Below are 72089 nucleotides of genomic sequence, written 5' to 3'. Positions count from 1 at the left end.
TCCAAAGTTAAACAAATCTAAAAGATTGAAAATAGGGAACATGATGTATGAAATTCTAATAAAGACAATTACAAAGTAAAGGAGGACACAGTGCAGTTACAGAACATTGAAATCGAGATTTCAAGGTAGAAGGAATTGTTTTAAGTACTTGGTTGTTTTTAGGTGCCATTGAATTAACGTGGTACTCAAGTACAGCAAAGGAAAACACCTCACGTTAATACACCATCCTCACAATTTTTGTTAATGCTGTAGCCACTGGATCAGTTAATCTCATTGAGATCTTACTGTTTTCTCTGACCTACTTCCAATCGTGATGCCCTTCTCCATGAATTAGTCTCTCAAGATAACACATTCAAAGTATGTGAGAAGTCTCCCTATATTTGATTCTCAAGTGTATGTTGACTGTATATGCGCCAAGACAAATTTTTGTTTTTCTCACAGTCCATGGTACTTTCAATATTCTTTTCCATCACCATAATCCTTTATGGCCCTGAAGGGTAAACATTGGACTTCTATTCGAAATATCTATGGTAAAAAACCCACCAGATGCATGTGAGATGAAGCTATCGGCTCCCATAGAGATTTGTGAAGCCTTGGAAACCCTATGTAGGATCGTTATGAGTTGACAATGGATTGGGTGCCCTGGTTGTGCTATTGAGTGCATGTTGGACTGCTAATTTCAAGGTTGGTGGTTCAAAACACCAGCTGCATATCTGGAGAAAGATTTAATCCTGTAAATATTTTCAGTCTTAGAACACACATATAAGAGCACTATGAGTTTCAATAGACCAGACGCTAGTGGTAGTAAACTAATAAATTACACTGTAGCTTCAAAAATATATCAACCCAAACAAAATGAAAGAAGAAAACTATAAAAATATGACAAACACTATAATAACAGCCTATGGCACCGTGGCTACAAGTTGCACTGCTAACTTCAAAGTAAGCAACGCAAAACCAGCACCTGATCTCAGGAAGAAAGATGAGGCTTTCTATTCCTGTAAAGAGTGAGAGTCTGACGCTCACAGAACCAACTCTACCCTGTCCAATAGGGTTTCAACACGTCAGAATCCATTCAATAAGAGAGAGTTTGTTTTTTAAAACAACAGTAATAAAGTAAACAATGGTAAGATTCAAAAATGCACTGCTCCAAGCTCAGAAACTTACAGGAAAATTGATGGTAATAAATTCATACCTATTGATAATTAAACATAATGGAATACCACATAATGGCAAAGGATAATGATGATCTGAAAAACATCTCACATAATGGTTAATCCTGGATGACACTATTATGAATATAATTAGTCAGGCACAAAGGATAAATGTGAGATAACTACTGTAAAAAAGTCCAGAAAAAATCATATTAAAAGAAACTTTCTTTGATGTTACCAGCAGTGGAGTGAATGGAAGGAGGGGAGATGTTGGCCTAGATGCGATAAGGTATTAAAGGAGAAGGAAATAAACAAAAAGAGGGAAGATTGGCAAAAATAATTGAGGCTGGGGAAGATACTAGGAGGATTGTTAAAGGAACCAAAGGCAAATACTATTAAACACAATCCTTTAATAGTGGTCTTCAGTAAATATATATTTAGATAGATGTGCAGGTTGAATAAGTATGGCCTGAAAAGTGGGAGTAACCCAAGAGATATATAATGGATTATATCCAAGTAAGATGAAATTCTTCACAATGATCTGCATATAATCCCCTCCCAGGGGGATGGACAACAAAAAAAAGTGGTTTAAGGAAGACATTGTTCAGTGTGAGATGAAAAAAAATCTTATAAATTATCAAGAGTTCATGAAGGAGGGAGGGACAGAGAGGAAGGGAAAAAATGAGCAGCCAATACCAATGGCTCACGTGGAAAGGAAATGATAATGGCAATATATGTACAGACTTGCTTGACTCAATGGTTGGATGTATGGATTGTGGTAAGAGCTAAAATGATTTTAAAAAAGAGAAATCCTTGACAACTTCAATGTTTTTATCATGATGTTACCCACTAGTCCAATTGTGAGCATTTTGGTCTTCATTGGGTTGAGTTTAATCATACTGAAGGCTGCAATCCTTGATCTTTCTCAGCAAATGCTGAATGTTCTCCTCAGAAAGCCAGGTTGTATCATCTGCATGTCATGGGTTATTAATAAACTTTTCTAAAATCCTGATGTCTTATCCTTCATCATATAACCCATATTCTCAGATTATTGTTCAGCATACAGACTGAATAAATATAGTGAGATAGCAACCCTGTATCACAGGTCTACACATTCTAAATTATGAATTATTCCCTCGATCTGTTTGCACAACTGCCTCTTGGTCCGTGTACAGGTTCTGCGGGAGCACAATGATGTGGTCTGGAACCCCCATTCTTCTCAAGTCTGCCCATAGTCACTGGTGACACAAAGAGTCAAATGACTGGGCATAGTCAATAAAATATAAGCAACATACTTTGGGGATTTCTGTTTTCAGTGACGACATCTGACTTAAGTAATCGTATCCTTTGTTCCACCTCCTCTTCTGAATAGGGCCTGAATCTCTTTCAGCTTCCTGTCAATGCACTGATATATTGTTGTTGAATGATCTCCAGCAAAGTTTCATTGGATTTACTAAAAATGATGCTGGTCAATTATTTGCTCATTGAACTGCTGATCTTATGGTTGCCAGTCCCATGTATAACCAATAATCAGGTTAAGCACTGCTCAATTTGTGCATACTTTCTAATTTCTAGTGAAAATGGGTTTACTATACTAGTAAGTAAGCAAAACTTGCCAAGTTTACCAGGTAATTGACCAATATTTGACTCAATCCTTTCCAAATCCTGTTGCTGTTTACACTAGATGCTTTGGAAGAATCTTCAAACATGCATATTTCAGTGATAATGCAATATTGTCAACAATGTTGACGAACAAATTGTGAAGATAGACCCAACTCTAGTGCTGAAAATTTGTCCTAAGTTTAGAAAAAATATCCATTCTATGTGTGCTGAATTCTGATACTGCAATTAGTTAAAATTAATTGACAATAGTAATTCAAAAGGAGAGATGAGAAACTTAGGAAGCAATAGATTTGTGTTAATGGTGGCAGAATAATTTGGAGAAAGATAATGAATGATTGCCTAACTTGATTAATGTGATCAATATCCGTTAATGTTACCTGCGGAAAGTGTTGAATTGGTGTGTGTTTTATTGAGCAAGTTTTCTCCAAAAATTTAATTAGTCTGAGATTAGAAACTGCATTCCATGGTTCTCTCAATGGCTGTGACCACTGGTAGTAGACCATTCATTCTTTCCTTTGAGTCACCCACTATTGCATTGTGACTAGTTACTTTTCAGTTGGAATTTGTGCACTTCACCACTGGTGCCACTGAGAACACAGAGAAACAAGTGAGTTAGAGGAAGGGCACTTTTATTCTTCCAACTGTCTAAGCCTCTCAAATTCTTCTCACTTTTATTCAGTGTAAGTGCCATCAAATAATTGTTCCCAAGATATTTTGAAACTTAAAATAACAGCAGCTATTATGAAATTATTATCAAATAATAATTATTGAACACAGTTACCTAAGTTCAGGATGAAGCGGAAGAAAATTAAAGCACATGCAAGTAGAAACTTGAGTATATTCCATGTGAAATTTGGGCACGCATAAGAATGATTTGAATGCATTGAGCATTAATGACAGAAGACCCGAGGAACTGTGGGATCGTTTCAGAACATCACAGGTGAAGAAAGCCAAAATTCACTCAGAACATTGGAACCAACAAGAGATCAAAGTAGATGTCACAAGAGACTCTGAAACTTGAAGCTGAAGAAGGAAAGGAAAATACTATACTAAAATGTGCAATGACCTAGAATTACAGAACCAAGATTCAAGAACACACTTAGCATATCTTAAACTGAGAGAGCTAAAGAAAAAAAATCAAACCTTGAACGGTAATATTGAAAGATTCTATGGGCAAAATATTGAAAGATGCAAGAAGCACCTAACGAAGATAGAAAAAAATACAGAGAATTACTGTACCAAAATGATCTAGTCTACATTCAACCATTTCAAGAGGTATCGTATGACAGAAATAATTGTGCTGAAGAACGATATCCAGGTTGCATTGAGAGCAATAATCAAAAACAAGCCCCAAGGAATTGGTAGACTATCAACTGATTTTTCAACAGGATGATAAAGCATTGAAATACTACTCACTCATTTATGGCAAGACATTTGGACAAATGCTACCTGATGACAGGATTGACATTCGCACCCTTTCCAAGGATTAATAACCCAAAAGTATGTCCAAGCTAAAAACCATTATAATTGATATTACCTGCAAGTAAAATGTTCCTGGAAATCATCCAACAATGCTTGCTGTAGTATACTGATAGGGAGCTGCCAGAGGTTCAGAAAGAATTCAGAAGAGGATCTGAACCAGAAGGATGTTTATTTGGTTTTCATCGACTATGTTAAGCCATTTGACTGTGTGGGTCATAAGTGCCTATTGGCAGCCCTGAGAAAAATGGAAAATCCACAACACTTAATTGTGCTCATCATGAACTTATACATGGACCGAGAGGCAGTTGTGAGAACAGGACAAAGGAATATTTGTATGGCTGAAAACCAGTAAAGTTGTGCATCAGGGTTGTATCTTCTCATCATTCTTATTCAATCTATAGGTTGAGCAAGTAGAGAATATGGATTGTCTATGAAGAAAAATGTGGCATCAGCATTAGAGGAAGGCCTATTAATCACTCAATATGCAGATGATATGGCATTGCTTGCTATAAGAAGGGAAAACTTGAAATATTTGATGATGAAGATCAAGATTTGCAGCCCTCAGTATTAATTACAACTCAAAGAGAGATTTAAAAATCCTCACATCTGGACCAATAGATAATAAATGGAAAAAAGATTGAGGTTGTCAAGGATATTGTCTTATTTGGATCCACCACTACTGCTTGTGGAAGCAGAAATCAAAAGGTCAAATGATGCATTGCATTAGGTAAATGTGCTGCAGAACATGTTGAAAAGCAAGGAAGTACTTTGAGGAACAAGGTCCACCTTACCCAAGATATGTTATTTTAAGTTTCCTCATATGCCTGCGAAAGTTGAACATTGATAGGAACATAAAAGAATGAGCATCAATGTAAGTCAGTGAGGGATGTCACGACGTCCCTCACTGACTCAAAGCGCTATTGGGGATGGCACTGGGGACACGGTGAGAGAGACGTGCCCAATCCAACCCCACCGCACTGAGGTGAAGCACTAAGGGCCTGCAGCAGAACAGCAGGGGGAGCAAAGCAAGAAGTCCCTGAGTAATGCCAAGGGTGGACTTTGGGGCCAGGGCATGGCACTCCAGCAAACCTGACTGGAAAATACTCATATAGGCCCACAGACAGACCTGGACGTATTTGAGGGCTTTTTTTTCACTGTTGGTTTTCCATATATTATTTATTTTTTAAATTGTTGTTGTTTTGTTTTCTTTTGTTGTTATGTTTCCCTTTGTTTGTTTTTGTGTATATTATTGTCTCTACATGTCTATCTGGTAAGATAGGTGGGATGAACAACCCAGGGTAGAGAACAATGGGACTGGATTTTCTGGGGGGACATGGGTAAGGGGGTGCCAACAAACCCAGGGACAAGGGAAGAATCAGTTATCTAAAATTGATGGCAAGGAGGACATAGGATACTTGGGGGGAAGAAGGGGGTTGGATTAAGGGAAATGTAGCCCAGAGAAATTACCAAAACCCAAATGAAGGCCAAATATGCTAGTGGAACAAGAGGAGAGTAAAAGGAAGTAGAGGAAAGAACTGGGAGGCAAAGAACATTCATAGAGGTCTAAATACATTCATGTATATATGTAAACACATTTATATATAACGACAGGGGAATAGACCTATGGACACATATTTATATGTTAAGTATTAAGGTAACAGGTGGACATTGGGCCTCTATTCAAGTACTCCCTCAAAGCAAGAACACTTTGATCTAATAACCAAGCATTCTGTGGTGCTCACCTTCCCAACACGATCACAGAAGACAAAATGGGTGCATGAGCAAATATGGTAAAGAAAGCTGATGGTGCCTGGCTATCAAAAGATACAGTATCTGGGGTCTTAAAGGTTTTAAGATAACCAAGCGGCCATCCAGCTTAGAAGCAACAAAGCCCACATGGTAGAAGCACACCAGCCTGTGTGACCATGAGGTGTCGATGCGATCAGCTATCAGGCATCAAAAACTCAAAACAAAACAAAGCAAAATCCTATCAATGTGAGTGAGCGGGAGGGCAGAGTGGAGACCCAATGCCCATCAGTAGTCAATGAGACATCCCTGTTAGAAGCACCACAAGGAATAGATGAGCCAATCAGGGTGCAGCATAGCACTGAGGAAACACACAACTTTCCTCTAGTTCTTTAAGGTTTTCCGCTGCACCCCCCACTATCATGATCCCAATTCTACCTTACAAATCTGGCTAGACTAGAACATGTACACTGGTACAGATATGACCTCCCAGGGAGTCCAGGGAAGATAAACCTTCAAGACCTGTAATGGGAGTAGCAATACTAGGAGCATAAGGGTGTGGGATTATAGGGAAATCAATTAAAATGATCGATGTATGGCCCCCTCCAAGGAGGACTGACAACAGAAAAGTGGATGAAGGGAGACAGTAGTCAATGTAAGACATGATATATATTAATTCTCAAGGGTTCTTGGGAAAAGGAGGGGAGAGAAAAATGAGGAGGTGATACCAAGGGCTGAAGTAGGAAGAAAATGTTTTGGAAAAGACGATGGCAACATATGTATAGATGTGCTTGACAAAATGGATATATGTATGGATTGTGATAAGAGCTGTAAGAGTCGCCAATTAAAAAAAAAAGATATTTCTACAACTTAGGATTCATCAGGGCCACCCGAATGAATAAAATCAAAATGTTGTACAAAAACAACAACAACCCAATCAACGTAAGTGAACTTTTTTTCTGGTGTAGAATATTGAAAGTTTTGGATGATGTACCACCAGAATTCTCCCTAGAGGCAAGGATGATGACTCTTGGTCTTACGTACTTTGCACATGTTAGCAGAAGAGACCAGTCCCCAGAGAAGGAAACCATGCTTGCTGAAGCGGAGGGGTAGCGCAAAATAGGAAGGCCCTCCATGACACAATTGACACAGTGGCTGCAACCATGGGCTCAAACTTAAAAGGTCTGAGGGTGGTGGAGGCCCAGGAAGTATTTTGTTCTCTTGTACATAGGGTAGCTATGAGTCAGGATAACTTCAACATCACCTAACAATGACAGCTACATGGACTGCCCAAACAAACCAATATATCTTGGATGAAGGACAGCAAGAAGTCTCCTTAGAAGCAAAGATAGCAATAACTTATCATCTCACACACTTAGGGCATCTGATCAGGAAAGATCAGTCCCTGGAAAAATATATGATGCTCAGTAAAGTGGAGGAGCAAAGAGAAAAACAGAAAGCCCCTCAATTGGATGTATTGACACAGCGGCTTCAATAATGGGCTCAAGTATAAGAATCATCATAAGAATAACAGGGTTGGCCAGTGATTTATGCTGAAGTTCCCAGGGGTGCTATGTGTTGAACCCACTAGATGAGACCTAGCAACAACAAGGGTAAAGATACAGCCCATAGGAAGGCAAAGAGGCAGAGAGGGGAGAGGAGAGACCATGAGCGTTTCTCTTGTAAAAAGTCCACATCTCTCAGGAGGTAGCTTCTGGCTGTGACCCGATTGACAGGTTGGACTCCACCCCTTCACAATGCAAGGTGATATAACATCTACCTGCCACAGTGCTGGTGAGTCAGATGAAAAATCAGCTTCTATAGACTGAACAAGAGGAAAAAAATGTACTCGTGTGAGACCTATTTAAGTAGAGTTTTATACATCTAGATAAAATAATTAGACCAAAGACATTTTTTTAAATCAGTTTTACCTCTATCAAACTAAAAAATGACTTGAAGTTAACATTACTAAGAAGGATTAAAAAGAAGATATAGCTATATAATTTCAAAAGAAATCCTTTAACTGGAAAACATATATTAAATAAATGTGCTCATCCATCATATTTTGTCACAGAGCAGTTTTATCATTTTTAATAATAAAAAATGTTGATTTTGTCAGCATTTTCGATGCAATATAAATTCTATGAAAACGCTGCCTACAAACATAATCAACTGCATCCCAAGTGATGTCAGATATTTAGAATTTTCCTTGGTGCTGTCTGTGAGTGTTTACAATTGGGCAGTCATATTAAAAACAGTTGCTTTTTGGCAGAATGCAATTTTTGAGTAGGCAATCATGTTTATCAAGCAGATTCATTGTATCTTACAGGTAACTTAAAGAAGCAGTTTCTGTTTTCAACAAACTCAGCAGTCTGACAGCAATGCTTATTTGAGGCATCTGGCTAAATATAACTCTGTATGTAAGGAAACAGATTTTTCCCCCTTTTGCAGAGCAAAATTTGCAAAATTACATGTCAGATGGAAAGGCATGCATATTACATATAATTTTATTAACTATTTTAACATTCTACTATATGGACTATGAATATATTTTTCAATAATATTTCATATTTAATTCAATAAATGTTTCTGTTCCTAATATATTAATATTTCAGTGATTCATTAAACCAATATTGTGCTCCCCTTAAATGAAATTATATCATATAAAAATGAATATAATACCATATAATTAACAAAAAACTCAAATTAGCTAGAATCAAAATTGTAAGACACATAAAGATTTTGTGTAAAAATTAAATTAGATATCAAAGTGAAAGAGTACTGATAAGGTATCATTAAAGTTACAAGTTTGCAACTATTTTAAGATTTTCTTTTCTGAAAACTGAAGGAAGAGCGATAGGGAAGTGGGAGGGATAGATTAACAATTGGTTTCCCCTTGTCTGCCGTGAATAGTCAAGAGGTTAAGATTGATGCCTTCCTCAATTGAGTTATTAATGGGAGCAAGTTATCATGTCTTCTGCCATCTTCAGAGAGAATGGACTCACGTTTTTGAATTCTTGAAATGTATCAGACATTGCACTCTGAAATTCCCATACATTATCTTTTGGAATAAATTGTATAATGTTGCAGCAATACTTTTTAATTAACAGAGATACTAATCTTAATAGTGAGTGATATGTGTGTTTTCTACAAAGTGGAAGTAATTAAGAAGGCGCATGCTATTTTGATTCTGCTACCAACGGAATAACTAATGTTGCATATAAATGGCGACTTGCTCCAACAGTGACGTCTGATACTGCATATGGAAAGTTCCAGGCTAAGGAACTTATTATAACTTATGTTATGTAACAGCTTTCTTTTTTGTCCCTCCTATTCCCTTTTCTTTCCTTTCTCTTTTTTCTCTTCTTTCTTTTCTTCTCCGGGTAAAGGTGATATTCTGCACTGCTGACACCAGGGTTGTCTCCGTTGGAGGCAGTAGCTAGTCCCTCCTGAGCAGCGAGCTGGCCATCGCCCTGGAGGAAGGCACCCACATACACCTCTAGAAAGAGGGGAGCAAACGTTGTTTCAGGCGTCAATGGACATGCTTCAGAAGCAGAGAAGCGAGTTTCCTCAGGAGGTGAGAAGAACCCAGGGCTAGAACAAAGCCCACAGGGCTGGCGATAGCACCTTTGCACTTGGGTTCCCAGACTTCTAATTAGTCGGCTTAGTCTGTCCTTGGGTTTCCTGCTTATTTCCTTTTAAGTTTATCTCAGGTTATAGTTCCATTTCACCTGGCCTATTCTCAATGTCCATTGTTCCCATAGCAGGCAGAAATCCTTGTTATGTCCTTATTGATAAACCTGTTCAGAATTGAATTAGTATTGAGTTACTAAGTAAAGATTAATAATATTTGATACCAGTCTACAATCATGTTCAGAGTTTTTGATCGAATACAAAGTACTCAAGCCTAAATACCTTACTTATATTATTATATAAATAGCATGATATGATAATCTTCAATTCATTTGGCTTCTGAAGAAAAGGAAGGAGTAAAAAATCGTTAATTTTAAAAAGGATAATTGAGGACTTTATCAGCTTTCTCACATGTCTCATCTTCAGCTATCTATTTACGATCTATCTATCTGTGGATATGTCAACCTATCTATGTACTATCTATCTATCATCTATCATCTATCTATCTATGTATCATCTATCATCTATCTATCTATGTATCATCTATCATATTTATCTATCAGTGACTGATTCCTCTTATTTTATCAACATTGTAATGCAACCAATTAAAGATTGGATATTTATACCCCTTTATTGTGACTCGGGTAAAAGTTTACAGAAAAATTGATTTTCTGTTCAACCATTCATAGCAATTTTTGATTCATGATGTTGGTCTTCATCCCCACAAAGGACAGCACCCTTTGAACTTCTCTGCCTTTCCCTTGTTAACTACGGAATTGTTTGATGTCCTTTCCTGCACACTGAACTTGATTCCATGGCAAATGCTGCCCTTTGGATCTCACTTCCTTATTTGATTTGGATCATATGCAGAGGGTTACATGCTCTGTTGCTAACCATAAAATCAGTAGTTTGAAACCACCAGGACACCTGTGCGTGCAAATGAGGCTTTCTACAGCTACAGAAATTGACATGGAGCTCACAGCGGCAGTCATAATCTTCCGTGCCATGTGGCTCTGGGTCAGACTCGACTAGTTGGCAGTCATTGATTAGGGTGTTAATTAATTTATTTATATTTTACCATTTTATTTTGAATGACGTGAAGGCTTACAGATCACATCCTATTTTCACATTAAAAGATTTACATTTACTCTGCCTCGAGTAACGCATTGCACCTCCTTTACTGTGCAATAGCTCATCCCATGTCCACACAGTGTCCACACTGTGCATTCTCCTGGGGCAAATGCTGCCCTTTTGACCTTCAGTGGCTGATTGGTATTCTAATTCAAGGGTGAATCCAGATGCAGCCCCCTAGGGTAAGGGGCATAGTCTTAGGAGTCCTGCAGGTCTCTAGTTGACAAGTAGGCCTGGTCTGTTTGATGAGTTTTAGTTCTGCTCCACATTTTCCTTCCAATTGATCCATGCTTTCTAATGTGACCCTTTTTCTTCCACAGCAGCTTCTACGCCAACCTTGTAGACTATTATTTAAATTTTAAATTTATAAAATTTATCAGATCCACAATATTTACTGGTTATGTTAAAATTTTCTCAATATTTAATTTTATTGTCCTCATAATGTTTTTCCAAAGCATACGTTAGTTTCCTTTTTAACCACTTTTCTTTGTATTTTATGTTAAAATTCTTGCAGTGTCCATATATTAGTGAAAATTGATATAAAATCACATTTCAGGGGTAAGTACGTATCTATATTGTGTGCTTTGAAAGAGTAGCTATTTGAATGGGAATGGATTCAAATCTTATAAACATATTGCCATTAAGCAGATTCATATTGATATTGACCCTATAGAAACTATTCCATAAGGTTTTCAAGGCTGAAATCGTTATAGAAGTAGAGACTATGATGTCTGGTTTTATTTCATAGCTGCTGGGGCACTTAGACTACCAATCTTCAGGTTATCAGGCCAAATTTAACACCAAATACTGTCATGCTGTGAAATTATTTAATTCTCATTCCATCCTCGCAACTGTAGAGGCTCTGCCACACAGTTTATTGATAATGGAATCGTTCCACATAAAAATTAGTAATAAGCTCAAAGAAGCATGAGGCAGAAACTCCAGAAGAGAGGACCGGAGAGAGGAGTGCAAGCAGAGAGACGAAACAAGAACGCATGTGAGATCAAAGCTATGTTCTTGGACAGACTGCTGTTTCATCACTGATTCTTCAGGAAGGAAGAAGGAAGATTGAACTTTGGCTGTTGCCTGCTTCATCCCAGGATGAGGTGGCTTCAAATGCATGTGGAATTAGCCCATTCTCTTTGGATTCCAGATGTCTATGCACCTTTTGAGGCTTGCTCATTTATAGGTAGCACTCAATTCAAAATGCATTTAGAAATGCATACTTCTTCACACCATTTATGTTGTCACAAATGAGTCAATAATGTGTTGAGTCAATAATCCTATTAAGTAATGTTCCATCAATTGAATAGGAAGTAAAATTAAGAAAGATAGATTATTGTGTATTGTTAAAATGTTAGAGAAAAAACAAGGATTTGTGTCAGGGAAGAAAAAGATTTAGTGATTTAGTTTTTCAAAACAAATGTTTAGACATGAGAAAACGTATTCGTGAGGTGAGTTTTTTAGTTCCCCCTTAGCTCTTAAAAAAACAGTGTGAAAATTAGGAAGTAGAGCAGATTCATGATGAGAGAATATTCTAAAGAAGAACCCACATTTCTGTTCAGAAGGCTTTATTTAAGGCCAAAGAGGAAAGGATATATAGATTTGGGTACAGAAGTTCGAGAAACTTCAAAATAATGATCTCTCATGTTTTAAGGGTTCTATAATATTAAACTTTTTCTAGTCTATCTTATAATGGAATTATTTTCATATTGTCACAAAACCTTCATTAAGAGTCATACATTTGGTAGGCTCAGGCTAATGACTGGAAAATATATGAGAAATAACATTTTTTTAATAGATCCATGAGGTAGGGAATCAATGAAAAGGGTAATTAATGCCTAAGTGTAAAGTTAAGGCAAATTTGATCAGGGAATGAAACATAAGATGCTAAATAATCCTCACATGATCCTAAATAATCCTCAAAAATATTGAAAGTTTAGATAGAATCGCTTCTTAAGCAGTTTGAGGAAGATATTAAACAATTACCAAAAAAAGAAAAATATTTTTGTTGTAGATAGATATATAGATAGATTTTTTTAAAAAACCAAAACCATAGCCGCGTGTTCAAATAGATGAAATCCTAAAGAAAGCATTGCCATCAAGTAAATCCCGAGTCAGAGCGGGTCTGTAAGTGTGGAATTTCCACAGCGGGTTTCCTTTGAGGGACCCCTTCATGGAAACATGCTGCCGCATCGCCCCCCTTGTGTTCACGTTCAGCGCTCCGCTGCGCACTTCACCCGCTCCTCCAAGGCTCCTTCCTCACAGAGATATTATAATTAAGACTCCGGTGTGTAGGAAAGTGGACATGCAGCCAACCCTTTCCAGACACTGGTTGTGTTTGCCCCAGAGTGTATAGGGAAATGTCGAATATGAGAATATTCTGATTGTTGACAGATAATGACAGAGAAACTACCCTGGCACAGAACAGTAACTGAGCTCTGTGACAGAGCAGGAGAAAAAAATTTGATTGGACAAGCCTCTTTTTAGGCAAACTGGGCTTATGCTATCACTTAGAGATTCACGCACCACTCCTTAGAGTGGCCAGTTGTATTTGCGAGCAGGAAATCGGATTAAGGAACAGAGGAGACCTCAGGAAGACCATGTCCAGTTTGGTCTGTTCTTTGCTGATTTGGGGGATATCGTCAGAAGGAAAATGAACTGATAGCCAAGGCAAAGATATAAAGAATAAAATTACTACTTCCTATGGGTCCCTATTCATAATACTTCAAGTGGGATGACCCATTCTAATATTAAGCAATATAATCATATTAAGCACATAACAGCATTGTATGAGTTTATGATCAGCACAAAAATGAGTATTTCCTCACTTACCATTGATGGATTTATTTGATAGCATAGGCTCAATGCTAGCAAGCAAGGTGTGGGATAGAATACTGACTCTGTCATTTAATAAATGTCAGTGTTATCATGGGAAAGCCACTTACATTTAGTTTGCCTTGCTTTTCTTATTTATACAAATGGAGAAAAATACTCACCCCTTGTACTTGCAATAAATATTACAACATAAAATAGAAAGCTGCCAATGACTTGTTCCAATTTTTAGCAACCACGTGAGTCATATTAGAAATGTGCACTGTTGGGATCTCAATGGCTATGGCATTTCAGGTGTAAAGAACGAGGTTTTTCTCCTAGACATCTCTGGAGGTGCTTGAACTATAAAACAGTGTCCTAAATATACCAGCAGAGATTTAGCTCCTTTTTTTTCACTCTTGTTATGTAGCAAACTCACATCTACAGGAAAATAACTCAAGAACGATCTGAAACTAATCTGTGAAAGAATGATTTATAGCTCCCCAAGTAAAAGAATGTCTGGGGCAAAGTTTAAAAAAAATTATGCATGAGACCAAAGGAAGAGAATTTTCATTGATGCTTCATTAAAAGTGTACTTTGCATTGAATTCTATCTAAAACAGGTTGCACAATTTCTGTAAAGTTAATTTAGATAGAACAAAGTTAAATAACTTAATTTTGCTCTGTGATTTACCTCATAGTAATTAAAGTTTCTCTTAACAAAGCATTCCCCCAAATATGAAAATGTTAATGATCATAGAGTGGGTGGGAGGATAAGTTGTGTATTTCTTTATAAATCAATTGTTGAAATATTAGATACATATAATGGGAATATTTTTATGCATTTTCAGAATTTAAAGCATATTTATTGATTCTGAATGGAAATTAAGAGCATGAAAAATAATAAGGAACAGCATCCTTAATACATCCTTCCTTCTTTAATAAATATAAGAGCATTAGACCCCTGGGAATTCTTTCAGAGAACTAAGCAAGAGAAAATAATGAACGTAAGAGCTCTGATAGAAAAGGCTTTATGCTCAGAGGTAAAATAGTACTGATTATTGTTATTTCTATTTTCATGCAGCACTGCCTAAAAACTATGCCAGTATGATTACATGCTGAATTAACAGACTGAGATTATCCAAAAATGAAAAGGAAGAAGGAAGGTATTTCAAATTTAGCATTATGTAATAGCATGGGCACCTACAATGGATATAGCTAAAGGAAAATCGAGTGCGGAGTGTGCTGGGGATTGGCTGGGCTTGGGGAGCATCGTGTTCTGATGATGGAGACTCTAAGAATCCTAGAGGCAGGATATATAAGTGCTTTACTCTTAGTCATATTCTTTTTCTAAAGTGAGGTTGAGAAGAAAGCTCCCATTCAAACAAGAAATTTTAAACAAAAGAATTATAGACAAACATTGATGTGATAGTATGAAATTGACAGAGGGATAATGGACCAAAGCAAAGAAACTTTGAAGCTAGTAAAAAACAACAAAACTGAGAAGCACTGAGACTCAAAAGCTTTCAAGCACACACTAGACTTTTTCAGAAACAAAACGGAATGGACATATGAAGAATTAACCTCAAATTATAAGTTTGGTGACTGAATGGGGAAAACATTTGAGAGGTTTTAGTATATAGCCTGCTTATTTGTGTTGCTTTTATTCTTCAAGTTTAGCACTATACATGCAAGAAACTATTACAATTATTAGGGCCATTAAAATCTAGAAATGTTTTAATATAACATTGGTCATTTAAATGGCCCTGGGTTTTTAAAAAATTGCAAATATTCTTATAATCTGCTGGGTTGATCCTTGCTTCAAAAATTCACAATACCCATATAAGTGTAAGTTAAAATCTTTTATCATTAAAACAGGCTACATGAAGAGAATATGTTATATTGCTTCCCTAAACTTCATTAGACCCATCTCCAGGCATAGACTGCATTATTATGTAGGTAATAACGATAAAGTTTAACAATGAATTTTTTTCTTTATAATTTTATACTAATTTAGTAATTTCATTTAGAAAAATGAGAAGAGTTTTTCAGCACCAATTATAAACGTATTTAATGTCTTTATCTGATAAAAAAAACTGTCTTAAAAAATGAAGTCACACTTTATATTCACACACTCACTGTCTTGAAATTTTGCTCTAAATGTCTATCATGAAAACCTTGATGCACATATATTTTAAATTAAACATCATATATGAGTGCAAATTAAGTGTAATTGCATAATGCATCTTAATTACTTGTTTAATAACTGTCAGACCTCATAGGATCACAGAAATTAAGTATGCAAAAACATATTAACTCATCTATTCCATTCTCCTGACGGCCCAAGAACAGTCCATTAAAATTTAGTGTTTTACAAAATGCTTTCGCTATTTCAGCTTTCATTTACTTTGCCTTTATGTTGTATGTGTTTCAGAATTCATTCAAGATTTTCCTTTAACAATAATATTAATTTCCAAGAGAAGAAGTGGAATGATAGCCCAAATGTCATGTCGTACCAGAGGCTACTTCAAATACCAGGTTACTTGACTGGTCTAACATAAAACATTACAGCTTGGCTCATATTTCAGATCCTTTTTCTTTCGATAATTTATACTTTCAACATTGCACTAATACCTATATTCAATAAAATATTCCTAAATGAGTCAATACATTTCACATTCTTTAATTATCATCAAAGCTATCTTTATTGAAGTCCCAGTTCAGTTGTAAGTATGTAGCTTAATATCTATCATTGTGTTATGGACTTTATTACATTTGCGCATTTAGTAATAAAATACATCTCTCCTAAGATAAAATGCTTAGAACATAAAATTGAATCAACACAGTGTCATAAAATATCCCTAGATTTCTGGTTTGAGACATCAAATGAAAATGTGGTGTGCAATATTTATAACATGGGTTAAAAGCATGGATGTGAGCAAGAGAAAAAAATAACTTGCAGTTTATACCTAAGTACACATTTCCCCATCATTATGTCACCAAATTCAAATGTTCTTCACCAAGAGTCAAAGCCCTAGGTTTCTGCAGTTGCAAAGAATTCTAATCTTTGACTACATGGAGACTCTTTGGAGGGCTTCAAATCTTTATTTATTCTTCTTCAGAGATACAAACATGTGCTGTGTGGGGGTTTTGTTATTGTTGTTAGGTCCCATAAACTGGTTTCAAAACAATGCTCCTAATGACCCCAGGAGAATTGATTGTGGATCCAAACAAAATAAAACCCCCTATTTCTATCTTTTCTATGTTTAGCATGATGCTGTTTATTGGTCTGGTTGTGGGGATTTTTGTTGTGTTTGCATGGAGTTGCAAATCAAAGCTACCTTGACTTGAACCCAAGGTCGCAATCCTTGATCTTCATCGGCAAGTGCTTCAGTTCTTCCTCACTCTCAGCAAGCAAGCTGAGTCCTCTGCAAATCACTGAGTTAATAAGCCTTCATCTGATCCTGCTACATCCTGCTTTTTCATATAGTCCAGTTTCTCAGATTATGTGCTAAACAGATACATTGGGTAAACATGGTGAAAGACTACAAGCCTAACCAGGAAGTATGCCTTGTTCTGTTTGAATGATTGCAAACAAATGTAAATCCATATCTAAATGATGCAAATACATCTGTAGACATGTATCTCAAAATTCCCTACCATTAACTCCATTCTGAGATGTAGTGACACTATAGAACAAGGTAGAAGTATCTCTATGAGTTTATTGGTACTTTATTGTACCTTTAGTGGTAGTTTGAATAAACTATTGCAAGTAATTAGAACACAAAATAGCATTTGTTCTAGAAGTGATTTAAAACAGTTTTATAGTAGATTTCTACTGAGAGAAACACTTTCTGTGAAATTTGTGCCATTATATTATAGTCAGCTGTGTTAGGCTGGGTTGACAAGAGAAACAAATCCAGAGACACTCATATATGTAAAAGAGAGAGTTTTACATTAACAAGTACATATATAGAAAACATTCCAGCCCAGTCCAAGTCGAGTCCACTAGTCTGAAACTAATCCGTAAGTTCCTCTTTAGACTTCGCAGAAGCATGCAATGATGTGGAACGCAGTAATTTCACAGGTTGGTAGATGTAAAGACCCTTGGATCCAATGGCAGTGGATGCATCTCCAGGATTCTAGCAACAACCAGGGTTCACCAGCAGGAAGGTGAAGGTGGAGAGAGCGAGGGGAGGTTCCCAGGACCCTTTTAATGAGAAGGCCCCGCCAACAAGGAGTCACCATCAGGCTGTTACCTGAGTGACAGACTAGACTCCAACTCTACACGTTCATATAGCTTCAAGTTACCATGAAATTATGTAACTACCACGGCACTGAAAAATTCACTAGCATTTTAATATAAGAGGATTTATTTGAAAATATGTTGATGATATCTACAGTTGTATTTTCATAGAAAAAGACATTGTATCTGATTCTGAAAATGGACTCTGCTTTTTAAATATGGTAGTTTCATTGGTATTCAATTCACTGATCACACTATTTAATAGTCCAATCATATTAAGAAATTTGCGCAATCATTACCACAATGTCACAGCATGTTTTTCTTTCTTGTGTTCCTGTTGTTAGCTCCCCATTTCCACCAAACCTCCCCTGCTATGCCCAGGACATCATATAAAACAAACCCCCAAATCAGCAAACACAAAGACAAACAAAAACAATCACAATGACAAAACAAAACAGAAAATGCTCAGTTGAGAGCAGAAAATGCTAAACAGAAACAACTTTTAAATGAGTTAAAAGGGAGATTAATGATAAAGTGTTACATTTTAGCCTAACGATATCACCCACATTTTAAATTTACAATGCTCTTTTGTCTGAAAGCAATGCTATTTACTACCCTGGGCTATGATCCGAGGGGACTCACTGGAGTGTTAATCTACCTATATCTGTGTCCTGCAAATTGATTTGGGGCTTCTGCTGTCATAGATGGCCTTTATCAAAGCAGGTGTCCAGAATTTAAGCTCTGATACTCTTTTACTTCATCACTTTGTACTTTGTTATTTATAATTCCTGTATCACATAACGTGTCAGTTCAGACAGACTAGAGAAACAAATTCATAGATCCTCATTAGTTTATAAGAAAGAGCTTTATATTCAAGAACAATTGAATATTGAGAAAACATCCCAGCCTTGTCCAGATCAAGTTCATAAGTCCGATATCTGTCCATATGTCTGATCCCAATCTATAAATCCATTTTCAGACTCACAAAACACATGCAATGATGCCAAATGCAGGAAGATAACAGGCCAGTGAATGGAAACTCTTGTGGATTCAGTGGCAGAAGAGGTATCTTATCACTAGCAAGTGTCTCCACGTGGCTCCTTCAGCTCCAGGGTTCTAGGGTAGCTCCACGCATCTTGTAAACAAGAATGTCTTGCCAGAAGTGAGCTGTGTCCCACCTCCAGCAAGCTATTTATCTCCTTACCTCCAAAAGATGTCATCGAACTGTAATCTGATTGACAGGCTAAACTCCAACCTTCACTCTTAAGTCTCAAATTGACACCAGGAACATGGCTGCTTGTTTTAAGACAAGACATTATGACCCCTAATACTATTATCCTGATAGCCAGGTACTGTCTGAGTTACTCATCACACTTTATGATAACAACCACATCTTCTGTGATCTTTATTAGGGCAAGTGTGAAGTAGGGTCAGGTCATAAGAAATCATAGTTCTTAGGTTAGACCACAATTCATATGTATATATATATATATGAATTAAACATATATGTATGTTTATATATATGGTTTATATACATATGTCTCTGGTTGAATTTAGAGATACCACTATCATTTTATAATTGAGCGCATCATATATCACCTTCATGGGGCATAATGTAATTCTATTGATAGTATCAGTTAATTTAATCAGTGATATAGAATTTAAGATACTGTTGAGAGAAGGAAATTCTATTTGTATAGTCAAGCTTTCTGGAATGCAAGACATGAAGTGTTGCCTTGTACAGATTAAAAGCTATTTAGTAAGAAGGGTATGACTTCTGCTATCTACTTGATATTCAAAAATTACTCTAATAAAGGTGGAAACGGAAGAGATTGTTGACATTGGCTTTTGAAATTTCAAGTTAATGAAGATAAAACTTTGACAATTGATTATATTACAGAAACACATTTCATCAGCAAAAACTTCACTTTTGACATGCAAATTTACTTAACAAGAGGTATAACTAAGTAGAGTGTATAGAAAGAGCTGAAGTCAATTGTATGACAGTTGTAAATTAGGTTTTATGATAACACTTTGTGCAAGCAATTATTGAGGAAAAATGTCAAAATTATCAGTTCAATATCCACTACAAGAGTAAAGTGTTTCATCTGCATTAAAATAGATTCATAATAAACATAAATACAAATTATAAGTAAAATAAAAAGTCAAAAGCTGCATATTAAGACATGCAGGGATGTAGTTTCATATACATATATATATATTGGGATAAATTTGTTTATAAGTGGTGCCTACAGAGAAAGTCTATAAAGCAATGCAGAACTGTTTAGAAACACATACCAAGTGAAAATATACATGTTTGATAGAATTTTTAAAGAACTGACAGAAAATTATTATATGACTTTTAAAGTATTATTACTTATCACTTAAAAGAAAAGGCTCCTCCCAGTATTTATTTTGAAAGAATGTTTCATTGAAAGGAAGTATTGGATGTGTTCAAATATTCTCCATGGGGAAGAATAATTCATTAATCCACTAAGTACATTCTGTATTGGAACCTTCTTTATTAGTAAAGCTTAGGCAACCTCTGTATTTTCTTGATCAATACATTATTAACATTTATAAAATTGGACTCCATGGGTGTAAGGCTTTCTGGCTAAATGTTCAGGCATATTCAATATTTTTTAGACATTTTATTAGGGACTCATACAACTCATCACAATTCATATATACATCGATTGTGTAAAGCACATCTGCACACTCTTTGCCTTCATCATTTTCAAAACATTTGCTTTCCACTTAAGCCCTTGGCATCAGGTCCTCTTTTTCCCCTCCCTCCCCACTCCCCCTTCCCTCATGAGCCCTTGATAATTCCCTTTGCCCCCTTTCTGTTGTCAGTCCCGCAAGGGAGGAAGTCACGTGCAGATCCTTGTAATTGGTTCCCTTTTTCCAACCCACTCACCCTCTACCCTCCCAGTATCGCCACTCACACTCCTGGTCCTGAACGTGTCATCTGCCCTGGATTCCCTGTGCCTCCAGTTCCTATCGGCACCAGTGTACATCCTCTGCTCTATCCAGACTTGCAAGGTAGAATTAGGATCATGATAGTTGGAGGGGAGGAAGCATTTAGGAACTGGAGGAAAACTGTATTCTTCATCTGTGCTATATCACACCCTGACTGACTCATCTACTCCCCTAGACCCCTCTGTAAGGGAATCTCCAGTGGCCGACAAATGGACGTTGGGCCTCCACCCTGCACTTCCCCCTTCATTCACTATGGTAAGATTTTTTTTTCTGATGATGCCTTATACCTGATCCCTTCAACACCTCGTGATTACACAGGCTGGTGTGCTTCTTCCATGTGAGCTTTGTTGCTTCTGAGCTAGATGGCTGCTTGTTTACCTTCAAGCCTTTAAGACCCCAGATGCTATCTCTTTTGATAGCCGGGCACCATCAACTTTCTTCGCCACATTTGCTTATGCACCCATTTGTACTCAGCAATCATATCATGGAGATGTGCATCCAATGATGTAATTTTTTGTTCTTTGATGCCTGATAAGTGATCCCTTCGGAACCACGTGATAACACAGGCTGGTGTGTTCTTCCATGTGGGCATTGTTGCTTCTGATCTAGATGGCTGCTTGTTTATCTTCAAGCCTTTAAGATCCCAGACGCTATATCTTTTGATAGCCAGGCACCATCAGCTTTTTTCACTGCATTTGCTTGTTCACCCACTTTGTCTTCAACGGTTGTGTCGGGAGAGTGAGCATCATAGAATGCCAATTTAATGGAAGAAAGTATTCATGCATTGAGGGAGTACTTGAGTAGAGGCCCAATGTCCTCTGCCACCTTAATACTAAACCTATAAATATAGGCACATAGATCTATTTCCCCATCCTCATATATATATATATATAGATATTTGCATATGTACATGTCTTTGTCTAGACCTCTATAAATGCCCTTTGCCTCCTAACTCTTTCCTCTATTCCCTTGACATTTCTCCTATTCCACTATCATGCTCAGTCCCCACGTGGGTTTCAGCTATACCTCTTCATTACATTAGCCTTGATCATTCCGTACCAGTCCTACCACACCCACCTCACCACGAATTTTGATCCCTTGCTGTTCCTGTGTCCCTGGGTTTGTTAACACCACATCCTTACCCCCACCTCCCCCTATCCCATGTACCCCTGGAACTGTCGGTTCCATTGTTTTTCCTCCAGACAGTTCATCCAGCCTATCTTATTTAGACAGACCTGCGGAGATAATAACATGCACCAAAACAAGACAGAGCAAACCAAGCAACAATTATTGTAATACAATTTGATTCAATAGCATTTATTTTTCCTGTGATTTGAGAACAACTATGCGATACACCAAGAGATACCTGTCATTATTTCCTTACAATATAAACAGGCTAGGAATAAGCAGAACAGAAGACGTCATCATCACCCAAGTCTTCCCAAAGTTGAGATCCAATCTCAGGTGCAGTTTTACATTGCACCCGCACCTGTCCCAAGTTGCACCATGGGAAAGAGCCTCAAAGCCCTTCTTGACCAGGAGAACTATATTAGCAAGCAGCCATTTCTGTGCTGCAGAGAACGTGAAGGAAAATGAGGGAAGTGAATATAGAGAACTTGTAGGAAAATAGGTAATTAAAGATCAAAATGGTGCACCGTTTTAAAGTGGAAAGCCCCCCATGGGCAATTGCTGTTGCTCACTATCCCTGCTGAAGGAGAATGATCTGCTGATGGTCATCTCTACAATGACTAGTATCAAAGTTTGCTTCCTCTCCCTCATTAGGCCAACTTACTAGATTTCTGGGCTTCTTCAGAGGGCAATCATCTACCTCTAATTCAATTAGCTTCCTATGAAGTCTATTAGTAGCTATGGAGATGGTGCATGGGGTGGGAAAGGGTGTTGGAAAAACAATGATAGTGCTGCACATTAAAAAAAATCAGAAAATCCCAATAATTTCAATTTAAATTATGAAATGAATAGATACTGTGGTTTTTATGTTCAAAGCTATAATTTCTGACTCCTTGGCTACTCATGTTTTTCAATTCATAAATTTGAGAAAAATAAAATTTCTTATTGTTTATTTTGGATCTTTTGATATCTGAGAATAATTCCATCAACACCTCATGATCACATTGGCTGGTGTGCTTCTTTTTCTATGTGAATGAGGGGGTTGGAGTGCAGACCCAAAGCCCATCTGTAGACAATTGGACATCCCCCCACAGAAGTTTATAAGGAAGGGATATTTCAACCAAGTTGCAGTAAGCACCGACGAATTAGACATCATTCCTCTAGTTCCTGAAGACTTCCTCCCTGCTCCTACTATTACCCAGTTCTACCTTGCTAATCTGCCTCTACCAGAAAACACAACTTGATACAGATAAGGGCTCTGGATACGTGGGCTTTGGGACAGATACACCCCTCAGGAACAGTAGTGGGAGTAGCGATATAATGAGGGTAGGTGGGTGGTCAGGGAAGGGGAAGTGGGGGAAAGGGGGAACCCATCACAAGGTTGGCTACATAGCACCCCACCCCAAGGGGACAAATAACAGAAATGTGGTTGAAAGGAGACAATGGAAAGTGTAAGATATGAAATAATAATAACAATATATAATTGATCAAGGATTCCAGAGTAGGAGGGTAGAGTAGGGAGGAGAAATAAAGAGGAGCTTATACCAAGGGCTCAAGTAGAAAATGTTTTGGAAATGAGGATGACAACATATGTACATATATGCTTGATACAATTGATGCATGAACTGTTATAAGTACTGTAAGAGCCCCTATTAAAATGATTTGATTTTTTTCTTATTTTTTATCTCCACTGTGCGTGTGTGTGTAGTGGTTCTTTCACATGTCCTTATCTCTAAAATTGTTGCTGTTCTTTGAATGCTGCAGGTTCTAATACAATTCAAGTAATATTTTAAATGTATGAGCTAGAAATTCTCCATTTCCATAGCTAAAGATGAGTCAGAAAGAATGATTGAATAATCAGATTCTTATTTCATTTAACACAGTTCAATGTGAAAATTTATTTAAAATCAGTTATATCTTATAATGTTCTTTGTTTAATATTCATTCCTTTATTAGGTATTCTTCAGCAAATATTGTTGAGTGTCTACTATGTGCCAGATGGAATTCTAGGTATAGAAGATGTAAACGATAGTAACATAAGTTGACATTGAAATGAAATAAGTACAACTAGGTCAGATTTTTTAAAAAAGGACTACAGATGGAAACCAAAATACATGAATACCGTTGATAAAACATGAACCCTTCGCTGAACCCTAGGTTACAAGGAATTTGAAAAATCTAGTTATGATATTTTCCGTTTCTGGAACAGAAAGAAGAGCACAGGAAAATTTAAGAACAAATAAAATGTGACAAAAGAAACCATACTCAGCAGCATGGTCGCCATTGTGGTCCAAATGGCCACAAGGAAAGCAGTATGCCTCATTCTCACGTAGCAGAATGATTGCTCATCCGAACAGCTTTTCACTCTACTTTCTCCAAAATCAGAAGTTGAAGCCCTTTCTTATCATTGGGGTTATCTTTAATATTAAATTATGTATCAATCATTATTTCAGGAAGCATTGTTGAGTACCTCCCACGCGTCAGATAGCATTCTAGGTACTGAAGTGATAGTAGTGAGATGCATTCATGAAAATCCCCACTTTAATAAGTTAGCATTGTAGTAAAGAAGATGAAAAGTAAATAAGTAAAACACACGTCAGATAAGGAAAAGATGTAATGATGAAAACCAACATATGAGAATTTCATTGACAACATGATGAGATTTAACTCTGAGTGGTACTCATTATACTTCACTGCCCCTTTTGATATATTTCCTTCCTAAAAATCTATATTTTATGATACGCTATTACCTTATATAAAATAGCAAGTGGAAGATTATAAAAAAACATGGTTTTACATAATAAAGCCACCCCACAAGGTGCTACGTTGTGTGTTTAATATTTTTCTCTCTCTGCCCTTCTTATACCTTTGCTCCTAGCCAACACTATGGTGGTTAGGTTAGAGATGGATAGATCCTGTCACCATTGAGTTGTCCTTTCCAGAGTCCTCTGTAGTTTCAGGTAGTTTTTAATTTCTGTATTCAGCCAGGCAGTATCAAGGATCAGTCCACAACAGAAACTCCTCTAACACTTATACCATTTTTATTGTCTTCTATTTTTAAGAAATCATGTATTGTGCGTTGTGGCAAATAAAAAAATAATTTATTAACTTAAAAAATATGTGAAGAAAAAGAACCCAAATTAAAATGAATCATCTGAACTGACTGGGTCTGAATATATTGAAACATCTTTTCCATGTGTTGCTTATTTAATATCCTCAGTTTTAATCTGTCAAGAAGGTAGAGATGGGGATTATTCTTGGGTTTTTTATCATAAACTTTTTCAGCAAGGCTGAACTGCCCATAACTAGTGTTGTGGAGTTTATAACAAGACAACAGCAAATATCACCCCTGACTCACAAATAGAGCTTTGTTTCACAAGGGAAGTAAGCAACCAATCACCCGATGAAAGGATAATTATGGGGATTCTTTCCAGCATGGTGACTCCAGAGATCTGTACTTATGAAAATGAAACAATTGGATATGTATTTTCTCTTAATACTTGCAGTTCTTTTGCAAAAATTACCCTTTTGATTTACTGCATCTTTTATTTATTTTAATAATTTCACAGAGCACTCACTCAGAAGATCTATAAGTTGCTGCAAAGCATCATATCTGCTATGCTTTTATGTTGCTTCTGCTTATAGATTAAAATTGTTTCTGATCATTTTCTACCTCCAGTCTCCTACAAAGGTGTGGGAAAATGTGAATTACATTCAGAATCTTTGAAGTAAGGCCATTTGATAAATATAATTTCCGCCTGTCCCAGGAGTATAAGAGGGAGCACAGGTGGATATGGAAATTAATACAGATTTAAATATGGAAAGACAGCAGAAAAAATAATTCTACAAATAATGTGATCTATCCTCTACTTCTAGTCTGCTATCCCTAAATTAATGTCAGAATCAGGTGATTCTCCTTCAAAATCATCAGAATTTTGATGTTTCCTTAATTGATAAGTACCTAAGTGGAAACATTTTTAAATATAAAGGTAGATGCATCGGGCACTACATGGAAATTAATTGTAGAGCTTTGTTTATGAGGGTTGGTATTAACTAGATGTTGTCGTTTGGTGCTAACTCTGGACAAACCTTGAATCAAGCATAGAACAAAGAATCAATCTCGTCTGTGCCAGCACCATGATTGAATATAGATGGGAACATTTTTGATCCATACAATAACCATCAACTGTTTTGATATCATCAGACCACTTGTCCACCTCCTGTCTGTGCATTTGTTATCCTGAGGGGCTTGCTTGGTGCTGTGATGCCGCTAGCTCTGCCACTGGTGTTTCAATGCCTACAGGGAAACCTGCCGTGAACAGGAGTCAGGCTGAGCTTTCAGACTACCAACCAAGACTGTCCAAGTCTGAATGATAAGCCACTGAACACTTCATGAAAAGCAGCAGAGCATTGTTAGATACAGTGCTGGGAGATGGGTCCCTCAGGAGAGGACACTAAACATTCTACTGCGGAAGAGTGTAGCTGCCTTCTCAGAGGTGAGCCATGATGTGACCGGAATGAAAACGTCAGCTCATTTACTTGCTGATGGGGTAGGAATAGACTTAAAAGAAGAGCTGCAAGCATCTATTAATAATTGGAATGTAGACTATGAAAAGTGTAAATATCATAAAAGTATATGTCACCTAAATTGAAATGTAACTCCCCGAGATGATTATCCTGGCCAATAGTGAGCTGAATTGGACTACTATTGACTATTTGAATCACTAATTATCTGACTTACTATGTTGAACATGGCAAACTCAAGAAGAATAGAAACGCGTTGATTAAAATATAATAGATCAAAATGTGTCTGAAAGTATTATGTTGACTATGATGGGATAATATCTATGTGCATACAAGGAAATCCAGTTAATACAATTATGATTCAAATTTATGTAACAATCTATAAAGCCAGTATTGAAGAAATTGAAAAATTCTACCATCTTCTCTGAAACGGATCAAACATGTACGTAAGATGCATTGCTTGCTATATGTGATTTGGATGTAAAATTGGAAATAGAAGAAAGAACAATGACTGGAAAGTATGGCTTAGATGATAGAAACAAATAGCCTAATAGAATTTGGCAACTCACTGGATACCTATCTTTGTGAAAAACACACTGTGACACACTTGTACATAGGTATATTCAGATGGGGCATGCAGGAATCAAATTGACTATATCTGTACAACGAGACGAAGGAAACACTCAGTATGTTCAGTCAAAACAGGTAAGGGACTGATCATGGACCAAGAATTTTTCATATGAAAGTTCAATTTTAATTTAAAGAAAAATTTGAAAAGTACACAAGAGCCAAAATACAATGCTGAGTTTTTACACCTGACTTTGGAAAACACTTCAAGAATAGATTTTACTCCTTGACCACGAAAGGTCGAAGACCGGCTGTGTTGTAGGATAATATCAACATTATGCGCGAAGGAAGACCTGTGGTCTTAAGAAGACAGGAAAGGAAGGAAAGATCCATCTGCATGTCCAGAGATATTCAGAAATTTTCTCTGATTGTAAAGTACGTAAAGCAAATGGAACAGATGATGGAGTAACAGAGGTGAACAATTACAAACGACAGCTGGGGGAAGGCAAAACAGTAAAAAGAAATGTAGAAAGACCTATAGTTAAAAAGTAAAAGGATGATCAGACTCCATGTTTATCAAGATGAAAAAATTAAAGGAAAAACATCAAGCTTCAAATTGCAAGGTTGACAGTTTCTATAGGAACATATTAACCAATGCTGCAAGCATCAAAAGAAGATGGAAAGAATATGCAGAATTACTGTACCAAGAAGAAGAAACAGACAAACAGCATATCAATGAGAATGAGGGGGAAGGCAGAGTGGAGACCCAAAGCCCATCAGTAGTCAGTTGGACAACCCCCTGTCAGAGCAGCCACAAGGAAGTGAAGAGCCAGTCAGGGTGCAGTGTAGCACTGATGAAACACACAACCTTCCTCTAGTGCTTTAGTGCTTCCTCCTCCCCCACTACCACGACCCAAATTCTATCTTACAAATTTGACTAGACCAGAACATGCATACTGGTACAGATAGGACCAATAAGGGGAGCATCAATATGAGGAGGTTCGGGGTGATGGGTGAAATAAGGGGGGGGGCGAACACAATGATCAATGTATGGCCCCCATCCCAGGAGGATGGACAGCAGAAAAGTAGGTGAAATGAGACAGCAGTCAGTGCAAGACATGAAAAAAAAAAGTTTTAATTATAAATTATCAAGGGGGCAAGGGGACGGGAGAGTTGGGGACGTGGTGGGAAAAATGAGGAGCTGACACTAGGGGCTCAAGAAGAAAGAAAATGTTAAGAAAAAGATGATGACAACATATGTACAGATGTGTTTGACAAAATGGATATATGTATGGATTGTGATAAGAGCTGTAAGAGCCCCCAATAAAATAATTAGTCCAACAGTCTACCATTTCAGGAAGTAGCATATGAACAAGAACCAATGGTACTGAAGGAAGAATTCCAAGCTGCACTGAAGATATTACCACCCCACACACAAAGTTCTAGGAATTGGCATGAGACCAATAGAAAAGCTCCAAAAAGCTGATTACACACTGTGAGAGCAAGTGTTGCTTTTTTGAAGTAGCAAACACTTCATCATTTAAATAGGGTCCAAGGAAGGGAAATGTTCTAATCTCTAGGCAAACTTCAAGTCTGCCTTTACTATTGTAAAGGTAAAGCTTTATTGTACAGACAGGTGAAAAGACATTTCTTGGAAACAAACTAGAATACTTGACTCAGATGGAATTGGGTGGAAGTTGAATTATTGCCAATAAGACTAAAGAGGATTTACATAGAAATAAAATATGATACTTTGTCTAATGTCACTTTGTCTAATGTCAAGATTTTTCCATATCAAAAAAAGCTTTGTGAATGTAGATACGGATCGTCCCGACGTAATGTCCAACCTTGAAAGGTCAAGGAGAACCGAGTAGCACCTATGTTGACGAGGAGGTTGGTTTGGAAACACAGTTGGGTTCCCGTTGATCTAGTCCAAATCAGTATAATCAGAAATTGGGAATGTTTTTGTGGGCAATGTCCTGGTAAATAATTGAGTGTATACATTTCCTAGATATTTGCGAGTGTATCATAATCTTCACATCATCACAGGCTAGAGAGCTTTAAAAATACTTGAATAAATGTTTGCCTTCATTTGGGTGTTTATACTTGAAATAGGCAATGCTTATAATACTCAAAGACTCCACTGTAAAGAATCTGGTGTGTAATATAAATTTACTTTTGAAGGAAGAAATACTGTATAAAGTAATTTAAATTCAAAAAGCAAGGCTAACTAAAGTAAACTATGTGGTTCAATATGAGACTTACATGACGTCATTATCCCTGATAACTTCACATTAATCACTAGTCAAAAAATTTAAATTGTACAATGTATGTACAATTACCTTCCATTCAATATGTTATATAAATTGTGTGAAAATCAGCTATATACTGTGTATCAATGCATGTAGTCATGTTATTTCTTCCACAAAAATTAGTCCCTCATTTAAAACATAAACTTACATTACTTTATCATGATGTACAGATACTTTAAAACATTTTGCCTTGTACACTGGTGAAAGGAATGTATCTATCTCTATCTAATCTTTAATTTTATCATCCACAGACATTTAGTGGAGGTTTTCTGAGTACGAGATGGTTTTATATTACATGCTGTAAAATCACAGTTCAAAAGTACCTGAGTAAATTTATTTTCTTTAACAAGTGCTTTATAAATATTCATTAGAAAGTCATGTTTATAAATTGAAATAGTCCTTTGTAAATGTCCAATTACAATCATTTGACAAGTATAAATACACTTTGTGGCAAACAATACCCTGATTTATGCAGATCCCATTAGATATGACTGTGGACTATAATTATCCTAGTGGACTATAATTTTGCCTGCCCAGTCATTCAGAGAGTTTAATACACTCAACGGAGACTGAATTTTCTAAGCTGTTTCTAACGGTGGCAATGATGTATGTGTCACCACCCTTTCTAATTCTGTTTTTGCTTGAATAAATAATCTCAGACAGGACCTTATTCAGTGCATTCTGCTCAGCCCAACAGGTTCTAAGCAAAATAAGGATAGTATTAATAGCAGCTCATTTATGATTACTCTAAAAAAATAACCATTTTGCAATATTTATGTTCTTTTTATGCTACTTGGACATTATAAGATAACAGATTAGAAGTTGAATGATTGTCTTGCTCAAGTAAATGGTCTCTTTCAGAGCATATTCTATACATATAAATGTCAAGGGTGAACAATGAAGAAAAGTATATTTACTTTCATATTTAAGATTCTGATCCATTGCTTCTTTTTTAACTTGTTAGATAAAAACGGTTCTTATAAGTTAACATAGCTTTAAAATTAGAAAATAACAATGCACAACTCAATTTCATCAAGAGGGCATAGAAATATACTTAGAATAACAAGGAACTTTGGACCAAATGTTTACTTTTCTTTTTTAGGCATTTAAATTATTGCAAGCAGGAACTTCATTGTAAATAGTACTGTAGTCTATTTGTTTCTTTAATGTTGTCTTTCTAACTTTGGGTTTTCAGTTCTCTCAAAACCATTGGCCAGAGTCTGCCAAGTGCTATCAGGTCTGTTTTCTATCTTTCTAAGCAGTTTGTAAAGATTCATCTGCTTGCTATCCACATACGTGTCTACACATGTTGGTTGTTTTGTTATCCACATAATGACCTTACTAGAATGTGCCCTTTCCCATTGGCATCGGTGGCTGGCGATCTATCCAACAGTTAGTAGGTCTATGATCTGCCCAAGGGATTAGTTGATTTATGAAAGCCACATGTAGAATTGACAAGGCATTTTACTACAGAAGCAGCCAACATTGCAGAAGCTTTGGGGGGATTTCTTGATCAATAATCACCAGCCTTTGGTCTCAATGTCTCTGATTTGAGAATCTCTTGGATTCAAGTGAAAGGACTGTACTTAGTTATTAACGGTTAGCTGCAAACACTGAAGACCCAGAGACAAGGGAAAACATGGCAGGAAAAGGTGGTTATCACATCAGAGAAAGAGTCTGAGTGTGAGTGGAGGGAACAGCGAGACAGGTCGATGAAGTAGGCAAGTGCCCAGTAGGCTGAGCGATGGACCTCTGGGCAGGAGTTACCAAAAGGAAAGCCGCCTCAATCTGAGGCAAAGCAAATGCAAAGTGGGTGCCAAAATGGACCTGCCTTTGCGTGCGGCATACATCAGACTTTACTGATAACTGTAGCCTGTTAAGAGGCCTGTTCCGAGAGGGCTAGTAGGATACTTAGTGAGAGAGCCTTAGGGCTACACCATGCAGGTCAAGCCTAGAAAACCATTCTACCTGAGGAGCTGTCAGAACATTGGTCTACCTCTGGCATTGACCTAGTGTTGTCCCAGTGCTGCTGGCCAAGAGCTGGACCAGTAAGCGCTGATGGTCAGAGTCGGCCAAAAATGACACACATTCAGAGAGAGAATGAGAGAGAGGAAACAGTGCCACGTTGGGCCTAATGCACGTGAATGCGCACCCACTGAAAGAGCCTTCAGGTTACTTGCCAAAGGCCACCCAATGGGCTTGAGCAATGGGGAAGGGAGAGCTGTCCCCTTTTAGACATAAGGATGTATTCTTTTTCTTTGCTGGTAAGTAGGGCGCTCATTGTAGAGCTGAGGGGGATGGTTCACTTCCAATCTGTTCTTGTTGCTTGCTCTTTACTGTCTATAACTAATCTGCTCCTACTGTTGTCAGGTTACCATCTATAAATAATCTCTTCTCCTTGCTAACATTGTATAAAGTAATTTTGTCGGCGTGACCCCATCAGATCCGATAAGAGAGTGCTTAACAGTCTCACGTGGCTTGAGATTTTGAGGACAACTAATGTACGATCTTTGTGTGTATACACTTGCATGTGTACCTATGTACACATTTCAAGGAGCATACATATTCTGAGCAATCTTAATGAAAAGCAGTTTTTAAGTTGACATTCACTAAGTAGTTGTGAGATGCGCCCCTATTACATAGTATTCTAAGGACAACAGAGCCCATTGTGATAGAGCAATCAGTTAATTTGTCAACCCAGCAATAAGATTCCATTTACAGTAATTGTTCACCTGGAAATTTTTCATTCATATTTAATGATATTGCAAAAATCTTTGGTGAGCCCATTGAAATAAGAAATTCTATAAGAGAATGCAGCAGCTTTAAAGTGAATTTGGAAAACAAAAAGGCTTTATTTCCCAAGGTAGTGTATTTTCCTTGGTTGGTTTCATCTACAAAAGGTCTTGTCCCCTGAAGGTGCCTTGAGGACTCTCCTCCGTATTTGTCCCTGGAGTGTTTCCTACAACTGCGGTGACACCAGCTTTTAGGATGTGCATTCACCATCACTGTTGGAGACAACGTTATGACCAGAAAGTCCAATGCCATCGTCCACCCTGAGCATTGGGCACTAAAGTTCTACAGGGGGCCTGGGCATCAGGATAGACTGCTGTCTGCTCATATAAAATAGAGGGTTGTAATTTTTGACGATGTGAAAAAATAATTTTTCTTAGGTTTTACAGATACACTGTGTGAATTCAATAACTAAATTAATTTGTATCTAGATGTAACATGAAAAAGTAGAACCATATTTTCCAGTTTATATTTATGGAAATGACTTACCTTAAAATCAGGCCTGTGTTCACAAGGGACTGGCCACAGTATATTTAACATGGAGAAGGACTATGGATTCTAAGCAACAGGAAACACAATCACCTTGAGAATTTGAAATCTGGTGTTCACAGACCAGTGTTCCAGCCATTTTCCATCAGTCTTTTTGTTTTGTTTTAAATAAGAACTCAGACAATTTGTTTCCCAAATGACTCCCTCTCTCTTGTGCTTGCAGTTCTTCCCGGCTCTATTAGTTCACTCTGAGAAGTCTAGACGTACTTGCAACCCAGCAAGGCTATCAGCTTGGATGAATAAGGGACTTTTGCTACACAATCAAGCTGTAAACTGCAGTGCCTCTTAGCTTGATGTATACTTGAAAATACATAATCCTTATTTATCCTTACTCCGCACCTTTGTGTTCTTATTTGGTCTTGCAATAAAATGTTTTATTGTAGTATGTGGTTAACAGTTCTTTAGGATCAATTTATCAGTATCTGTAAATAGAATAAATGTAGGAGTCGCTAGATGTGGGTGTTAAACACAGTGAAGAGTTCAACTACTAACGATTTGGCACTTAGAAAGGCCTGGTGATCGGCTTCCAGATGGTCTGCTTCCACCATGATTTGGAATCGACTATATATTTTTTAGACGCTTGTTTTATAAGGGGAACATTTCTTCTTCAATTTTATTTACATCTAATTAAATTAAGGTGATGTATCCATGAATTAGATCCAGTCATAGAAATCACATTGTCATTATTGCTATGCCTTCAAATCCGTGTACACTGTATTCATTAAATGATCACTCAGTTCCGAAGAAGATGCAATGTTCCAGGCAATGGACACTCGAGATGAAGTTGTCTTCCACACTCTTCTGATTGAATTCTACCTGCTCTCAATACATTTTTTGTTGTTTTAAAATAATATATTTTCTCTTGTATTCCAAGAGAAGCTAGCTTCACTGGTAATCATAAAGTCACAAAATCCACATTCCGATTATATGAAATACAAAGTGTTTTGCCAGGAGGAAACGGTTTTTCTTTTTTTAGTTAAATGGCACAGGCTCATTCATCCTCCATCTGGTGTTCAACTCCCTCCAATTGCGACTTCAAGGCACATTAAATGTATTGAGTGCTTACTAAAGGGAAAAAAAATGCAGGCACAATAGACCCACTCCAAGAGATGAAAGAATATTCTCTTTCTCAGTAGGCTAGTTAATTGTATAGGCATTCATTTTGATTGATTTTTGCGTCTGACTTAAAAAAGTAACTTTTTAGTACAGAAACAATTGCAGCAGGGAGCGCTATCCTTTACTGAGTGAACAATGCTATTTATAAAGGAAGAAAATTACAAAAGTTCGTTTCCTGCTGCTGATTTTGCTCCGGGACTGAATTAGTATGATACCGCTGAGAGCTGCAGGAGACCTTTATGATCCATTAGCAGGAAGGAACAGACCTGAGGAGTGTGTTAATCATCAAAGACTCAGGTTACTGCAGGTGTCAACAAGACACCAGGGAGAGATTGCCCCCTACCCTCAGCCTCAGAATCAGAGTTGAAAGTAATTTTAAATAATAGCAAAACTGACCCAAATCATTGATTAATTCTTGACTCATATAATTTGGAGGCAAGGAGCAAAATCCTTGATGTGAATAGGCATTTATTTGAAAGGAAAATCACCAACAAAATCAGGTTTCCCTATAACTGTCTTTACAGCTACAACCCTGATTACAAAGAATGGTGGAACAAGCCAAAAGAGGCAATTCATTAAATGCATGGTGCAAATAATCTAAAATTGGTGAAATATGCACTTAGCAAATGTTTACTAGGGACAGAATATGGAAATGTGTGCATGTTAAAACTGTCTGAATACTTACAGATTAAAATTGTTTCAATAATATCTGAAAAATCAGCATCATTGAATCTTAACTCTGGAACTTCTTCCTTTTTCTCTTTTGCTTTAGGAAGCAGGCCATGGTACTGTCAAAATTCTTGCAGAGTGCAAAATTAATGAGAAGCAGAACAAGCCAGTTCACTGTACATCCTATTAGCGCTCCCTAAACAAAGGGTAGACACAATTTTTCCATCTTTGATACATTATTTAGAAGGTCTTTCATTTTGGGTGGTTACAAAATATGCAACTATTATTATTTTTACTGTTACTTTGCTGTATAAATAAATTCATCGTGTTTGCCTTCTGGAATGAAGAGTATAATATTTTAATCAAAAGGGAGGACATTTATCAAATGCCGTAACATTGTATTTGTCCATGCTGAATGCAGGAGAATCCTAGGTTAAGTTTCACAAGGCATGTAACATTTTTATTGTGATGAGGTCACTCTCGGGATAATAGTACTGTAAGTGTTGCCTTTCACTTTATACATAATAAATGTCAATATGAACATAATAATACTTTAAATCATCACTGACTATATTGAGCATATATTGGAAATATACTTGTTTCCCGTACCATCCATGAATGACAATTATCTTACTAAAAAAAAACGTTGTCAGGGAAGTTTAAATGAGAGGGGAGTTTTGTTTGCTTACACTTTAAAAATATTTTTGTGTTTAGCCATGCAGATGCAGCTGTGGAAGGCCAATTCATATATTCTTCCTTCAATCTGAGTTACAATATGGGATGCTTGCTTCCCTAAGGCTATTACCAATGGTTAGATTCTGACAAGGAAGTCTGAGTGCAGACCTACTCACATATTCAGCTAATTATGTCTGACAAGAAAATCTTGATTCATTCACAACATTTTGCAACTCATTTCTTCTCTGGCACCTTTAAGCAGTTCCACAATATTGCATAAACAGCTGCTGTGGCATTATTTGTCTCTTTTTAGTGGAATAAGTTATTTTATTGCATTATTTGACAACATAGAATAAACAACGTTGGTTATACAGCCTACAAAGGAACTTTATAAGTTTATTTACTATTCCTGATCTGCTGAATTTTCTTCCTTTAACTAGACATGATCTTTGGAAACAGATTTGTAAGCATTGAAATAATTATATCAAAGTGTTTGCATATTTATGAAACAAAACATAAGATGATAATTTCTTAGAACGCTGAAATAGTGTCAATCATTAGGGCCACATTAACTATGATTTTGTCTCTGTAGTTAAATGAGTTGTGTTGACCCAGCACTGAGGTGCCACAACGCCCAGCAGAAGTCCTGCTGTGCAGCGGACACTCCACAGGTGTTCCTTAAACACAACTAGCTCAACATCGTCAGCATTTGAGCTTTCAACAATGCACTAGGTCCTTTTAGAAGCACTTAAAATTGATTATTTTCTTCAATTTCATATACCTCAGAGGTACTGTTATTACTTTTAGTTTATAAAAGAGGAAAAGGGTAACAGTTTGTTAAATGTAAGAAATAGACATTGTTTGGCACTCAAATTATGCTTCTGGATTCAATTATGTCCCCTGAAAATAGGTGTCAATTTGGCTAAGCCATGATCCTCAGTATTATGTAATGATCCTGCATTTTTATCGGATGTAATTATTATATGGGGTTAATGAAGAAATATTAGAGACAGTTATGCTAATGAAGCAAGGTACAACCAATAGAATAAGGCTGTATTTTAAGTTAATGACTTTTGAATCGTGAAAGAAAATAAACAATCAAGCAGGCATCAGAGTGAACTGCTAACACCTGTGACAGTGCAGTTTGACATCAACGTGACTGGGGTTTGGCTGTTGAGACTTTGCCTATAATATGCTCTAATGTGATATAGTCCACTCCATCATAGATCTGCTAGGAGCCAAGCACTTACTCGGGTCATAAAGCCTTTATAGCTTCTTGGGCGGGTGGTGGGGGGATGGATGGCCTACTGGATATTTACGTAGACACGGTAGAGAGTTCACTTCTCACTGGCTTAGAACTTTACAATCAACACATCAATCTCTAGACATTGAGCCAACAACCCGCTGTCTCGGGCAGCCATCAGAGCCCTCCTGACCTTGGGCTTTTTCTACTCTGCCAGCCACAGACCTGATCGGCTGACAGTTACCAGCCTATAGTTTTCCTATTTAGTCCTCCTGCTTCCTGGTTGATAGGCTCTGGCAGGTGCCTAATTCATGAAAGGCTCCTGATTAACATTGGCCCATATCCTTGAACCTGATTGGACTTCCAGCTTAACATTTGACCCACAGGCTATTGTTCTGGATATATATATATATATATATATATATATATATATATATATATATATATATATATATATATATCAATCACTAGTTTTATTACTCTAGAAAACCTAACCTAGTACACTACCAAAAAAATATATATCCAGGAGCAAAAAATGTTCTTTGGACCTGGCATCATGTATTGACCCAAGAGAAGATCGATGCCAAGATGCATGAAGATCTCTCAGGCATCTTGGAATCACAGATGTTAAAAGGAAACTCTCACTCTGACTTTGGACTTCCAGTATCCAAAATGTGACAGCACAGATTTCCATTTATTAGAGCTGCTCATGTATAATGATTTCTGTGATAGCAACACTAGATAACTAACACCGCTGTCTACATCAGAACCATGCTATAAATATTATACAATTTATATCATTCAGATTTTTTTCAATGAAAAGAACTGGAAAACAGATACATCTGTTTACTACTTGAACATTTGAGGTAATCTTAAACCAAGGCATTTTGATGATTTTCATTTGGTGGATTTATATTTTGATGAAACATATGAGTTAGATGAATTTTATTGAATCGGCAAATATGTGCTCTCTTGGATTCTTACCATAAAAAATCCTAAATAGAAACAAATTAAATGATCCATCCCACTAATTGGCCATATTAGGCCCAGATGCAATTGCACACTGCCAAAGTTGATGGTTTCCAGGTTGTACTCACCTGTGGAGAGTAGTCATGAAAGAGAATTGTGAATCATCCGATCTGAACTGTTACTTAGCAAATATTTTAAAAATCACAGACTTTTAAAATCATCCAGTTTATACTGAAATGCTGTTCAATTTGGATATAATATCATAATATATGAAAGAATGATTAAAAATAGAAATAAAGCCATGTGTGACATTGCATGTCTAATCAATTTAACTTAATTATGGATATGCTAATTACTTGAAAATTCTTGACTCAAATACTCTGGCTTAAAGGAACACTTCCATTTAAAACTATTGCCTATAAAAGTGTCCAGACCAGAAATATGTATGCAATGGCATTGATTTGTTTTCTTTTTGTTTGATAATGTTAATCTTGCATAATTTTAATAAAAGGTTTTTTACTATATCAATAACTTTTAACAAGTGGAAAATGAGGGTTTAAACAATGTTCTTGAATATAGATTTAAAGTATAATTTACAGCTACACCAAAACTCCAAAACTCAATTCCGTTGAGTCAATTCTAACTCACAGTGACCTCATGGGACAAGGTAGAATTGTCCCTGTGGGTTATTAGACTGTAACTGCTTATGGGAATAGAAAGCCTCCTCTTTCTGCCAAGCTGTAACCGGAGCAAAATAGAACTGATCTGTGAGTTTGAATAGAAAAACCTAATATGAGGGTCATTCAAGGAGTTGATGGGAGCTTTCCACCTTTTCTCATGAGGTTGTTAAGGACTCCTAATAATTGACTTAATAGCAGTGCGTGATCATTTATTTCAAACTTATCACCTTAACTTTAAAATCTGTTACAGAATTACTAAGGATAGCTTCGGGTGTGAGAAATAGTATTTCTTCTGATTTGTTCTCCCACAAAGAGTTATAGTCTAGAAAGTCCACAGGACAGTTCTATGTTGTCCTATTGGGCAGCCATGAGATGGAATTCCCTCTATGCCAACATGTTGTGTGTGTGTGTTTCTACTTTCCATGAAATGTCTAACTCCCTGGCACATGGCATTTTGGGACACTAAAGGACAGAATAAGAAACATTAGCTTTATCTCTAAATAGCTGAGGTTCCTAAGTATTCTGTTTATCATTTGCATGGCGCCGAGTACACAAGCATTGGTGGTTCAGTTGTAGAATACTTTCCTTCTTTGTGAGATATTAGGATTCAATTGATCGTCAGTGCTTATCCCGTGCAGCTCTCAGCTGTCTACCAGCAGAGGTTTATGTGTTGATGCTTTTGGGATTTCAATGCAACTTCCAGACAAAGAGCAAGTAGAGAAAAGACCTCTCAATCTACTTCCCCAAACCATCCATTGAAAATCTTATGAGTTATAATGTTCTGATGTGCAACTAATCATAAAGTGATGCTAAAACCTGGAAGTATTTTCTTTTCCATTAGGGTATGAGGTTGTTATGTGTCAGGGCCACCTCTGGAACACCTAGCAATGTTGTATGGAAAACCTAGAAACACAGTATCAAAGAGTTCCTTGAATAAGTTGGTTTAGCTTACTCTAAAAGCAAGCACAAGAATATGTTTGAGTGGAAAGATTTGAGAAAAGTGATCCCAGAATTGATATCTGTATTTCAGAAATATACCTTGGTCTAGCCTGCTTTGGAAGATGTAAGCATTCTTAGTCCACTGCCCTGTGTATGTTTCACAGTTTATAAATGTCACCTATTAAAATTTTTCCTCAGTCAAAAAGGGTAAAACGGTTGTAGAATATTAGCCAGTGGAGCAACACTGAACTTTTTTCATGAGCTCAAGTAACTGTAGTGAGGCAGCCTTTCCTATTCCAAATTACTTAGGGTAATTCATGACATTTGGGTTGTTTTTTATTAGAGATATTCCCATATTGGTGTGATCTGGAATTGTTTGTAATTTCAAGTTCATCTTCAAGAATTATAGCATTATATCATGTTCCAAAGCCTTGCATTTGTAGGGTTTGTAGGTTGATGCTGACTGATTTTTTTGTGGAACTAAATTATAATAAGAAATTTTATTCCCTATTCGTTTATTTTCACGCCCTAGTCGTCACCTTAGGAATGGGTATGTGCATTTTCAATTTCCTCATGAGCATGTGGAACTTGAACATTGAGTAATCAATATCAAAGAAGAATTGATGCTTTTTATCTTAGTGTTGGCAAAGAATATGGAAAGTACCACAAACTATCAGAAGAACCAACAAATCTATCTTGAAGAAGGTACAGGCACAATGATCCTTAGAAGCGAGCATGGTGAGATGTCATGTTCTTGGAACATGTCAGTCAGAGAAACCAGCTCCTAAAAGGGAGCACCATACTTGGTGAAGTGGAGGGTCAGCCCAAAAGGAACACCCTGAATTATTTGGATGGACACAGTGGCTGTATCCATGGTTTCAACCCTAACACTGATAGTGGTGATGGTGCAGTCTCAGACAGTGTTTTGTCCTCTTGTATAGAAAGTCACTGAAGCAGAATGGACCCGAGAGCACCTCCCAACAGCATACATTTAGAGAGAGGTAGTAATGTTTTAGTCCTAATATTCTTGCATTCCTAGTGGGAGATGCAGATTCCATGCCCAGCCAATGCAAGGCCCCCACTAGTACCCTGTGGTTAAGAGTATACTGGTTTCAGAGAAAACACACTAAGATAAAAGGTCTGCCAGTCTACTTAGAAAAATCAGCCAATGAAAACAGTTAGGATTATAGTGACCCAATTGCAAGCAATCACGGGTCTGATTCCGGACTGCACAGCATTTGCTCCATCATATATGAGGTCACCATGAGCTGGGGGCCAACTCGATAGAAGTTAAGTACAATAACAGCAACATAGGTTCAGAGGCTCTTCACTCATGGATGTCCTTTAGGAGGGCAGAACACAATGTTTGTTTAAGACAGGCTTTATTCCGTATAAGCCCTCCATTCACAAAATGATTTCGTGAGACTGTAGTATATGATATCTTATATTTGTGAGTGTCCTACAAATGGCATGTGGTAAGCAGGATCACGACAGTGCTCCACTGCTTATTTTCCTATCTTCCCCCTAGGCCTGAACTTGACTTTGAGCAATTGATTCAACTTAAGTAGTGACAAGTCAAGAATCTTGGGTAGGTTCTAATCTGCATTCATATGCAAATGCAATTTCGCTCATCCTGCTGATCCAAGGTGTGGCACTAAGCTGAGAATCTTTTGAGTCGTTTTTTTATTGTGAGCCAATTCAGAAAAGAGAAATGAAAAGGTCCACATTCAGAGGCATGCCACCCACCTTAACTCTTATACTCTATGAGACAGTCCATAGCTAATTCCCCGGCAACATTGTGAGCAGTGCTGGGAAACCTTCCTGGAAGGGTGATTAGCAAACATCTGTAACCATTGCTGAGAGGACAGCCCAGTTACTGGAGTCAGTGCGTTCATCTTTCCGCTTCTCAGCCAGCAGGGTGCCAGTGATGTGCCCGTCTGATTTCTCCCTTAGCATCCCATCTTGGAAAATAAAAATCGTCCAAGTTCCTGTAGAATCCAGGTGGCTTGTGAATGGACTGTGCATGGCTTCTGTGGAACACAGGAAAAGGCGTAGTTGGGGAGAGAGATTTCCACAGCTTTGGAAAGTGAAAGAGATTTGAAATTGGAGAGTATATGATCAACGAATAAGAAAAGTATGATGTGGTATGTATGCTATTTTTTTTTCTGGTGTCATATTATTCAGGCACAGGACAAGATTGTCAGTGTTGTTTTAGTTAGGAGCATTCCATTTGTTTATTGCAAAATATCAAAATCTTTTCAAATTTCTTTCCAATGAGAACCTCTCTGGAATTCACAATAACTATCATATAATTATTAACACTTGCAGTATGCAGATGGCATACCCTGGCTTGCTGAAAGTGAAGAGGCCTTGAGCATTTGCTGATAAAGAACAAGGATTGTAGCTTTCCATATGGATTACAACTCACTGTAAGAAAGATCAAAATCCTTACAACTGGCCCAGAGGGTGACATCATGATGAAATGAGAAAAAGGTTGAAGTTGTCCAGGGTTTTGCTTGGTTTGGATCCACAATCAATACTCAAGGAAGCAGCAGTTCAGAAACCAAAAGACATTGCATTAGGTAAGTCTGCTGCCCAAGACCACTTTAGAGTATTGAAATACAAGGATGTGGCTACCTTGAGGACTAAGGCGTGCCTGCCCCAAGCCATGATATGCTCCATTATATTTTATGCATGTGAAAGTGGGATATTGAATAAAGAAGACTCTAGAAGAATTGATGCATTTAAATTTTGGTACCAGAGAGGAATTTTGGAAGTTCTATAACTGCTAAAAGGACAAACAACTATATAGGAAGAAGTGAGGTCATAGAGCTCCTTAGAGGCAAGGATGGCAAGACTTTGTCTTACATGCCTTGAACATATTGTCTGGAGAGACTACTTTCTGGAGAAGGACATCATGTGTGATAAAGTGGAGGGGTGGTGACAGAGAGAAAGGCTCTCAGTGAGTTTGTTGGGCACAGTGGCTGTTTTAATGGACTCAGGCATAGGAACAATTGTGAGCATGGTGCTGGACCAGGCAGTGTTTCATTCTGTTGTGCATAGGGCCACTATGTGTCAGAGTCAACGAGATGGCATCTAACAATAACAATAATCAACCTCTTAAAATTATTGACATTTTAAGCCACCAACGATGAGTGGCAACCACAACAAAAAAATTATAGCCTCATTGTAAAAAAATTAGGAGGTATAAAGTGCAAACAATTAAGCATATGTTAATAATTTCTTTTGTAATAATGAATACTAAACAAGTCTCCAGGAGTTGGAGATTGAAGATGTCCCAAATATCCAACTTTTTCAAGATGGTTTTCTGGTCCATTCCTCCCCCAGTCCTCTCTTGACCATAATTTTTCAGTTTGTTGGTTCTAAAATCCATGCACGGTCCCATAGAGACTCACAAAAGTTTGAGGAAATATCTCTGGTGGTGGTTGGTGCTGTTCAGTCCAAACTCTGAAGGTCATGCAGGGTTTAATCTGATGCTGGGTCCAGAGGATGATCTTCATTCCTGGATCCTGTCAGTGATGAGATCATTTTAGTATAATCATGCTCAGAATTGCTTGCAGGTGAATCCTATCAGTATCTTCTCCCACCTTCTTCCTAGACCCATGAAGCCAAAGGTCCTTTGGGGGAGCATTGCATTGAGCAGTAATGGTGTAAGCAAGTTAACATAGAATCCTCACTCAAATATAACAATCTCTTCTCCGCTCCTGCACTGCATCTTATTTCTGCACCTATGACCTAGAGCTTTTGGTAGTTTGTTTCCAACGGGCATTAGCCTTATACTAATCATAATCAGCTAGACTTTGTCCTGGGCCCTTCAGAAGCAGCGTTTTCTCAAGATGGCCATTAAATGAAAGTAAGGCCTGATTCAAACCTTCTCTTAACTCAGGTCTTAATCTCATCCTATCCCTTAGCAGATAATGACTTCTAAAGTTGGATTATAGCCACAAGTTTATGAAATCCCAAATTGTCATATATCACTTAAGGGACTATAGTTGGAAGGGTCATATTAATTGAGTGTAACTCAATAGACATTGCCCATTTTCTCATCACCTAGAGCCTATTACTGTTAACACTTTTGCAGTTCTACCGTAACAATTTTCAATTTGCTTGAATCTGATAGATAATTTTACATAAGGAAAATCCATGGTCATTTAAAATGTGCATAATGTGCAAAATGTTATTATAAAATATAGTTCTAATAGTTCTATAACACCCCATTAGAGGAAAGTAAAAATAATCTATGAGGATATGCTTAGTGTTGAAGTGTAGGAATAAATTGAGCTATTTTAAGAATTTTGTGCATTTATGGTTATTTCTTAGAAGTGGACTTACTGGGTTAAATATTTAAAGATTTATAATGCACACATTTTGAGAAATTATATTTTAGCTTAAATTCCTCTTTATCACCCAAAATAGTGCCCTGTGCTCTTTATTCTCAGTAAACTTGTCTAGTCTCATTAAATTAATACAATACCTTTTTTTTCTCTTTTTATTTAAGACAGTATCTTGATGTATTTTATATTAAATATTACATTAAGGTTATTGTGAATTAAGAGAAAGTGTACAGAGCATATCATCAGATTTATATTCAACAATTCATGCTTATTTAGATTCTTCTTATTCATTGCAAATGCCTTACTGTATCATCTCTTACTCTACTACTTCCTCCCTATGTTTTCTGTTTTCTTTGTTTTCTCTATCTTAACCCTTTTAATCTTTGTCCTTAAGTAAATTATACTTTTATATCAAATAGTTGATTATTCTAATGTGTGCTTACCTCACTATGGCTATTGTTCCCCTTATTATTGTTGTTAGGTGCCTGGGAGACCTGATGTTTAACAAAATACTGTCGAGTTTTGCACCACACACACAATTACTTTTTCTTGAGCCCATTGGTGCAGCTACTGTGTCAATCTGTCTTGTAAAGTATCTTCCTCTTTTAGACCATCCTCCCTTCATTGATCTACCTATTGTTTGCCTGAAAATTGAGGCACAATAGGAATGAGTTCAATTTAAAACCCAAAGAGCAACTAACTTCCAGAGTCTTCCACCAGTCCTACTGAACGAGTAAACCTATACCCTTGGGGGTTTTCGTTTTACTCCTGCCCTCTACTCAGAACTTTCTAAAGAGATCCTTTTCAGAGCAATGGGTAGCGGTAGTTGGGCACCATCTAATTTTTATGGTCTCAGGTCTTGGAAATTGATGTTTGTGTGATCTATTAGTTAATTGTATTCATTGTATTGACTTGTCCTTTGTTTTTTGTCACTCTTCTTTCCTCTAGACAAGGTGAGGCTCCTAGGTCCAGATTAGCTAGCCATTAAGGAGCCTTGAAGAACTTATCAAAGTACAACGCAGAACATTAACTTTGTAGACACTCGTATGTGAATCAATTTTAGTGTCCTTTAAGGATATAGTTGTGAGCCCCTGATCCAGTGAGTAATTCCCTCAATATGTTTGATTGTGTCAATAAATTTTCACGATATTGCCTTTTGTATGCTTCACCATGTCAATGGATAGATTCACAGCACAATTAAATCCTTTTGAACAAATAGTTTCTCTCAAATGTGTGTGTCCAAGATTTCTGTCGGAGTGGGGAAGCTGATGAGCCAGAGGCACCAGAGACTGGCACAGAGGTTCAGAACAGCAAGCAGAAGCCAAAGCTGCACTTGGATTAGTTGCACAGAACCAGAGAAGGATGTAGTTGCCAGCTGAAGGGAGCTGCCATGGACCAATGACTGCAGATATAATATGATCTAATATATATCACATATCAAATTACCTAATAGTCAACCAGTCTCTCCTATTCTCTATCTCTTTTTTAATTTTATAAATCATTTTATTTGGGGCTCGTACTGTTCTTATCACAATCCATCCATCCACCCATTGTGTCAAGCACATTTGTACATATGTTGCCATCATCATTCTCACATTTTCTTTCTACTTGAACACTTGATATCAGCTCCTCATTCTCTCCTCCCCACTCTCCATCCCTCATGAACCCTTGATAATTTATAATTCTCCCCCAATCCCATGTCGTACCCCATGTCTTACTGTCCAACTGCTGTCTCCCTTCACCTACTTTTCTGTTGTCCATCTCCTTAGGAAGGGGTTTATGCTAGTCTAGGCAGACTAGAAAAACAAATTCATAAGCACACATATGTGTATAAGAAAGAGGGTTATATACAAAAGCAGTTGAATATTGAGTAAACATCCCAGCTCAGTCCAGATCAAGTCCATAATTCCAATATTTGCCCATATGTCCCATGCCAATCAGTAAAGTCCTCTTCAGACTCATGAAACACATGCAATGATTCCTAATGCAGGAGGATCACAGGCCAGTGGGTTGGATGCGTTGTGGATCCAGTGGCATTGTAATCATCTCAACACTGTCAGGGGTCTCCGTGTGGCTCCTGCAGTTCCCAGGCCACGGGGTCTATCAGCGTGGTGTCATATGTCTTATCAATAGAGCGCCTCTCAGAGAGTGATCAGAGAATGTGTCTCCCGCCTCCAAAGAGGAGACACTGGAGTTCCCAGAATCCTCAGAAAAAGGTCACCCCACACAGAGGCCTCACTGTCTATGATCTGATTGTTGACAGACTAGACTCCACCCCTTCACTCTTAATCCTGTCAAGTCCCAAATTGACCCTAGATTATGTAACTACCACAGGGTAATATGTAGATCATTGTGATCAGTTTACCCTTTCTCCCTCCACCTTCACCTTACCTTCCTGGTATCCTATTCACTTTCATTTTAGATTTGATCTTAATATCTTATAAAATGATTATAAAGGACCAACATATTTTTAAAAGACTATAGTTATATTTTGTATACCTATTTATGTATAATAATTATGAAAATGTCTATTACTTCTCATTCCATTTTATTTGGAGGGCTTAAAATAATATATTTAATGCATATTTATTCTCTGTTAACATTCAGGGACATGCAACCGAACTGAGCCTGAAAACAAACTCATGGCTGGCTTGATTCTGAGTCTCGATGGCTGGCTCATTGAGACTCTGTAGGACAGAGTAGAATGGTCTCTGTGGTTTCTGAGACTGTAAATCTTTGGGAGATAGAAAGCCATATCTTTCTCCTGTGGAGGCTCTGCTTGTGAAGTGTGGACTGTGGCGAGCATCTCAGTAAGTACCTCACTTTGCCCCTTGGGCTCCTAAGCCCAGTCTTAGAGGGCTAAAGTCAATCTCTTACCACAGTTTCCTTCTGAATCCTCTCGGGGAAATATGATTCTTTACCCTTCTACCTTCTGATGGTTGTCAGTACTTCTTGGCTTGTGGCCACATCATTGAAATGTTTACTTCATCTCAGATTCCCTTTTACTTCTGTAATCAAATCTCTCTGTGTCTCCATTTGTAAGAACAAATGATAGTATTTAAGGCTCACATAGATAATCCAGGATAATTCTACTGTTTTAAGATTCTCAATATAATCATAATTACAAAACCCACTTTGCTATGAAAGGTGACCCACACTGGTTCCAGAGCTTAGGACTGAATAGCCCCCCCCCCCCGCCTGCTCACCCCCTTCCCACCCCTGAATAATTCTCAATTGGAATGAAGCCAAGGAAGCAGGAGCCACAGCTTGATAACTTTGATGTGGAATAAAAAATGTGAATCAGGGGCTAAAGGATTGGTAGCAAGTATGTTCAGGTCTAAGATGGTATTGGGTATAGATATAGATAGATAGAGATAGATATATAGATAGATTGAGGTAAAGAATAATGAGAAGTTCATATTTTACTCTGAAATGACATTTCTATAGGTTGGCTTGGCAGATGAAAGGAATGTCAAAGAGAGAACACGGAGTAATTTCTAATGTTCAGATTAATGTGTAGCAGTTTGTATGAGATGAAGAGATTAGACTAGGGACTCTTCATACTAGGGTGATGCAGTAGCAAACATACTAGTATTTACTAGGTAATTGAAATAAATGACTTTTAAGTGTTCTTAACATAGGTATATTAACTCTATAACAAGGGCCAGCAAATTATTTTTGAAGATACAGATACTAAAGACGTTAAGCTTTGCATGGATATGATATCACATACAAGTATTCAACCTTATCCATGTAGCAGCAACATGGACATGGCTATGTTCCGATAAGAATTTACTTAGAAAAGCATATGAAAGGCTAGTTTTATGGAGGGGACGGTAGCTTACCCACCTCTCTTCTATAACAATAGAATTTTAGACAAATACTACCTACCCCGTCACTACCATGATGTGGATTCTCACTCACAATGAGCCTACCAGATAGAGTAAAACTGCCCCAGTCTGTAAGATAATGTAGAGACCAATTCTTAGCTCACAAATAGAATGGGTTTGAGAGGGTACATCTTCAGGAGAAAACTTACATACAAAAGGTACAGCCAATGTTAGGATGCGGGGTCCCTACAGCACAGATAGTCCAGGGACCAGAGCTTTATTATGGGCAAACCTCTATAGTCTTTAGGTCACGCTGCCTGCATGCTCATGTCAGGATCACACAAAGGTCAATTTACCATTCTTCAGGCGCCCAAAAAAGCAGGAACACTTTGGTAGAATTATACACAGGGGGGAGGGAAGGACATGACTAGGAACATGAAATAACTGATAGGTTTGCAGGTGGCTGCGCTTTCTGCAGTCTCAGCCAGGGAACAAGGGGCAACATGTCCATGTATCTCAGGCAGAGAGAGAGACATGCCAGCCACTGCTGCATAAGCTCCCATGGCAAAGTTATAAGCTTTCTCCCATGGGCGATGAACCGTGGAAAGTGGTGGCCTCTGGAGTCACAGATTTTCCCCACACACGCTTGTTTCCAAAACTAACTCTTTACTGGAGCAGAATACTCCTGTGGAGCGGCTTGTGGTTTCAAACCGCTGACATTATGGTTAACAACCCAAGTAACCTGTCGTGCCACCAGGGCTCCACTGTCAGCCTACACAACTCAATTGTCAGGCTAAATTTTAATCATGATGCTCCTATGACTTGCAATATTAATAAAAGCCATTTCTTGTGAAAAGAGTATAATGTCCTAGGTTTCATATGTTCCCTGAATCATTTTACTGAATTCCAAAACAACTCATCAATGCTGAAGTAATTAGTGTAACTTGTGAGAGCCAGAATCAATCTGACTGCCTTATTTTCCTAGGTCTCAGAAATCACCTGCTTTTGAGTGCAAACAAAAAAAAAAAAAAGAGAGAGAGAGAGCAGTCTAACCATTTTTCCTAATATTTACTATAGGGGAAAATAGTTAAGTTTTCCTTCCTTGCCAGACTTCAGCCTTACAGGTGCTAGTCTTCTCAAACTTTACTCTATTGTGTCCCTGTTAGAAATGGAGGATGGGAGACATAGTAGGATTTGACAACATGTCTAAAAATGCAAGAGACAGAGCAGGCCCTAAATCCAGATCCTTTGTATTAGGAATTGTAGTAATCATGACTATGGCACCATGACTAAATACATTTTTTAAAAGTTTTCTTTCAGTCAATTCCGACTCAGGGCGATCCCGTATATATTAGAAGTGTGCAAAATGGGGTTTTGCTCAGTTTGCTATTTTGTTTTTAAATAAACATTTCTATTTAACCATTACTCTCTGCCATTGAGTCGATTCTGAATCACGGCTACCGTACAGGGCAGGGTCGCACTGCCGTGGGTCTCCCAGATTGTAACTCTTTCTTTACATGTGGTTTTTGACTGGAGACCTTGAAGATGGCAGCCCAATGAGCAACTGCTATGCTACCAGTGCTCTGTTTTAAGAGTTTGAGTTCGGTTCCACCTTTATGTCCCACGCTATTCAGGACTTTATAATGTGTACCCTTTTGGAGCAAGACACCATCTAGTCCTGGTTTCATTGTCATGTAGATTGATATCCTTTCATGCAGGGGACTCATTGTCTCCAGGTGTCTTGATTTCCTTTCTTTCCTCTTTGTACATTCCAAGTTTCAGTTTTTGAAGCTGTTTCTTTTTACGTTTAGTTGTAACCCGTCAGGAGATGAAGATCTGTGTATTAGTCTGGGTACTTTAGAGAAACAAATCCACAGAAACTCATGTATATGAGAGAGTTTTATATAAAGGTTAAGTGCGCATCAAGAAAGCATCCCAACCCAGTGCTGCCCAAGCCCACAAGTCCAACATTAACCCATTAAGCCATATGTCCAACACCAATCTACAAAATCCTCCTAAACACACACATCTCACAAAACACACGCAATGATGCCGACTGCAGGAGTGAACGTGTAAACATTTCAGCGCCGGCAGGGCTCTCCACACGGCTGCTCTAGCCTCAGGGCTGCATCAGGGTAGGTCCATGTGACTTCTCCTCAGGGATGTCTTGCAGGAAGTGAACCTTGCAAGTAGAAGCAGGGACCTGGCTAAGGCAGCTGCACCCTGGTTCGATCATCAGAAGCAAGAGACCCGAGAACTGGAAGGGCAAGGCTCACTGAATCATTTATCCCTCCTCCCTTCAATTAACCCCACATGTGTTTATTGGCCAGGTTGGCACAATAGACTAACTCAATCTGGAAGTCTCCACTCGCACATGCCTTACTCTACTCAGGTTGTTATGATTGACTCTCCTGAGGAGGCAGTTCCTCTTCCTTCCATTTCCGGTGCCTTCCAGCTCAAGGCACTGGAATGGGTTCTCTGACAGCATCTCCGGCAATGTTTTGGAAATTCATCAGGCCTTCAGGATCTGACAATGCTTCAATGCTGTGCATAAGGTTTTCAGCCACGACTTTCTTAGACGTGCGCAGTCAGGTCCTTCTTTATACTATGTCCTTAGCTGAAACCTGTTCACGTTGAGTAACCCAGCTGGCATTGGGGATACCAGTGATGTAGTTTCCAGCATCATTGCAACACACAGGCCACCACCGACAAGAGGTGGGTGGGGGAGAAATCCTCTAGATGGGGAAAGATCAATGTGTAAATGGCCATCCAAAACTTTTTGAGATCCCACTTGATACTCAAGTATGATGGAGCACTTTGTCCTTGTGCACTACGTTATGACAATTGACCTTAGTGTCCACTGAGACTCAGATTCCTGTGTCCAGCCAAGGAACTCATTCACTCAAAGTGTTTGGTTATGTCTGAGAAGTTTCTATAACTTGAGCCCCTTATATGCTCCATTATATAAATATTCCAGAATATATTAATTTTCATTTTAAATTTTATCTTATAAAATGATGTTAAAGGGCCAGTATAAAAAGAAGATAGCTGTATTTCCAATATATATAAAATATTATGTATATATACTTAGCAGAAAGAATGCTTAACAGTAAAATAAACATAACCATAGTTAAAAGAAATTATCTCACTTGTTAATTCCATGCATCATGGTTTAGGTTTGCCTTTAATCTGAAATATTCTTGAAATATTTTCTTACAGGTTAATATTATTGCAAAAATGCATTTTATGCCTATTAATTTTATTAGCATAATAGTCTAAAAGGTCATTTTTTTCAATTCTCAGGAAGAAAATAAAAAGAAATACAATAACATGACACAGTTTTATTTATTAAAAAGGAATGTTTCAAATTAATTTGTAGGACTATAAAGCAAATTAGCCTAAACTAATTCTACTTAGAGTAAATCCTTGAATAACACAGATTTGAGCTGTGTGAATCATCTTTTATGCAAATTTTAAAAAATGTATATGTAAAGCCAGGTGATGCTGATCATTTCAAAGTGAGCTGTTCTTCTCTGCACTAAATATAAAAGTAAAAATTGATCTTCGGTCGTTCTTGCATATTTTTCATCATATTTAGTGTGTTACTTTGGGTAGACTAGAGAAACAAATTCAGGAAGACTCATATGTGCCAAATTCAGGAAGACTCATAAGGAAGAGGTTTATTTAAAAGAGAAATTGAATATTGAGAAAATATCCCAGCCCAATCCAGATCAAGTCCATAAATCCAATATTAGCCCATATATCCAATACCAATCTATAAAGTCCTCTTCAGACTCAAACACATGCAACGATTCCTAGTGCAGGAGTTTCATAGGCCAGTGAGTTAGCAGTGTTGTGGATCCAGTGGCATTATAAACATCTCAGCACAAGCAGGGGTCTCGACATGACTTCTCTAGCTCCAGAGGCTGCATCTGGGTAGGTCCATGTGGTTTCTCTTCAGGGGATGTCTCACAGGGAGTCAGTTTTATCAGTAGAGGGTCTCCAAGGGTTGAGAGAGAGAGGTGCCTTCTGCCTCCAAGGGGGACAACCAGATTTCCCACAATACTCAGGAGAGGGGCATGCCCCAACAGAGGCCTCATTGGCTATGATTCAATTGACAGACTAGACTCCAGCCCTACATTCTTATCCTCAAATTGACATCAGAGTATGCAGCAACCACATTTAATGTAATACTAATCTGAAATAACACACGGGAACCATATGAAGTGCCACGAGTGATTTTAGAAGTGCTTTCAAGAAGCAGAGGGAAGTCATGGTGCTACCAGACAATGTTAAATTGCTTGATGTGTAACATAAATGGAGGTCTGCATCCAGAGTTATTCATCATTTCGAGTGAAGTTAACCCATCAGTGGGACCATTACTTAAAAAATAGAAGTCGGAGTGCAGTGTAGCAGCAACGAAACATGCAATTTTCCTCTGGTCCTTGAATGCTTCCTCTCCCCCCCCCCCACTATTATGATTCCAATTCTACCTTGCATATCCGGCTGGACAGGAAGATATACACTGGCATGGATAGGAACTGGAAATACAGGGAATCCAGGACAGATGAGCCCCTCAGGCACAGTGATGAGAGTGGCGATATCGGGAAGGTGGAGGGAGGATGAGGGAGAAAGGGGGAACAGATGACAAGGTCTACATGGAACTGCCTCCCTGGAGGAGGACAGACAGCAGAGAACTGGGTAAGGGAGACTTCAAATGGTGTAAGATATGAGAAAATAATAATTATTTATAAATTATAAAGGTTCAGGGGGAGGGGGAGTGGGGAGGGTGGGGAAAAGTGAGGAGCTGATGCCAGGGGCTCAAGTAGAAAGCAGGTGTTTTGGGAATGATGATGGCAACATATGTACGAATGTGCTTGACACAAATGATGTATGTACAGATTATAAAATGAGTTGTATGGGCCCCTAATAAAATGATTTAAAATATAGAAGAAGAAAGAAAAATTGAAGTGTCATCACTTTGGCTACAACAGTAGATTAAAACACCATGCATATTTTGTGAAATAACTTTTTAATCTCATATGAAAATGCAGCATAATGTGAGCAAAGTACATGGTATATATAGCATACAAAATATGTGTTAGGCTCGGGTCCCGGCGCTGTCCGGCGGCCACAGGGCGGGCGGCCATGGAGGGCCGGGCGGCCGCAGCGCCGGGAGCCGGCTAGCGACTGCGAGCGGCGGCGGAGGGGCTCTGGGGCCCGCCAATTCGGCCGGGCATGTAGGCGCCCCCGCGGGCGACCGCGGCGGAAGCGAACGGTACCGGCGGGTCTCTGCCCCTCGACAGCCCCGCCCACCAGCTGTGGCCATGGAGCAGAAGAACAGCCTGAGCCGGGAGCTGAGCCCGGACCTGACCGCGTACCGCTGCACAGCCTGCCACGGGGATGAGGACTGGAGCCACAGCCACCCCATCCGGGGGGCCGGGCCAAGTCCCACAGCCTGTCTGCCTCCCCCGCCTTGGGGAGCACCAAGGAGTTCAGGAGGACCCGCTCCCTGCATGGGCCATGCCCAGTGACCACCTTTGGACCAAAGGCATGTGTGCTGCAGAACCCTCAGACCATCATGCACATCCAGGACCCGGCGAGCCAGAGGCTGACATGGAACAAGGCCCCGAAGAGTGTCCTGGTCATCAAGAAGATCCGAGACGACAGGCTGCTGCAGCCCTTCAAGGAGCTGTGTGTGCACCTCGTGGAGGAGAACAACATGATCGTGTACGTGGAGAAGAAGGTGCTGGAAGACCCCGCAATCGCGAGGGACGAGAATTTCGGAGCGGTGAAGAAGAAGTTCTGCACTTTCTGAGAAGATTACGATGACATTTCCAATCAGATCGACTTCATCATTTGCCTGCGGGGAGATGGGACCCTGCTGTACGCCTCCTCCCTCTTCCAGGGCAGCGTGCCTCCTGTCATGGCCTTCCACCTCGGCTCTCTGGGCTTCCTGACGCCCTTCAACTTTGAGAACTTCCAGTCCCAGGTTACCCAGGTGATAGAGGGGAATGCAGCCATCGTGCTCCGGAGTCGGCTCAAGGTCCGAGTGGTGAAGGAGCTCAGGGGCCAGAAGCCGGCTGCTTCCAACGGAGTCGGAGAGAATGGCTCGCTGGCCCCCGACACTGAGCTTGGGAAGCAGGTCATGCAGTACCAGGTCCTAAATGAGGTGGTGATTGACAGAGGCCCTTCCTCCTACCTCTCCAACGTGGACGTCTACCTGGATGGACACCTCATCACCACAGTCCAGGGTGATGGAGTGATCGTGTCCACCCCGACCGGAAGCACAGCGTACGCGGCCGCAGCTGGGGCCTCTATGATCCATCCCAACGTGCCAGGCATCATGATCACTCCCATCTGCCCGCACTCGCTGTCCTTCCGGCCCATTGTGGTCCCCGCCGGAGTGGAGCTCAAGATCACACTGTCTCCAGAAGCCAGGAACACTGCATGGGTTTCCTTTGATGGCCGGAAAAGACAGGAGATCCGCCACGGAGACAGCATCATCATCGCCACCTCCTGCTACCCGCTGCCCTCCATCTGCGTCCAGGACCCTGTGAGCGACTGGTTCGAGAGCCTGGCCCAGTGCCTGCACTGGAACGTGCGCAAGAAGCAGACCCACTTCACGGAGGAGGAGGAGGAGGAGGAGGAGGAGGAGGAGCAGGGCCAGAGCTAGGCCGAGAAGACTCTCCCAGCACCCGAGGCTTCCTCTCCTGCATCCTGTCTGCCCCAGCACAGCCGTCTGTGTGTGTGGGGGGGGGGGGGGGAGAGGGGGTGCTGTTCTGGAATATCGCCACCTTCCCCTGTCCTTCTCACCTGTGGCCAAAGGAAGGCTCCGAACCTGCCTGTTGTCAACCGGGCCACCTATGCTGACCACAAAGTTGACTTGATTTTTTTCCACTTCAAACAAGCAGGGCAAAGCATGGTGGGGGCTCAGTAGCTCTCCCCCCCCCCACACACACAACCGGGGGTCTAACCAGGGCACACCTCCCCCAGACTGGGCTACAGGAAGCTCCAGTTCAAGAAGTGTCCCTAAATCAGTTTATTGAAATTCAGAGAGTCGGGTCAAGTCAACTGCCCTTGATGTTGAAATGAATGTCTCCCAGCCAAATGTCTTCCTTTAGCCACACCGCTTCCCCTTTCTCGCCCCCACACCGGGCAGCCCCAAGAAAGCCCCTTGGTACTTGGCTGCTGGACCTTTGTGGTGGGCCAGCGGGGCTGGTGGGGCCGCTCATCTTGCTCCAGTTTCTGGACATGGTTGGGAGGCTCCCTCCTCCCAGCTCAGGGCCACATCCACCAGCCTCACGGCTGTCTCTGTCCCCAAGAGATGTTCCTGTCTGCCCTCTCCCCATTTCAGGCTGGTGACTGTGGGCCCAGCCAGCCTTGCTCAGGCCATGGGCTGGAGCGGGGGGCAGGGCAGAGTCCCACACACATTCCTACGCACAGGCCTGCGCCTTCCGCTCTGGGAGATATTTTAACCCTGTACATATATACTTTTTTAGAGATTCTTTTAAAATTTCTGAAGTGCTTAAGTACATATTTTATTGTACACACTTTTGTGAAAATTTAAAAGGGAGGGGCCTTGTCCTGCTGGAAAGCACAGCCAGGTGCCCTGTTTACATTGTCTGTGCGTGCAGCCCACAGGGACCATTTCCTCTGGAGGCGCGTGGCTGTGGCAAGCGTGGTGGGACTGGGCGGAGGCGGGCTGACTTGGCTGGCCTGGTGGCCAGGTTGAGCAGATCCCCTGTGAGGAGGTGCAGAGCCTGCTGCCCGCAGAGACCATTCCAGTAGTTAGTCACTGCCCTCAGCCATGAGGGCGTGGGCGGCCTCCTGCTCAGGTGGGGGGCAAGGATGGGAGGGAGGTAGTGTGCGCACAAGTGCCCAGTGGCCCCACTCGCTCGCCAGGCATTCTGTGCAGCCACCCTGACTTCCGGGAGGGTTGCTCAGGAGTCGGCCAACAGGAAGGGCTAGGAGGCCTGGGAGGCCACCATCCTGCCCCTCAGGCAGAGGCCAGCCATGTTCCATGTGCAGTGGGGGCAGAATGTGTCCAGACACCAGGGCAGGGCCTCTGGGTGTTTGGCCTGTGGACACCCCCCCATCTGCCCACACCCCCTTGCAGCCCCCAGCTCTGAGGCGTTACTCCGACCAGAAGAGGTGGGGGCATCCCAGGACCTCCCAGCCTTTAGGTCCAGGAGACAGTGGGGCTTGGAGTTCTGATCACTCAGACATACGGAACAATTGTTAACCAAGGCGCAAAGCAACACGATAATGGAATGATCTAGAACACATTGGATTTTTGAAGTGGATTCTTAATATTTCATATTGTTAATATCTTGAAAATTTATTAAATGTTGAAAGCCTTATTGCAATATTTTCAGATACTTTCATTAAACATACTTGTTAAAAAAATATGTGTTAGTTAACTTTACGTTATTGGTAAGACCCTTGTTGAATAGCAGGTGAATTTCTGGAAAGTAAAAAATTTATTCCTAGAATTTCGCATGCAGGTGGGGTGGGATCAAGGCCTCTAATTCTGACGTCCTTCATGAGTTAACTGTGTAACTCTGCCATTTGTAAGCAAATATTACATTATTGCCAATCACACTGGTGATGGATTTTCATGAACACATTCACATTTTCTTATTCAGGCTTTCTGACGATTAGTGTTTCTCGAGAATAGAAGTCTTTCCTTAAAATAAGAGTGGATCTGATTCAACCTATGTCAAGCAACTAGGTTAACTATACATGTATATGCAATTGGCTGTACAAAATTCAATCTTACTATATTATAAAATTAAGCATGTTAAAGTAGCCTAAAACACAGACTGTTGCCTACAGTGAACTTATTAGAAGCTCACTGCCAGACCTGAACTAGAGACTGTAGAAGACAACTGACTGGACAATATTATTGTGCCTCGTCCCTAGTGGTAAAATGTTGTTTAAAGGCACCAACTCAACTCATTGCTAGAGAGTTGGCTGTGACGCATAGCACTCTATAGGACAGAGCAGAACTGCCCCTGTGGGTGTCCATGATTTTAACTCTTCACTGAAGTAGAAAGCGTCATCTTTTGCTGGTGGGGCCAAACGGCTGATCTTGCACTTGGCAGCCCAACTTACAAGCCACTATGCCACAAGGCAGCAAAGGTATACTTAATTATCATTTGTTCTACCCGTACATTCTAGAAAAGAAATTAATTGACAGAGATACAAATACATAAAGTTTAAAGTTTCATCTGAAATTTTAGGAAAAATACAAGCATCAATGGAACCACATTCCGTTTCTCTTCTCCACTTATCACCTCCTCCATTATATGTTTTGGATTAATGTACATAAAATTGACCAGTCCAAACTCCTTACTGTACTAAAATCTAGCTAGATCTATTTATCTATTTATCTATTTATTTATTTATCTATTTATTTATTTATTTATTTATTTATTTATTTATTTATTTATTTATTTGTCCTCCTGAGGCTGTTCCCGGTTCTTTGCCTGTGAGAGACCTGCGGCTGCCCCTGAGCAGGACCCAGGGCTAGGCGGCTGTCAGGATCTTTGCCTGCCTAGCCAGGTTTCAAGGTGCAGCTCATACTCTCTTGGGTCAAGGCACAGAATCCCCCCAACTAGCTAGGACTCTTCTGAATACTTTCAGCACTGCACACCTGCCCCCTTCTTCTCACCTACAGAGCAGTTTCTGGGGATCAGGGTATGGGTCATCTGCAGCCCTGAATCCCTGATTACTTTGCCCCGCTTTCCCCGTCCCCTGCACAATGTTTGCTCACAGAAGGAACGGAGACTGCTCACTTAGTCAATCCATGAGCAGACTAAATGGACCACTGTCCATCAACCATTCTTAGGAGGGAGAGGGGCACAGACAAGATTGCCATCATTTCATCTTTCCCTACAAAAGCCATGCGGGTATAAAGCTCAGCTTGACTTTTCACAAAGGGGGCCTTGGATGAGGATGGCCACAGAGCAGCCTGACAGGTACACAAGTGAGTTGAGGTCCCGCCCTCAAATGCCACACTTTCTAACAAGTGGGTGCCCTCATGTGCACACAGAAGGAAGTTAAGAAGAGCCTCCTCTGGCTGCTAACTTGTCCAGGGTACAAAGTGCTGTCCCTCTGGGCGGTTCGAAGGGCACAGCTAATTCAGAGCAGACTGACCCAGGAAGGACTGAAAGCTCAGGGTGGTGAAGTACTTACCACGGCCACACTCCAACCCCCAGCTATCAAAGCTTTCACTCAGCCAGGGTGCCTATTCCGAAGGTCCCTCACACCCAACAGCCCACTCGAAGACTGTTCACTGAGGGATCGTTTCCTACCAGGTCATCAGCAGAGCGTCCAGACCCTTACCCTTAACCCTCACATTGTGAACCGTGTTTCTGAACCAGGGTGGTTTCAGAAAGTTGAGTACTTCCTCTCCTGCACCTGGAGGTAACATGCAAAATGAGATGCAGGCCACTTAACGACTGCGTTACACGATCATCCGGAAGACGAACGCCAAACCACAAGAGACCCCGACCTTGCTCGGCTGCCCCCTAAGTCAGGCTCAGCGAGGAACACCCAGGCTGACCTTGCCCTTCTCAGTAAGAACCCATCCTGCCCGCATGCTGGTTCCTCCCTCTGCCATCAGACCTGGGGAATGTTCCGAGCACCCAGCGCCCACATAGAGTTGCCCTACACCTCTGCCGAGAGATGGTGGCGAGGGTTCGAATCTCAGCTCTGCCCTGTTACCAGCTTTGGGGGAGGGGGCACCCAAAGCCGCGCAGCATCTGCTCTGCAAAATGCTGGTAACAACAGCACATCCCCCTGTTTACTGGTTACTGGCTCACCGAGCAGGCCGGCAAAGGCCTGGAACTTTCGGAGAGCTCGGGATACTGAACTAATGTGACGTCTTGCTTATATTTTTAACTGCTGAGGGCAGAGAATCCCCAAGTATACTTGCAGGATGTCGCGGCCTCACGCTGGCCAGCTCTCCCCAAGTTCCCGGGGAGCAGGGCCCCCAAGCCTCCACTCCGGGCTGAGGAGCCAGAGGGCCCTGGCCGAGTCTGAGGCACAGAGCAGCGAAGGCGCGCTCATGAGTACAAGCTCTCCCAGAGCAGTGACTGCATCCTGAGCCGGGCTCCGCCGGCCTCTCTGCCCTGACACTCACCATGGCTGCGGCGGAGGCTCGCCTGGGACGTGGCAGCTCTTGGCGTCTCCTAATGGCTCACTTCCCGTGGGAGCAGGCTGGCCATCCGGTCGCAGCTCAGAGCCTCCTGGCGGTAACCCAGATAGATTTAAGTCTTTATTTCACTCCAAAAGATACATAAACATGAAACAATTACTTTTCTAGTGAGGGCTATAATATCTGAGCAGCTTAATTCAAACTCAGCCTCGGATAGCCCCCTGGGAATTTGCTGGTAAGAAGAACGCTGACCTGGTCATACTCAGGTGACCTGGCCCATTGGAACGCCATGCAGAAAGTGAGGAAGGCCATGGGAGGTCAGCTTCGGCGTCTCCTGTACAGTCAGCCTCCTTCTGAGTCCTCCTCTTTTATATTGATTCTATGTAGGCGTGTTGCCTTCCAGTTATTTAGGAAAACACACATACAGGCTGGTGGGCAGGTTGAGGAGGACAGAGATATAAGGAGGGAGGGAAGGAGGAGAGAGAAAAAGAGAGAGAGAGAGAGAGAGAAGAAAATGTGAGGGTGAGAGAGGAAGGAGAGAGAGGGGCAGAGAGAAGCAGAAAAATAGGAGAGGGGAGTGAGAGGAGGAAGGGGAGAGGAGAGGGAACCCTTTAACACTAGAGAGAATAGCACGAAGCAGGTAAATCTGAAATGCTGGATTTTAAGAGGCAGCAATACTTTTAAAATATATATCTGTAAGAACAACTAATACCATGGATTAGAAGACAGTAAAATGGCTCCATAGTGTTTCCCAGAGGAAACCTTTACAGGAGCATCTATGTCTTGCTGTCTGCAGCAGAGTTGTATAACTAATAGCCCCGCTTGGGCAAAACCAATATTAAAGGATGACAGGAACTCCAATTTCAGTAATCTTAGACCAGGAAATCAGCAGCGTAATATTACAGCAAGATCAATGGCAGGATCAGCATAAACACCGTCTGTCTTGACAAGATTGTGACTAGAAACTGGTACCTGGTTTATTGAACCGTTAATTCCAGAACAAGATTCTATTGTCTCAAACAACAATGTCTAATTTTCCCTTTAGGTATAAGATTCATTGCAATGGCTACACAGAAATCACAGGAAATATTAATGATTATAGGATTTTTAGAGGAAGTTGGCAGGTTGTATGCTAAAGGATACAGGATACAGTTGTTCATCAGGACTTCTTACAAACTTCTTTGAGAACTGCTAGTTAATACCCAAAGGCCATGCCACGCCATTGTAAGCCTGAACCTGAAAACATTCAGCAAAAGCTTCTCAAGTTAGCAAACACAACTCTCTGAATTAAGTGCTCAGGAAGTGCTCAATCCAGTACAATTCAACCTGAAGGCACTCAGCTCCATCTCCCTGGGCAAACCAGTGAAAATCCCACAAGAAGGGCCCACAGGAAGTCAACTCCATAAGCCAACTCCTGCAGGAGACACTCGGCTTCACTTTCTCTGTGGAGTGGGAAGTCCACCACTCTAGTCACGCTCCGGCTCCTGGTTCTCCTGCTGCACCTTTAACACCAGAGCTGTCTCCTAGATCTAGAAGGTTCAATGCACAGGGACCTCGGTCCAGAAGTCATGCACCACTAGTGAATTCCCTCCTGCTGCTGCTTAGAGCTCCTCCTGATAGTGAATCTCTCCTCCTTCTTCTCATGTGAAAACTAGCAGGATGGCATTGCAGTGACTCCTGATCACAGTCACTCACAGGTAAATCCCATCAGTGTGGTTTCTTACCTTGTTACCAGGCAGGAGAATGTAGTTTGGTGAGTGTTAGAGACGTTAGTTAAATGAGACTTATTAAATAATTCATGGCCTCTAGAAAGATGTTTCTATAACTTGGTTTTTTATTATATTTTCAGTTATATTTGATCATGTATGAGCCTTTCTTAATTTGTAACTATTATTATTTATTTCAGAAAGTATGGAGTTCGGGTGGCACAGCAGGATAGGCATTGGTCTACTAACCTCAAGGTAGACACTTTGAAACCACTAGGCCCTCTACAGGAGAGCGATGAGGCTTTCTACTCTTGTAACGATCTACAGTCTTGGAAACTCGAAGACAGTCCTACTCTGTCATACGGGGTTGTGATGCGTCAGAATGGACTACTTGGCATTACGAAAACGCACTCAAATAACGATCTTTACTCCTCTTTTTAAGAATATCAGGGTTTTTTGGGGTTTTTTTTGCACGCCTTTGTTTTGTGGTCTCTTTTGTCTCTATATAGCCATATATCTACACTTTTTATTCCCAATCTCCCAAATTATAAGAAAACATAAGCTCTATTCAATAAAGTACTCGACATCAAGCTATAATCAATGATCAATAAGAATAAAGGAAGACTTTACTTCATTCTCACTCTAAGACTTCTCATAAACATACTTGAAATTTGGGCTACTTCTTGTCAGGGTTTTTTTTTTTTTTGAGAACACTAGGCGTATGGAATCCATGAACTATAATTGTGCAAGTTATGCACGCAATTTATGTAATTTTCACAAAACCTATCATTTAGCTTTCTAAAAGAAGTTTAACAAAATTGCACATTTTTTATTTCTAAGGTTTAGCACCTTGATCTAATTATCAAAGATGTATATTAAGATAATATTTTAGATAATTTTTGTATTAGAAAACAAAACTCAAGCGACTTCAGTAACTACCTGGACTCTAACTGAGCATAATCAATGCTTTCAATACAACAAGATGGTTTTATGTCCTTTAAAAGAGTGTGCAAGTCTGGAGTCCATTTGTCACACCCAGACTTCCTTCCTGCCTCTTGGGTGGGCAGAGGTGTCCTAGTTCTTTCTAGAGGTGTCCTAGTTCTTGTGGGTTTCACAATTTGATCGAAGGTCCGTTTAAGTGGGTCTCACTACGAAACCACTCAGACAAAATACCCTATAAAATTGTTTTTAAATTATTATTATATTTTTAACAATTAGAACCAGAACCGGGTTGCTCCATCTAAAATTCAGTATTAAAGTAACATTGGTGGTAAAAGAAATATTTCCTCTAATCACAAATCTACTTTTTAAAATACTACTTAATTGTCATTTGCTTGTGGTTAGTCCAAATTGAAAGGACCAATTGACTTTGTCAGGTAAAATAGTCTAAGCTGTTCAGGGAAGCTCAGGGAAGCTGAAAAGTCAGTTTCTAAAGGTTTGCAGCCACTGTGGTAAACACAAAATTAACCAAATATTAAAATAAGCTGGCTCTTTAAGTTTACTGAGCTTTTCTCCCTTAAGTCCAAGTTTATTGGAAATAGAAACAACAATTTCCCAAGTATCCTTTCAGCTGCAACATAATGGATGTTAATATGTTGTTAAGAAACCATGAAGATTTATAAATTATTTTATAATGACTGGTTGCTCTTTTAAAAATATGGGTACTGTGGAATAAAGAACGGACCAGCTGTGATTTTTTTTGGCGGGGTGGGAGAGCAGAGGGACTAAAATTGTGAATATTTTATCTTGTTCATTCTATTATTTTTAAACGTGTTCCACCTATGCTCTCATAGATTTCAGAAAATGGCAAGTATACATTATAAAATATTATGGACATTATAAAATAATTAATGTATTGAATGTGTATAATTAAAAAGAGGTATAATTAATGACTCCGAGAAATTTTAAGTTTACAACTGCAATACATTTTGGGTTTCCACTGTCATCTGTATCCTTTTGCAAACCAGTTTTTCAGAATTTAAGCTCTTATATGATTCCCTCCTCCAGATTGGGAGTTTATTATTTACAATACTTAGGTCACACAGGCTAGTGTGCTTCTTCCATGGGGACTTAGCTGAAGCCTCACTTTGATGGCTGCTTGTTTTAAGATAAGCCTTTCGGACTTCAGAAACTATTCCTTGTGATAACTTGACATCCATAACTTCAGTAGGTCCAGGAGATAAGAGCTCATTGCTCTTAGGTTATGGATTTAACTGCATGCAAGCCCAAACGTATTCATTTATCTAAGGTTTATATATGTTTCCGGTTCAATTTAGAAACATCATAAATATTATATTGGAGCACATTATAAATCCTCCCCATGAGATTTTTTTATAAATAGCTTTATTGGCATAGAACTCACAAAATTTAATAGTTCATACTTATAATCGCCATGCAGTTCAGTAGGTCATTCATGTCCAAAAACCTTGTCAAATGGTCAACACAATCACCTGAGAACATGCCTTCTTTTCTGTAGTCATTGTCACTACTTCCCCATTACCGCCCCGGCCCCAGCTCCCCTTTTATGTCCTTAGCTAATTATTAATCCAATTACTGTCTTTATTTACCTATGCCAGATTTCATACACAGAAAGACATACAAAACATACAACAATAAATAGAAAAGCAGCCATGTCCATCTGCAGAGTTCCCAGGGTCAACAAGCCTCCAGGCAATCCCCTCTGACGCTAGCTTCTGGAGTGCATAGCTTTACTTTTAGACAGGAAACGTTGCAAAGCCGAGTACAGCAGATGTTCTTAGCGTCTAATACTCCAACTTAACATTTGATTTTACTTTTGACCCACTTTAGTTTCAATTTGTTATATTTGCTGGTTTCTTTTCAATTGATGTTTTTCTCTATTTTACTTTGTAATCTTTGTTGTTTGCTTCTTGCTTTTCTTTCGCCTAACTTTCTGGTTATAAAATCCAAGATAGGCTAGTATAGCTATAAACATTAGCCAAAATATAGCTAATTTCTCATAAATAAATCTATGCAGACAGCAACTGAATTAATAATTACATAGTGTCATGGCAGACGAGGTTGGGGAATATAGGTAACTAAACGCAATGGCTGCCAGAGAGAAGAGAGTGTTCTAAAATCCGGGTGACAGCTGCACAGCGCCTCTTAATGCGACGGAGCCCTGGAATTGAAAGAACTGTGAACCACATGCCAAGAAATCTATTACAAACTGTAATTATATTATTTAGAAATTATTATCAAGTTTCTTGTGAGACTGATGCTTGATGTTTACTGGAAAATTAAAATAATTTTTCAAACTGTTCATGTCATATAGTTGATCTATTCATTTGAATTTAAGCTTATTGAGAAGTTAAAGAATCAAGGTTATATTTTATACAAATATATACAGTAATCATGTTATTTTATACAATGAAATATGAAATTAGTTCATATGAAATCAAATTAAATTTCAAAGATAAACCCTTGTATACAATTCTGAGTAGGTGTATTCTTGAATGCTAATATGCTCACCTCTGAGTTATATGATGTGTGGTAAATACTTTTTATTATAATTTTTTGACATGTTTTCATTGTTAGCATAAATTTCTGTAACTAAATTTTAACTTTTCAGCAAATATCCAAATCATAATATTTTTCATTACAATAGTTGAATTGATTATTAACTGATGTTTTATTCTTGTTTCATCTGAGCTTTTTAGGCAACTTCATAATGTAACCACATTTAAGGTGGTTCATGAGGAAAGCACATAAACACACACATTATTTTAAATGTTTTAACCAGTTGTATCACCCAAATGTTTCACAGTTCTGCATTCCTTCAAGTGTCTGGATTTGAAGCCTTTAAAATGGTTTATACTGGAAAACAATAATAATAAACATAGCTAATTTCTCAAAAAAGAAACCCACCCTTACAGGACTATAAAAATGTATGGCATCAGATATTAGCTACATAAGATTTGAGTTATGCATGTTAAAGTGTTCAAAGCAGATGTGGAAAAAAAATCAATAGTTCACTTTTCCTTGAGATTTTTGAAGTTTCCTTGGGTGTTTGGTTGTGTAATTTTCCTTAAATACAGTAAAACAAAAAGTATGTTCTAGTTCTGTTCAAATATTCGCTAGTAAATAAAGCTATTCTATGTTTATAACTCATTCTGTGTCTTTTACATACACATCCTTATTGTCTAGAATAAGATAAACCGTATAAAAATCAGATTTTATGGCTTTGCATATATTTGTCAAATGATTTTAAAAGAAAACTATAATGGTTAGATGGGTTTATAGCCTAAATAATCTACTCTTGGATAGGATGCAGAGAAAAAGCTGGTTTAAAAGTTAAGAAGCTCATAATGCCGGCTCAGAATTTATAGCTAACCATTTCATAGGCCAGAGCCACTACACAGGTGTCCTTGTCCTGCAGTGCGAATAGGATTACTCCTTCAAGCATTACCGTATCCTAATGTGGAATTAACCTGTCAAGTTGGCTTGCTTGCTGCTTAGACTTATGCATAAGATGAATGTAAGGCTGGGTCAAGTTCAATATTGATCCCTCTATTAAGCACCTTTTTATTGTACAAATGTAAAAACTAGGAACACATGCATGCACAACAATCATACTTAAAACAGGTTCATTTTTATTGCTTTCTAGAAGAGTATCACATCATCAAATCTCATAAAACTTATCCAACTGAAATATTCTAAATAATCTTGCAATTCCGATTATTTTTTAAAAAGTAAAATCTAATCAAAACCAACAAAGAAGCTAAGTAAATTTAATAGAAAGTTGAAAAACTGACACAAAAATTATCATAAATAGCAATTTGTAATAGTAGCATACATTTTTAATCAGTTAATGTATTCTCTTTGATAATTTGAAACTCTGGATTTTAAAAATTGTTTTCTGTGTTAATGATAAATTTTTATTGGAAGATTACCTGCATTTCATTTTTTATGACTGTGGGACTTTGCAAAAATAGGTAGGGAATTATTAATTGTTTATTGATATAGCAGTTCCCTGGCAATTTATTCCTGTGAATGACACTAAACGTAGAAGATGATGGGGCAAAAATCACTAAAAATGTCAATTTTTATATAAGAGCAGAGAGTTAGAATTGTCAAAATTTTGGTAGGGTAGAATTCCAAGATTTAAAAATACTTAGATTTGCAATTAAAAACCTTTTTTTCTGTAAATAAATATAATTTTGGTCTGTTGTTTTTATCTTGTAGAACTCCTTATTTTAAAGCTTACATCTACCATCATATCGCAATCATAGTAGTTTTCCAAATCCAATATAAGCATGTTTTATAAAGTTACTTCTAATTGGGCTAAGATATAAACACAGTTCTTTAGCAATTTGCTACTTTTTTTCCAAGAAGAATGCTCTGTTGATGGAGAGAGTTAATCATCTTTTGTTAAGCATTTCACATTTATTGACTCAAGAGGTGAAATGAATTCTCCTTCTCAAGCCCTATTTCTCTTTAGGAAAACAATATAATTTTACTAAGGTAGAAAAATGTATTCTACTGCACAGTTTTCATTTTACTCTGTTCAGGTCTAGGATTAAAAATGAACTTATAATATAGATTTATAGCTCATTTCACAGGGAAAATGATAAAGAGACATATTTAATAAATTTCAGATCATAGAAGTATAGTTATAATCCAGGTAATTGTTATAGCCCACATATAATTACATTTTTCCTCCTAAACACTGAAACAATATGATTGTCTAGACGTAAGTGAGAAAGAAAATAAAAATATATGATATTCATTTTCATGTATTTTTATTATTATTCAAAGTGATGGATTCAATTGTGTCACTAAAACTGTTTTCTACGTGTTTGTAGAGAAAATACCTTTCAGGACTAATTTAAAATATTAAATATTTATGGAAGCTAATATATCATTTGAAGGGCATAGCATGGAAACTTCTAGCCTGAAGTTCATGAATTACAGAAACCACTGTCAATACGCCAGTTCCAGTTCATAGCAACCCTACAGGCACAGTTGACCCCCTCGTTGGTTTACATAAACTGTAAATCTGTTCAGCACCAGAAAGTCTCATCTATTTTCTGAGCAGCTGAGGGGTTTGAACTGTGGACCTTCCTGACCTAATGTTGTCAGCCCAACTCAAAAAGAACCGAGAGCATAAGATAGCATAAAGGTGTTTGTTTTATACACGAGAGTGCAATTTCATTTTATTAAAAACATAAAATAGTAATTTTATCAAAACCCTCTAATCTAACAGGTCAAATTATAGCCCATTGTGTTTTTCTGATTGCCACATACTAATACTGCTTTGGATGAAAACATAAATATAAAAATCTTTCTTTTTCACCTTTTTTAAACAACCGTGCTTTATGTCTGTTGGAATTTCGTTTGCTTTTTTTTTTTTAATTTTCCCACCTCACTTCTGTGCAAATACTTTGACAGCCAATCTTTTTTAAAGTGAACACATCTTAGGGAAATAGCATATACAAATTCATTAAAAAATAGAACTAGTATTAGTAAAAGTACTCCCATACAAAAATATTTATTGAAATGTTGGCTATGCACCTAAGATTTCAACCTGTCACTAGTGAGCAGTAGGGTTTTGAAGCCTCCCCTTTTGCTTTTCTTTGAAATTTTCAATAGAAAAATAAATGCCAGGGAGCTCGAACCTTGAATGGAATTCTGATTTTGTAAGTTTTATCTCAGAATTACATTTTCTTATTTATTAAGCTCTTTACATATTAACCATTATCCTTGATAATTATTTTATCTGTATAGCTAACATATTAACATTTCTAATATATTTTACATTATATTATTGCCCCCTACTTAATGTCTTCATGTATTTTCTCTCAGTTTAGCAATAAACATCAAATACATAACCTAGAGTTCTCTAACTTCTTATTGTAGTTTAACATTTTGCAAATTTTTGTAGCCACAACAAGCTTCTTTCATGTACTTTACTGTGTGTTTGTGTGTGTATGTGTGTTTTACTCCTTTTATTCAGAATCATATTTTTGGGTATATTTTATCGGTAGCTTTTCTTTTTTGCTATTCTAGTGGGAATTAATACAGATAACATGCTATTCTATAGTTCAATCACAAAAGTATGTACAACTGCTTGTACAATTGTACTATCACTTTCCAAACATTCTCTTCCATCTTGAACTCTATGATCTCAGCTCCCTTTTACCACCACCACCACCACCACTGTGCCCTCCAGAAACCTCTACTCTACTTGCTGCCCCTGTAGGTTCACCAACCCTGCATTTCACATACTGAAAAACAGAAAAACATACAACACATCTGAGATAAATCCCAATATGAACAAACAAAAAGATACAGCAAATGTTGAAAACCAGATCAGGCATAAACATGCTTCAGAGGGGTAATCAACTGACAAGGTTTTAACCCTTCAATCAGGTTCATTGTTTTGATCTTCTGTACCTCTTCAATGCACTCCATTTGGCAACTACTTTTCTCCCATCCTCTAGTTTCTATTTTTCCCTCTCTTCCACAGTAGGCTACCAACTTCAGAAAGCAGACAATTTCTTGTTTTATTTGCCTCATATCCATATATGAAATTGCCATATATATTCTGTTTTTTATATAGTAGCATGCTATAATTCAATATTAAGTCATTTATTATTTACCAGGAAATTTCTTTAAAATTTCCAAGATTTCTCATACACCTTTTCCAAGAAACATATTTTGTATTGTTTTTTAAAGATGAGTAATTTAAGGCTTACAGAAATGATGCAGCTCAGGAAGTATGCGGCTCAGGAATAATGAGTCAAATTCAGAAACAGAAAGCAACCTTCATTGTTTTTGCCTTCAACTGTAAAAGCACGCTATACCTGTGATGATCTGTGGTTGAGCAGTTCGATTAGACATTTACATGATGGAATCTGCTATGGGCAGCTGATCAATTGAAAGTTTCCACAGGAGTACTGTCTGCGTCATATATATATATATATATATATATATATATATATATATATATATGACAAAGCTCTTAGTTTTTAATGGATATGAATCCTGGTTCTGGTTCATCATCATCAGAAAGCTGAATCTTTGGACTTCAGCCAATGACTTCTATATTGCCTATTCCAGTGACTTCTATGTGACCTATTCTTCCTGGGAGTTATTGGCCTCTGAGACCCCTGAGTCAAAAATAAGATAACTTAATGAGAGACATTGGGTTGATTCTGATCTTGTGTTTGTCTGTCAGTCCTTGAAGAAACCGGACATCTGACCAGAGGACATATAACATGAGAGCCATTCCCTTGAGATAAATCTCTTTATTTATACATGGATAAGTTCATTGTTATTGTTTCTTTGGGAAACTCATTCTTTTTTTTTAGAAAACCCATTCCAAAACAACCGCCATTCCCCCACATCTTTTGTGAATATTTTTACTGAAGATCACGGTTTTGACAGTCCTATAATTTGGAAATGTCTCTCCCACATTGTCCTTAGCATTTTAATTGGTTTAGTATGATCTTTTAAGTACATTTTTAATTTGAAAAAGCAATTGCAGTGCAACCAATTATTTAATTAGCTCTTCTAGCTAAATGCATTCTCTCTGTGACTCCCACCAGGTGACTCTTCCTAGTAGTCTGGGGAAGAATAGCGGGGGATGGATGATCTGATTCAGCTGTGAGTGCTTGTTAACTGTGAGTGATATCTTGCTGCACATAAAATAAGTCCTCTCAGAAGTGAGACGGAGTGTTTCGCTACCAACAAGAGTCAGGAGCCAGATCTCTGAACCATGAGATCCCTTCACAGTAAATGTCCTTGATCCAGAAGACAGTATGGACATGTGTGGAATGGCAAAGGGGCAGCAGCAGCAGAACCAGGAGCAAGAGCATGAGACAAAGAGTGGATTTTCAAGTTCAGAGAGCAAGTAAAGCTTTAAGGCAGGAGGTTGGCTTCCGTGGTGTCAGGTGTCCAGGAAATGGATTTGGGGAAGCTGGGTTTGCTGACTAACAGAGCTGGGGCTGAGTGCCTTCTGGTTGGAGCTTTCTGGAGTTGGGACCCTTGGTCATGAAATTTGGGAAACGGAATTAGCTGACCCACAAACTGGAATTCTTTGCTTTGGGTTGAGGCTTATCCCTGAAAGAACTTTGTAACGTGTACTGACCCGAGCAACTCTACTCTGAGCTTTTCCACCTGAATTGTAAGCTGCTAACTACCTCAAGGAATCTCTTAATCTTGAATATTGTCTGAGAGCTCCAGGTGGCTGTGGCAAAGAATTAGCAAACTCGATAGCTTTAAAAAAAAAAAAGGTAGAAAATGGTGTGTGCTATAGAAGAGCAGGGCTGGCACTCAGTTTAAAATTCAAATAAAATCAGGACAACATAGTAATAACAACAGTCCACGTATGTCTTCCACGCCCTACGAACCCCGAAGCAAACACTGTACTCAAGTCGATCCAGACTCATCCCGTTCCCGTGGGTTTCTGAGACTTCAACTCCTTATGGGAGTAAAATGACTCACTTGCCTCCCATGGAGTGACTGGTGGTTTCCAACTACTAACCTTGAACTATGGTCACCAGGATTCCTTGGCTAGCACTATCCAATTTTGTGCTTCCACAATTTCACCTTAATATTTACAGGCTATTGTGTATACCTAAAATATCTATCCATACTGTTATTCTATATGTGCAATTTTACAAAATCTGCATGGTTTTATAGCGTGGGACCGTGTGACATGTATATCTCTAATGACAACGTGCTCTCTACTGCTTTCTTTCCACTCCATTCTCAAGATGCCACTTTGCTATTGCAATTATTTATTATTGAGCCAAGTATACATACACAAAAGTATGTATACATTTATTATCTATACATTTAAAATGTCAACTACTTTTTAAAACGTTTTAAATTGTGTAGTTTCCTAGTCAATGTTCAGTTAAGATTTCTATTTCATGTCCATATTTACATATTATATTTCATTTCTTATGATTTCCAAGTTCTCTATGTTTGTATTTCAAACCTTTTAGATTCCAAATATTAATCAATGTTGACAACTGTTTCTTCTCATTTTGAGTTGTGATCCATCAACAAATAAAAGCCCCGGGATGTTTGCTTCATCCATGTATGTAAGATTCTACTCTACTCTGATGAGGCCGATTTCCTCAGTTTGGTTTTGAATGCTTTCTAACTAGCAAGCCTCACCTTTAAGTTCAGCTGTGTGATATTAAGGTTTATTGTGCCTACCTGGCCGATAAACACATGTGGGGTTAAATGAAGGATGGAGACATAAATGGCTCAGGGAATCTAGCCTTTCTGGTCTCTTGTTCTTTGATCGTTGGACCACGGTACAGCTGCCTTAGCTAGTTCTCTTCCTCAGCTGGCAAGGCTCACTTCCTGTGAGATATCCCTGAGGAGAAGCCACATGGACCCACCTTGATGCAGCCCTGGGTGCTGGGGAAGCCATGTGGGGACCCCTGCCAGTGTTGAGATGCTTACACACTCAGTGATTTGGCTTTCCTCCTGAAGTCGGCGTCATTGCGTGTGTTTTGTGAGATGCGGGGTCATACATATGGGCTAATGCTGTACTTACGGGCTGGGACAGCACTGAGTTGGGAGGCTTTCTTAATGTACACTTACCCTTTATATAAAACTATCTCATATACATATGAGCGTCTATGAAGTTTGTTTCTCTAGTCTACCCAGACTAACTCAAGTTGCTATTCATAAGATTCTCAATGGCTAATTGCTCAGAAATGAAATGAAACTCCTGTTCCTTCTTCCTATTTGTTTTCAGTCTGGAAGCTCTGCCAAAAGCTGTTCACTATGAGTGTCCCTTTTGATATTTGAAACACTTTGGTGTAGCTTTCAGCACCACAGCACCACCCAGGCCGCCACCGTAGGGAAAGCTGCCAGGGAAGTGGTGGGTTGTAGAAGGAACTTTTTATCAAAGGAAAATGATGTGACTAAATTTATATTCAAAATTCATTCATTATTTTCACAATCGAGATTTATTTAGAAGACACTGGTCACAAGAAAACTATTGAGATAATTTGGTTAATATAAATACAGAATTATAGACATAATTACATACTTGGGAGGATATAAGAATTGATGCAAAAGTCATAAGCATTGTCCAATTTGACTTGAGGCAGCAAAAGTATGTACAAACTCTGTGAATGCAACTTTCAACTTGCTTCCGGATTTGTGGTTTTAGGAACTGTGTCTTTTGATTTTTCCCAGTAGACATGCAGGAAGGGAAAGGAAGCAGAGCAGGCTGAGTAATTCCACCCCTTTCTAGACAGGTACAGAAAAAAACAGCTATTAAGTGAAAGTTGACTTCAACCTTTCCTATTCCTTAGATGATGGAATGTAAATTGGCATTGGCGTTTAGCTTAAACAATACTCAGCATTAGGGTCCCATGAGCTTTTCCCATAGACACTCTTTAAATTTGCCCTGCCTTCATTTCCAACCCTGCCAGGATGACTTAGCAGTCCAAGAACCTGTGTACCCAATTTCAAAATGTCCCTGGTCCCTTTTCTCATTCAATATACTGCTTTCATAACACTTATTTTAGTTCCTATTGAGTGATTTAGAGTAAGCGTCTGAAAACATGTATTATCACATAAGATATATTATTTAAATTAAACAGTCTCACAATTTTTCTGGGGGTCCTGCCCATTTCACTCACCTCAGTTACATTCTCTTATGTCAGCTCAGATCTGAATTCACTGAAAAGTTATATATTTTCCTCGCAAATTTCTCTATGTATCATGATCAGAACAGCTACTGTATTGCAGTCCAATGCTGATCCACCTCTATCAATGTAAATATCCTGAAAATATATTCTGAGACAGGGAGTTATGTGTAGAATGTTACCTAGGTAGTGTTTCTGGGATATGGTCAGACTAAGAAGTGAGAAAGAAAGCATTGAACAAAGAACGGAGCTGACCTATAAAAACAATTGCAACTAAAACTTCAGCTAAATCTCTAGAGAGCTTTACTGCTGGATGGCCCCTCAGAGGGACTCAAAATTCAGGAAAATGACCAGGCTTTGGGAGATTCAAACTTCATGAAGCAGACTGAAAAAAGCTTTGGAAGCCTTCATTTGTTGATGAAGC

The 72089-nt window shown here is 38.8% G+C and overlaps 1 long non-coding RNA gene and 1 pseudogene across 1 annotated transcript; one reads left to right on the top strand and one right to left on the bottom strand.

The window, feature by feature from the left end:
* Positions 1 to 40673: 40673 nt before the first annotated feature.
* Positions 40674 to 58362, bottom strand: LOC142443448 (uncharacterized). The gene is made up of 3 exons (XR_012783518.1): positions 58306 to 58362; positions 42388 to 42501; positions 40674 to 41001 (listed from the first exon to the last, which is right to left on the bottom strand). It is a non-coding gene; the product is annotated as an uncharacterized LOC142443448 (long non-coding RNA).
* On the top strand, positions 52301 to 54360 carry LOC142442638 (NAD kinase pseudogene; annotated as a pseudogene).
* Positions 58363 to 72089: the final 13727 nt, after the last annotated feature.

This window comes from Tenrec ecaudatus, chromosome 3, assembly GCF_050624435.1.
Source record: "Tenrec ecaudatus isolate mTenEca1 chromosome 3, mTenEca1.hap1, whole genome shotgun sequence".
Lineage (NCBI taxonomy): Eukaryota > Metazoa > Chordata > Mammalia > Afrosoricida > Tenrecidae > Tenrec > Tenrec ecaudatus.
The sequence above is the reverse complement of the archived record's forward strand: the minus strand, read 5'-3'. Positions and strand labels throughout refer to the sequence as shown.